At 42.9% G+C, this 71,514-nt stretch overlaps 2 protein-coding genes, 2 long non-coding RNA genes and 1 pseudogene across 6 annotated transcripts; 3 read left to right on the top strand and 2 right to left on the bottom strand.

Annotated features, from left to right (window-relative positions):
• Positions 1-2,192: 2,192 nt before the first annotated feature.
• On the bottom strand, positions 2,193-9,314 carry ING2 (inhibitor of growth family member 2). 2 transcript variants are annotated; one of them, NM_001193225.2, is made up of 2 exons: positions 8,996-9,314; positions 2,193-4,168 (listed from the first exon to the last, which is right to left on the bottom strand). In NM_001193225.2, the coding sequence occupies exons 1-2, from the start codon at positions 9,174-9,176 to the stop codon at positions 3,498-3,500; spliced, it is 852 nt and encodes a 283-aa protein (NP_001180154.1). In that variant the 5' UTR covers positions 9,177-9,314; the 3' UTR covers positions 2,193-3,497. The 2 variants fall into 2 exon arrangements, with proteins under 2 accessions (NP_001180154.1, XP_024841967.1); XM_024986199.2 differs by lacking the exon at positions 8,996-9,314 and adding an exon at positions 7,964-8,962 and having other exon boundaries at positions 3,350-4,168.
• A 37,847-nt stretch (positions 9,315-47,161) lies between these two features.
• CDKN2AIP (CDKN2A interacting protein) lies at positions 47,162-50,714 on the bottom strand. Of its 2 annotated transcripts, none has more exons than XM_005225979.5 (3): positions 50,275-50,714; positions 49,730-49,829; positions 47,162-49,270 (listed from the first exon to the last, which is right to left on the bottom strand). In XM_005225979.5, exons 1-3 carry the CDS (start codon positions 50,544-50,546, stop codon positions 49,262-49,264), a joined length of 381 nt encoding a protein of 126 aa, XP_005226036.3. In that variant the 5' UTR covers positions 50,547-50,714; the 3' UTR covers positions 47,162-49,261.
• Positions 50,436-52,981, top strand: LOC132344045 (uncharacterized). Its single transcript, XR_009493121.1, has 2 exons — positions 50,436-50,522; positions 51,673-52,981. It is a non-coding gene; the product is annotated as an uncharacterized lncRNA (long non-coding RNA).
• Positions 52,982-54,313: 1,332 nt separating this feature from the next.
• Positions 54,314-60,795, top strand: LOC101907089 (condensin-2 complex subunit H2-like; annotated as a pseudogene).
• Positions 60,796-62,099: 1,304 nt separating this feature from the next.
• LOC101903828 (uncharacterized) lies at positions 62,100-70,699 on the top strand. Its single transcript, XR_240347.5, has 3 exons — positions 62,100-64,271; positions 64,943-65,126; positions 65,768-70,699. It is a non-coding gene; the product is annotated as an uncharacterized lncRNA (long non-coding RNA).
• Positions 70,700-71,514: the final 815 nt, after the last annotated feature.

Genomic DNA, 71,514 nt, shown 5'->3' with positions numbered 1-71,514 from the left:
GGAATCCCACTAGAATTCTATCAGGCACCTCGAACGTAAGTGCAAAACATAAATCTAGATCTCTCAAGCCCAACACTCGAGTCATGCTTCTGGGCCCAAGTGCTCCAAACACCTGTACCTTTAAACACAGAGTCCTACCACCCACCACCACCTCCACTGTTCCCACCCTAGTCTAAGCCAGTAAAATTTTTGGCAGAAAGACCTGTCTCCTGTATCTCCCTATCTTCACCAAGGCTCCCTGTGATAAATTTGCACACATTTTCTACCATGGCTACCAGGAAGGCCCTCCCCCATTGCGTCAAATGCTCTAGTCAAACTGACATGCCTGTTCCATTTCTCCCTCCTCTAAAATTCTTTGCCTGCCTCACTTCCTTATTTCTGGTCTCAGCTTAACGATCACTTCCTTAGAGACTGTCTTTAACTACATAACTGTAAGACTCACCTCCCTTTCTACTCATTTTCCATCTCCTTACTGTCCTTTCCTCTTGGGATCTAACACCAGTGTGTGGGTGCTCAAGTCACTAAGTCCTGTCCGGCTCTTTGTGACCCCACGGACTGTAGCCTGTCGGGTTCATTTGTCCATGGGATCTCCCAAGCAAGATCTTCCAGGAGTGGGTTGCCATTTCCTTCTCCAGGGGATCCTCCCGACCCACGGATCAAACTCACGTCTCCTCAAACAGCAGGTGGTTTCTTTTCCTCTGAGCCAGGGAAGCCCACTTTATTCCCAGTACCTGGAACTATCTATACTCTCTCTTTATATATATACATATATGATATATTCACCCCTAGACTGTCTGGTCCATGAATAGGAACTGTTTCTTTTTTTAATAATCACTATTGAGAAAACAAGAAGCACCCAAATACTGATTCTTCAAGTATTGTTGGTGGAACTTTACGGTCCAGGGACAAAACTCCCAGGTATGTATCCACACTTACCTGTGCTTCAGGCACACAAACCTAGATGCAGAGAATCCACTAGCGGTTTTCAATCGGCCCAGAGTTTCACAGCATGGCAGAGGCTCTACTTTTCTGTACATTAGGGGTCTTAAAAATTGTAATATTAAAACTACATTTAATAACAGATGAGTTAAATCACAACTGCTAAGGGTGGGCCCCAAGTATCAGTATTTTGTGAAGCTCCTGAGGTTAATACCAATGTGAGACAAGTTGGCGAACCATTGGTACATACTATGAGTTGGTAAGCATGCACTGAAATAGTATATGAAATCTGCTACTTAAAAAAAGTAATGCCAGTCATAATGTTATACAAACTTAAGGCTTCTATTTCCTGTGTGGTACAGAAAACAAAAAAGAAATTCATAAAAATAAGTGTTTCAAACATTGGGTCTGAAAGAGAACACACCTTTCAGGACTTTCCGTTGCTTTTCCTGTCAAGCTTAATCCAAATTTGGAGACTTCAATTTGTAGGTTCTTCTTTTCCCCCACATGCTGAGGCAAATTGATGCACAGAAGTGTTGACCTCTATGAGTCACACCTGCGAGTTTTGGGGGGCTTTGCACATACTGCTGTTTTCAACAGTGGCAGGTAGGCAGCTCTATCCGGGTCACAAGGACATAATCACTAAGACAAAATGCTGTATCTCAGAAGAGAAAAGGATTTCTCCACAATTCAATATTTCTTGCTCAACATAATCAACTGTAGTCATCAATCAAAATATCCTTAGGACAGAAGCTAATCAAATACTGTGTGTTTACCCATCTCTAAGCTCACCTTTCAACTGTCCTCATACCTCAGAATGAAGGACAAAATTAGTGAAAAACAAGTTGATTATTTAAATCCCTGAGTGTTAGTTGCTCAATTGTGTCTGACTCTTTGTGACCCCATGGACTGTAGCCCACCAGGCTCCTCTGTGAATGGGATTTCCCTGGGATTTTCAAGGCAACCCACTGGAGTGGGTTGCCATTTCCTCCTCCAGGGGATCTTCCCGACTCAAGGATCAAACCTGAGTCTCCTATATTGCAGGCGGATTCTTTACCTTCTGAACCACCAGGGCAGCCCATTACTACAATAGAAAATACTCTATAGATTTCAAAAGAACCATAGAGATACTTAAGGCAACTGCATACTACAGATGAGCAGCCTGACACCCAGATGAGCTGAAACGTTATGCCTAAAAGTCACACAGGAGAACTAGAAGAGAAAAACACTTTTTTCTTTTTTTTTTCTTTTTTCCAAACAAGCAAACAGGATTTTTCACATGTTAATCAAAAAGAATTCAGATCATCAGATTAGGAAGAAATGAGGACTAAAAAGTATGTTACATATAGATTTAAGGACTACTCAATCCACTGCCCCCACCCCTGAAAAACCAAAAATTCTCCAAATATATGGATATGTATCCATCAAGATGCTCACCCTTAAAATATTAATCTTGGAAAATTCAATTTACAAATACATTATTAATTGCATTGTTATAATGAAATTAGTTCATTAAACATGAAGACACCAAACAGCACCAATTCCAGAAAGTTAAGAAAGTAAATACACTATTACTTAAAATAATATATAATTTCTGATTGGGACAGAAACAAACTACAGCCACTAGCAAAACTACTTAAACTACTGTTTGACATAAAGGCAATATTTAAAGACTAGTATACACCTTTTTCCCGCTGATAGGCCTGTGACCAGGCATCCCAGCCATGGGTCAACATGAAAAATACTTAACAAAGATGCTTCTTTAAAATTGCTCAAGTGCCTTGAACCATGATACTGCATAACCCAAATTTTGCCAATACAAGCCCATGGCAGCATTTTTGGTATTCTAATTGCTCCTACCAGCCTCAATTAAAACAAAACAACTCCCTTATGAAGCACTAGACTCAATGTAGCTGTGAAGCAGCAGCAAGGTATTTATAAACTGGCTACTGACAGTGTATCAAAACGCTACTATGGAAAATACAGCAGCAAATACTCCGATAAGAGCACATTATTCCACATGGAATCCCAAATTCTTATCTCTAGTTCCTTAAATTCTTGGAAGACTAGAGATCAACAAGTGTATGTGTAAATGGGGCCAGGGAGAAAGAAGCTCTGAATGGTATAGTGTTCATATTTTAAATTATCCAAGATAACCTGAAGGCTTACAGAGAACTCTCAACTGTATCTAAACTTTTTTAAGCACACAGAACTAAAATGCTAGCAAAACTTTGGTGTTTCCCCCCAAATTAGCATTGCAGTTTCAGTGAAGATGAAATAGGCATGGTGTGTGAAGTTTTTATCATGTTCAAGCCACCCTTTTCTAGTCCCTGCTCCTTTCATCAGGCGATCTGAAGACTACCTGGTTTAAAATATTTGGTAATTCAGTGCAGAAAATTAAGGTCACAGACAAAGTACAACAACTTTTAATACACCATTAATACTAATGATTAAAAATTATTGCATAGTCTTATGCATTTACCCTAAAACATTTTCTGAAAGTAAATTCTGAAAGCATTATATAAAAGACAACCCTTTAAAATGTGGATGGCCTTTAACTACCTCGATCTTCTTTCCTTTTTTGTCTTTTCAGTACTTTTGTCCATTGTTTTCTCATTATCTCCCCTGCACTTTGGGCAATACCATTTCCCCTTTGGTTTATAGGTAAGTGAAACACACGAAAAGTGAAACCATTCGATTGGACACTGTTCATTGTCACATCCGATCATTTCCCCGTAAGACACTTGGTTACATAAACAGTATGTAGGTTCGTTGGGATCTATTGCAAACTCGACGGGGGAAGCTTCTCTTTCCTGCTTGGCCTTGGAGCGTTTCTTTTTCTTGGCGGACTTGGATTTCTTTTCTTTGGGGGGCTGATCGTCACAGTCCTCGATCCCGTTCGTCATGTGGCACAGGTCGCGGCTTTCACTGGTCCGCTGCCGGCGGGGCCTTCTGGAAGACCGTTCTGGTTGGCTGGAGTCCATCTTCGCTTTATCCGCAGCTCGCTCACTTTCGGCTGGATCTTGAAAACACTGGGAGTGGAGCTCCATTTGCCTTGCCCGGTTTTCCACCAATTCGAGCATCTGTGTGACAATTTGAATTTTTTCATCTCCCAGTTCTTGACTATTGATTAATGCCCTCTGGAGATGCTGCTGGAGGCGTTTTTTCTGGTTTGAATCATCTTCTTTCTTATATTTTTCATAGACATCATCAATTTCCTTTAATGTTTCTAAAAAAAGAAAAGAAAAAAATCAGAAAAAAAAGAAAATGCACGTTGGCACATATAACATTTTTCAAGTTAGTTATTTTTCCCAGAACTGGTACAGTAAGAAAGAACTCAAAAAAAAAAAAGAACTCAACCATAAAACCACATTCCTGCATAGTATGAATACAGTAAAAACATTTTATTGTCCTTACCAAGACCACACATTATCCAACATGAAAGTACTTTTAGAAATAAGCTAATAAAAAGAATGAGCCCTCCCTAATATTCATTAATCTACACTAGAAAGGACAAAAGATGTGTGGCTAATTAAAAATAAGTCTTTCACCGGGACTAGGCTAGACAGTTCAATCCGTGACTTGCTACATGGCCCCAGAGGCACTCTCTACCTCGACTTTCAGATCATCCCCTGGAGATTAAGCAAAGCAGACACAAATAACTCTTAGCTTTCCATGATATTCGCTTGAATGGCTCTTTTATTGCATCACATGGGAGACGCTGAAAATCAAACTATTTCCAGAACAGGTTTAGGTTCAGGTTCTGGCATCAACTGACTAAGCTATTAACAAAATTATAGTTAAGTCAGCAATGGGTCACTGTGCTTTTGTAGATAACTCAGCATTTGGTCCTCAGTTTTTTGATCTGCTGATTTAGGTACTTTAGAGAATGTGGGATACACTTAAATCAACTAAAAATGGCTGAGTCATTAGAAGACATACAAAAATCTGAAAATATAGTTCCAGATGTCACCAAATTTACATAAGTGTCTTATTCAAATCTGTCCTCTTTCTTGTTCTTATGAGATACAATGCTACCTGAAAGAGTTCTTAGAAACAGCGCAGAAACAAAAATTAACTTGGAATTTATCACACCACATGCCATATCACTGTTTTATCTTCTAATGTCATTACTCTAACGACAAGAACAAAAATGTTAGATGAGTAACATACATTGGGGGGTGTCTCCAAGTAAGGTAACATAGAGCATGTATTCAACACAACTTATGAAACAGAACCTCCTTGGAAACTGTAGGTACTCACACAAAGGACAACTATTTACTGGACAATGTGCCCCCACATGTCTGAGGGTACTCACACCCGCACAGAGTATTTTTAAATAATGTTCACATCTTGCTCATTTTCCCAGCTAGGTATGTAAGTGGATTTCTTTAGAACTCAACTTTCTTCCAGGAAAAAAAAGTTCTATATTTTCCCCTCAGACACACAAAAATTGAAGTTTAAAAAATAAAGGCAGCCTTATCCAATAATCAGGAATTAGAAGCTAATTATAGTAACACAGATACTATATATGAGGTAAAAATTCACCTTTGCAAGACACCTTAATTACATAGTGACGGAAGAAAGGCCACTAACACTCACTGAGTCCCTTCCATGCAACTTTCTCATGATCACAATCCTGTGAGCAAGCCACCACTTCTGCATGTGAAGACACTGAAACTCAACAGGTAACCACCCTAGACTTTGAACTGCACCATACCTGTCAGTTTGGCTCTACCCTTTAAGCACATTCTACACACCTGCATGGAAGGCACTGGATATTAAATTCGAAATTTTAGCTCAAAGGTGTAAATAACCTTTGATTATGAAGGAAATTATGAACAAGAATACCGGAACAAAAATTGAGGTTCTCTAATAACAATACCCCATAATAAACTGGGCTTCCCTGATAGCTCAAACGGTAGATTCTGCCTGCAATGCAGGAGACCTGGGTTCAATCCCTGGGTCAGGAAGATCCCCTGGAGAAGGAAATGGCAACCCATTCCAGTTTTCTTGCCTGGAGAATTCCATGGACAGAGGAAACTGACAGGATACAGTCCTTGACATCGCAAAGGGTCAGATACGACTGAGCGGCTAACACACACATAATAAATACTTCATTCAATTATGCAATTGTTTTCTTCATTCCTCTATCTTTAAAAGTTTTTAAGTCTACTTTTAGGGTTCTTCAGTAATTTCTGAAAATGTATGAAATAGGAAAAAAATTTGACTGTCTAAATAACTTATATCACTATTACTGTAAATATGAAATAAAAAAGCAAAAAATACTTAAGAACTAGCAAAGAAATTAAAGACATGAAAAATCAAAAACACACAAGTATACAAAGCTAACAGAAAACTGAAAGTTGAGCTTAGGAAGCATGTGCATAGAGTGAAACTAGATCACTGTTTTTGTATTACTTTTGAAACGAACCTCATGCGAAGAGTTGACTCATTGGAAAAGACTCTGATGCTGGGAGGGATTAGGGGCAGGAGGAGAAGGGGACGACAGAGGAAGAGATGGCTGGAGGGCATCACTGACTCGATGGAAGTGAGTCTCAGTGAACTCCGGGAGTTGGTGATGGACAGGGAGGCCTGGCGTGCTGCGATTCATGGGGTCGCAAAGAGCCGACACGACTGAGCGACTGATCTGATCTGATAGTCTTAAGGGAGCTACAACTTTTTATAATCTCTCAATGGCACCCCACTCCAGTACTCTTGCCTGGAAAATTCCATGGAGGGAGGAGCCTGGTAGGCTGAAGTCCATGGGGTCGCTAAAAGTCCGACATGACTGAGCGACTTCACTTTCACTTTTCACTTTCATGCATTGGAGAAGGAAATGGCAACCCACTCCAGTGTTCTTGCCTGGAGAATCCCAGGGACGGGGGAGCCTGGTGGGCTGCCGTCTATGGGGTCACACAGAGTCGGACACGACTGAAGCGACTTAGCAGTCTTTCAAGGCCCAATACTGTTTCTCACGTGGTCAAATCTACATGGTCAAGACTGCATATTTCCTATAACAAATTATCGCTCGCCAATTCAAATTAAAGTATCTTAACTTCTGTGAACTCAAACAGGTCTTTAAAGAAATGTAAAAGCATCCAAGTTTTACAAACTTCAGAGTTATCATTGGAAAACTAAAAAGGTTCCACATACAACTCTGAGGCACACATGTAATATCTTTAGGTTACAATTCAGGTATGTGCTCCATGTCTATAGAAAACACCTTTGGAGAGCATTAAAAAAAAAGATTTAAATACTTTAGAAACGACCATGTGCACCTGAAGAAGCCCCGCTGTGGAGTCAAACATTCCCCGCTTAATTGGACAAGTTACTCAAACTCCTTGTAAATTTAAATTTGTCTGAAAAATGAATGTTTACTTCATTGAGCTGTGAAGATTAAATGGGATAATGTTCTGAACGCAGTGCAGCAACTGACAACCAGTAAGTAATCTGTATTAATCACTTCCCCCACCCCAAAAGAGACCAGTCCTGTCAATATGGATTCAAAAGACAGAAATAAACTGCCTTTAAACTGTTTTTTAATAGGTTAAGAAACAAGACACAGAGACAACTAAATATTCTATCAGGCTGCAGGCCCCAAAATACCACCCCAGAAATGCGTTAAGACACTAAATTGTAGGATTAGCGACGGGTCGAAAAACTGAGAATGGGTCCAAGAAGTTATCTTTTTAAAGTTCAGAGGGCTGATTTCACATCAGGTCCAAGGTCGGTTGCTTGATTCGGGATTATTAACCGCAAACGGCTCCCCATTTAAGTTAACTCCTCCCCTTGCAGTTGCAGGTGAAAGGGTCACCAATGACAAATAACAAATAACACGCTCTGTAAGAAAAGTCGATTCCCTGTCCTAGCTGTCTGGGTCTGACCACAAAGGGCGGCTTTTGCCACAGCATTTAAACTCGGCGAAGGAGGGACTCCGGAGTTGAGAGACGCCAGGCGGTTGCCCAGTCAACCAGCTCACACCCTTAGGGGACCCGGAAGTGACGCAGGGCCCGGAACCTACGCGGTGCCGGGATCGGCGACGGTCCCGGAGGCTGACTGTATTTCTGTCGTGATTTGAGTGATTGGGGCGGGGGGGGGAGGTGGAGTCGAAAATTCACAGACAAACGTGTCCCGAATCCCAACGCTGACTGCGCCGACGGCGAGCTAACGTCCTGCACAGCCGCCCGAGCCTGCCCTCGACGAGCCATTTTCCGGACGGGCGGGAGCGCGCGTGCCCGCGCCCCGCCCACATCTACGTCACCTTGCAAGCCCCGCCCCCAGGCGGGGGGTAGGGGTCCTCCTCGCCCCACACACAGAGACACACACATACACACACCCCTCGGCTCCCCCATGGGGAGCCCCCTAGCCTTTCAACCATTCGGCTGTAGCAGCCGGGAAAGGCTGCGGCCCGGAACTTTCCCTGGGGCGGGAGACGGGGGAAGACTCGATTCCCGAGCCCGGAGCTCCGGACCGCCAGGGGAGGGACCTCCCCGGAGGCCGCCTTCGCAGTCCGCCCTCGCCCCCTCCCCCCCAGCACGTTCCAGTGCATCTGCGCTCAGGGGGTGGGGGCCTGAGGCGGGCTGGGCTGAAGGAAGCCCGGCCCTGTGGGCCCGCGGGAGTCCGGCCGCGGCCGGCCGCTCACTCCCCACGGCACCCGTCCCTCCACCGCCCGGCTGCACGCTCCCCGGGCCGGAGCGCCGAGGGGTCTGCGGCACCCGGCGGGCGAACACCCGGAACAAATGAGCTTGCTGCTTAAAAATGGCTGATTTCGTCTTCACAGCGGCTACAGCCGCTGGGTCTGCAGCGGGGGCTGACGGGCGGCCACCGCTCCCTTCCACCCTCAAACCCCCCCACACAAGAAGTCCGCAGCGGGGGAAGGGGGAGGGCCGCGAACCCCACCTGCGGGGGCCCGCTGCCCCGGGTCCCACATGCCAGACCCCCACACACACTGTGTACACTCGGGGTGAGCTGGAAAAGTGGCACTTTCCCTGGGGCAGGCTCCGAGCGACCGTGCCCGGGCCCCGAGTCGGGGTGGAGGACCCGCGGCCCCTACCTTGATATTTGTTGTCCAGCTCCCGCAGCACGGACACGTTCCTCTGCATGTCGTGGGGCAGCGACTCCACACACTCGAGGTAGTCCTGCACGTAGCAGGTGAGGAGCCGGCTCCGCTCGCCGGTCAGGAGCGCGGCCGACGAGTAGAGTTGCTGCTGCTGCTGCTGCTGCTGCCCTAACATCCTGCCGCTGCTGCCGCCGCCGCCGCCACCGCCGCCGCCGCCTCCGCATCCAGCAGCCACACATGCAACAGCCACGGCCGCCGCGGCTCCTCGGCTCGGCAGCCCGGCGCCGCGGGGACACCGGCCGCCGCTCGGGAGGGCACTGCTGAGTCCCCCGATCTCCGCTCCCTCCCCCCCGAAAGAAGCCCTCACTCCCCGCCCCCGCCGTAACAAGCCCAGGGGCGGGGCGAGATCGCGGCTCCCTCCTTTCCCCCTCCCTTCCCAGGACTAGAGCAGCGGGGACCCTCCCACTCCCGATCTCCCTTAGCGGAGCTGGCGCCGGGGTCCCGAGCGTTGACACTTCCGGTCCCCCCGGGAGGCCCCAGATGCTACCAGTGCCGCCCCGTAACTCGGATCCCCATGACAAGCCTCTCGCTGCCCGCTTTTCCCCCAATCACCCTCCCGCGCCTGCCGAAGAGTCTCTCCCGCTGGGCTGCCCCCGCCCCTCCGGCTGCGGCCGCCTCTGCGCCTGCGCAGGGCTCCCTCTAGAGGAGGCCCGGGGGCCCGCCCCTACCGCCCTACCGCAGGGTTCGCATTCTCCCGCCTTCCCTCCGCCACCCGGGCGATTGGTCTGTCAACTCTCGGCCCGGGCGGGGGGAGGGTGCGGAGGGCGGCCAAACGGCAGGCTGCGCCCCGCCTCCTCTTAAAGGGGCAGCACGGCCCCGCCGCCTCTCCGCTCAGTGTCTGAATGGGACTGTAGCGCGAGCGCGGGCGACTGCCTTCCTTCCGCCCTTCCCTCAGGGAGAGGGAAGCTGGGTCCCGCTCCCTCGGCCTGGTGTTACCGACTTTCCGCCCCGCCCCCGCCCCCATCAGGTGCGGCCTAGCGCTGCCCCTGGAGAGCCTCAGAAAGCGGCAGCGGGCGGCCGCTTCCCGCCGCGACCCTGAGGGCGGCCTGCGGGGACGACGCGGCGGGCGCGGCTCTCGGGCATGCTTGGCGGCGGCGGCGGCGGCGGTGTGCCCGCCGGGCCGGCGCCGCGCTCGGGCCCCGACCTCCTCCCACCGCGGCCTTCAGGCTCCTGGCGCACCGGGGGCCGATCGCGGAGGTAGGCGGTGGCGCCCCCGCGGCCTCCTGCGTCTCTTTCTGCCTTAGGCCGCCCGCCTTTGGGATCTTCCCTCTCGGCTTCGTCCCGCGCCCGGCCTTGCGGGGGGTCTCCCGCCGCCCCAGGACCTGCAGGTTTGGTCCGCCCTCCAACTTTTGAAGACTCGCGTTTATTTTAGGCAGACTCTGCCCTGTACCTGTTTGTCCAACAGACAACGTTTTTTTTTTTGTTTTGTTTTTGTTTTTAATGTTTTACCCTCGGGGATCAGAACGTTTAAACTTGAAACATCGGAGGTGACGGCTTCCTGGCGGCGATAGGGGCACGGTCAACTTAACATTTCGACCTAAAACAAAACCACTGTGGGCCCAGCTTGAAGGGGTGATGGAGACGCCGGGATAAACCTAATGAGAAGTCAGGCACTTACCTCGTCTTACGTGATCGGCACTCACGGTTTAAATTTCTGTCTGGTGTTAAATGAAATGCCCAGCAGAGGAGTTGATTTGAATTCCGTATGGACTCGGTGTATATATAACAGCGTGTATTTTTTCAAAGAAATGGGTGTAAAGAGAACAAATACATGGGGAACTTTAACAATTGCCTGTGTAAACAAGCACTATTGTGAGTAGTACCTCTGCATTAAAAAGAAAACCTGAATGGGCGATAAATTTGAATTTCTCCTTACATGCAGTTGGTTCGCAGTGGTGGGCCACCTGTCTGGTGACCTATTTAGAGCCCTTTTGAAACAGCTGTTAATAGTACATAACCACTGACATGCAAAGAGCAATCTAGACCTTTATCTGGAGGATATTTTAAGTTTCAAACCGAAAAAAAAGCACTCTTGGAAATTTGAGTCTTGGGAACAAGATAACATGGCTCAGGACTCAGAAACTGTCGTGTGTTTGTGCTGTGAGGCTTCAAGGTTTTGATCACTCGAATATTAAATCAACCTAGGCAGTACAGTGTATTGTGTTGATATTTTTGAGAACTGCCTAGGGATTTTCTTGTTGTCATTCTGGAAGTCTTTCAGATTAAGTGGCCAGGTCTTGTCAAAAAAGTCACCGCTAAGAATTGAATTTTAATCACCTTTTTCTTAAATTCTGCTAATTTGTGTACTAATATATTTAAATCAGCCAGTTTTTAATGAAGGCCCCAAATAATACAAGATGTCCTATAATTTACTGATTCAGATTTGACACAAAATGCGCCTATAGGTTTTATTCAGCCTAAGAAGTGATTTGCAGGCCGGTATGACACATTGTTAGAAACTGGAAGTGAGAGAGAGAAAGCAATGATTCATAATACCTAAAGCACTCCCTCCAGGAACTATGAACAGCATGCGAGGAAGGAAGGATGAATATGGAAATGAAAACATTAGTTTCACCTTTCACAATTCTATTGAACAGGCTGAAAAGAAGCAAAAAATCTAAATAATGACTTTTCAGCTTGTGTTGCTCTAAACCTATAAAGAACACTCTGATACGGTAATATATGTGTGTATGTGAATTGTTGGAGATGTGCTTTCTTGCTATGCTGATTTATAAAAGATAATCAACATTTATTCCTACCATAGTTGTGAAAGCAGAGCGTGGGGGGAGATGAAAAAAAAATCACTGTACTCCCCAAACTCAGCCCTTGACCTTGGTTATTTATCATGTCCTTTTCTTCTCAATAGTCACTGAACTGGAAATTTGGGGCCTTTTCCTTTACCCTGCTAAATGCAATATTTAAAAGTCCCCAATTCTCCAAAATATAGAAGTTAATTGGTGACGTTTAATTGTATGAGTAAAGAAAAAAGACATCTTATTTGCTTTTCAGTATGAAAGTGAAAAAGTACAAAAGTAACCTTAAAAAAGATAAGTTACTGACACCTTCAAATTAGTAGAACTGTCTGATGTTAACATTAATTTATAAATCTGTTACTGTAAGAGGTTCCTGGTAGGAAATTTTTAAGAGGTCCCTGGAAAAAAGTGAAAGTGAAAGTTGCTCAGTCCTGTCAGACTCTTTGCCACCCCATGAACTATACAGTCCATGAGGAATTCTCTAGGCCAGAATATTGGAATGGGTACCCCTTCCCTTCTCCAGGGGATCTTCCCAACCCAGGGATTGAACCCAGGTCTCCTGCATTGCAGGTGGATTCTTTACCAGCTGAGCCACAGGGGAAGCCCAAGAGGTCCCTGGAGGCCCTTATTTATATTGTAAAGGGTTGGCAGGGTATTCGGGAGGCCCCTTCAAACTATGAAGGCGGGTTCCCAGGTGGTACAATGGTAAAGAACCCACCTGCCAATGCAGGGGATGCACAGGTTCAAATCCCAGGGCCAAGAAGATCCCCTGGAGAAGGAAATGGCAACCCACTCCAGTATTCTTGCCTGGAAAATCCCGTGGACAGGGAGCCTGGTGGGCTGCAATCCACGGAGTCTCAAAAAGGTGCAACTAAACACACACTGAGCAACTAAAAACACCATTGAGCAACTAAACACACACAACTCTTCTTAAAAAAAAACAACAACTCTCTGCAAACTGATGGAAAACTTTAACTAGCAAGCAGTGCTGAAGGTTTCCTAAAGACACCTCTTGAGAAAACTCAGCTACTGCTTGAGTCAGGCCAATTAAATTTGAAATCCTTTTCTTTTTTTCTACTTTTTAATATTTTTAAAAACTTTGAAAAATTTCAAGCACACACAAAAGTAGAGGTAATAGTACAATAAATCCAAATATACCATTCACCAGCTTGAACATTTATCAATATATGGCCCATAATATTTCACTCCCTTATCCTTTATGCATTATTATGATTTTTCTCCATAAATACTTTAAATATGAACACAATCTACAACATCATTATCACATTCAAAAGTTACCTATCATTTAATATCCAGACAATTGAAATTTCCCTATTGTCTAATTGATGCCTTTTCACACTTGGTTTGTTTGATGAGTGTACTTGGCACAGTTGTTCCACACTGCATTTGGCTACTGAGGCCTTTTCTAAACCACTAAAGCTAAGCTAAGTCACTTCAGTCGTGTCTGACTCTGTGCGACCCCATAGATGGCAGTCCACCAGGCTCTGCTGTCCCTGGGATTCTCCAGGCAAGAACACTGGAGTGGGTTGCCATTTCCTTCTCCAATGCATGAAAGTGAAAAGTGAAAGTGAAGTCGCTCAATCGTGTCCAACTCTTCGAGACCCCATGGACTGCAGCCTACCAGGCTCTGTCCATGGGATTTTCCAGGCAAGAGTACTGGAGTGGGGTGCCATTGCCTTCTCCATTCTAACCACTAAGAGGCAGTTAATTCCCTATTTAATTCAGTGAAGCAGATAGCAGTGTTTTTCTAAAGATGTTTGGATTGTTGGAAAGCATTATGTAAAATATAGTGAAATTCAAAGAAATCACTTTTAAACAAAATCTTCATATTGAAAGTTTACTAATTGATAGCCCCCTGTAGAAATGTAATTACATCTATTGCAAATAAATCTTCTAAAAATCTAGGCATTTGTTTTAGAGTATAATTTGTCCTAGAAGTCCAAATGAAGCATTTTAATTATATTGAAAAAACCTAAAACTTGAAATCAGTTCATTAGTACAATAGGCAACAACAATAAGCGCAAATACTAAGAATCTACATCTCCAGTGAGCTCAATTTTAAAGCATTTTTGATTGCTTTATTATGTAAGTAGCATACCTTAATTGTGGGGCTTCCCAGGTGGCTCAGTGGTAAAGAATCCACCTGCCAATGCAGGAGATACAGGAGATGGAGTTTCAATCCTTGAGTCAGGAAGATGCCCTGGAGGAGGAAATGGCAACCCAGCTCCAGTATGCTTACCTGGAGAATCCCATGGACAGAGGAATCTGGCAGGCTACACAGTCCATGGGATCACAAAGAGTCAGTCACGGCAGAGCACGAGAGCGCACCTTAATTGTAGGAAAACAGAGCAAAAAAGAAGACATATGAAATCACTAAAAACTGGAAATGAGTCTTCTTGGTATCTAAGTAGACCCCCAAGATGATTCCATTTTAGTTTTTTGCTTTAAGGAAACACTTTATCTAGGACTAAAGGACGAAGTTAAGAAAATACCAGATTCTCAGGATGGAATATTGCTAATGTTAGTATTGTTATCCTGTATGTTTATGAGGTAGACAGCACAGACTGGTGTACACAATCAATCCTGCTGTGGGTTATCGTGCTGTGCAGCAATTAGAATGACCACTAGCAGCAAGAGACGATCCTAAAACCTTTTAACGGAGCTACTGTGAATGACTTGGTCTATCGTCATAGAAAATTCAGTATGATAAAATGTCATTCCCATAACTAAGAAGAAAAGCAAGCATGTATTATCCACTTTGGTTATCCCAGAGAGAAAAATAAAACATATGGTATACTTTGCATATTGCTGACCAGAAAAACATTCAGTATTCCCTGGATGGTTACCATAGTTACACAAGCCATTTATAACACCAGGAGGGGGAACTAGGTCACAGTATTGAAGGAGTTTGAATTATGCAATTATGTTTCCTAAAAGCAGGGGAAAGGGTTTAAAATTTAGGGAAGAGAGATTTATATTCATGTTCAGAATTGAAACTCTGGCCTAATTTTGCTGGGGAAACTTAGTAAATCTGTCCAAAATTAAATGGTTGATATTGCAGGTGTAAATCATTTAACCTGTACAAATAATGAAATAGCTTGATCCATAAGTGTGGTGAAAGAGATGCCAGCACATTTTGTCCTCATCCATACCCCTTTATCTCAGTGAGTGGTACCGTACCTTAAAATGTTTTTGCAGATATGCAATAAACCCAACAATAGCCTAGAATCATAGAGTAGCCAAAATCTGTAAACTGAAGTTTTGACCTCTTACTTTTGCAAGTTTGAGATTAAAGCTTGGGGCAGTGCTTGACATATGCTATGCTTAATCTGGTGTAGAGATTCTCCTATTAATTTCATCAAATGGACAAAGAAGTGTGGTGAAGAGGTAATGTATTGAAAGCCATGGTAGCATAGGCTTAACCCTCTTTAAATTATGTTTTTTTTCTTTTTTACTAAGTACTTCAAAAAAGATGATTTTATTCAAGAACTGTGCCTGTTGTCTCAGAGCCCTGCACAGTGCTGAGTAAATATAGGTTGAATGAAGGAAAAACAAAAAAATTGCTCTCAAGGTTACACAATTTCAGATGGTCATTTTTAATCTGATCACTATAGACTTGTATAAGTAAAAGTCATTCAGTCATGTCTGACTCTTTGCAACCCCATTTTCCAGGTAAGAATACTGGAGTGGGATGCCATTTCCTTCTCCACAGACTTGTATAGTTAACACTAATCTTAGATCAGTGATGTCCCCTAAAGGAAGACAGGACAGGCAACAGGTGCCCTCACCCAGTAGCTGGGTGAACCACTACTGATGTTAATTCATCGTAACCATTGTGTTGTTGCAGAAAGGGGCACCCCTTCCAGGTCCTGAGAGTGGGCTCTGTCTAACACTGGGAGATGAATTGTCCAAGGAGACACATGCTGACAAAGCAAGAGGATTTATTGGGAAGGGGGGCCCAAGTGGAGAGCAAAGGGGGAAGGGAACCCAGGAGAACAGCTCTGCTACGTGCATGGCCCACAGTCTTGGATCTTATGGTGATAGGATTAGCTTCCCGGTTGTCTCTGGCCAATCATTCTGACTCTGGGTCCTCCCTGGGTGTGTGAGCATTGCTCAGCCAAGATGGATTCCAGCAAGGAGGATTCTGGGAGGTTGGTAGGACAGGGACTGGCTTCTCTTCTCTGCTTTAGAACTTTTCTGAATTCTTCGGGTTGGTGGTAGCTTGTTAGTTCTGCCTTCCTTTGTAGGACCTCCTGTTTAAGATAACTCATGCAAATGGCTACTATCTGGCCTGGCCAGGGCAGGCAGTTTCAGTCAATGGTTCCCCTAACAATGTCTGTAGGGAAAGATGGTGAAGAGGTTGAGAATCTCTGTTAAAGATCAACTCTAGACTAACTTCTTTTTACAGGTGATAATATGGGGATCACGGGCTTCCCTTGTGGCTCAGCTGGTAAAGAATCCACCTGCAATGCGGGAGACCTGGGTTTGATCCCTGGGTTGGGAAGATCCCCTGGAGAAGGGAAAGGCTGCCCACTCCAGTATTCTGGCCTGGAGAATTCCATGGGCTAGTCCATGGGGTTGCAAAGAGTTGGACACAACTGAGCGACTTTCACTTTACTTCACTTCAATATGGGGACCCAGATAAGTTAAGTAACTTGCCCAAGGTCATACTGCGATACATGAAATAAGTATACACCTAAAAATTTAAGAGTAAAACAAATATTAGTTAATCTTGGCTCATAATCACTGGAAAGGAGAACAGTACCCATAGAGGGGGGGGAAATTAAGAACTTGGGATATTATAAAATTACTTTTTCTGAGAAATCTTGCAGCGAATTTGACAAAATCACCTCTAAAGGAAAATTAGAATTTCCTGAATGGTAATTATCCAAATAATCACAAAATCAAAATTATGAGAAATCCTCCTATATTCCTTTAGACTGTTACTTATTTTCAAGGGCAAATGCCTCATGCCTTCAGCTCTGGTTAAAATAAAAATGGTCTTTTAAAAATAAAACTTATGCTACTGGCCGAGCTTCCCAGGTGGCTCAGATGGTAAAGTATCTGCCTGCAATGCAGGAGACCCGGGTTCAATCCCTGGCTCAGGAAAATCCCTTGGAGAAGGAAATGGCAACCCACTCCAGTACTCTTGCCTGGAAAATTCCATGGACGGAGGAGCCTGGTAGGCTCCAGTCCATGGGGTCACAAAGAGTTGGATGCAACTGAGCGACTTCACTTTCACGCTACTGGCCAGGAGCTTTCTGCTAAATCTTTTGTTCCTTGTAATGATTCTAATTGATTACTTAATGAGGCTTTATTGGAGCTATTGTTTCATTAATTGCTCTTGGCTTGGTTAATTTAATCCAGCATTTCAGTGAATATTGATTTAGCCTCTGAGGGTAACAGATTTTAAAAAATTGCTTATCTAATTTATTTCCATGAATTGGGGTTCTCTTGATTCTTTAATCTATGGAAACCAGTGTATCTGGATTTACTCAGTATATATGTTTCTGGAAAATTATAACCTTATTTTGCTACAAGTGTTTTTAAATGGGCTAGTTCTATAAAATAGCCACATTTTGGAAATATTTATTTAACAAATAATTTATCTCATTTTCTTTTGTCTTCTAGACTGCCCTCATTTTTTCCATTCTGCTGGAGAAAACACAAGATTGTGTTCTTCATTACCTACCTGCAGCTGAGGTGTGGCATCTTTTGCATGTTCTAACTCTGGTGTACATTCCAGATCCTTTAGCATAATACCCTTTGGTCATGGAAATGACATCATCAGGGAGACAACCTTGAAGAAATGCCTGAAGTGACAGTAGAAATATTTTTTCCTGTTATCTGCTGAAAGTAAATACTAGAATTAGATTAAAAGAACAAAGATATAAAAGATATGGGGGGAAATTTATGTGGAAAGTATTAGAGGCTGAAAAACTTTCTGTTATAGGGAAAATAGAAGAATCAGAGAAAGGAATGATTATTTGAGCCATTCATGGTAGTGGTTATAACATGAGAATTAAGATTTAGGGATCATGACATTTAAATTATATCTGTAGGAGCTATTCATAACACTTATGTATAACAAAAAATACAGTTGTAATTCAGGGTTGGACTAATAGCCTATCTAATGTAATCTTTGAAAAGTGGCATGTTGATTCAAAAATAATTTCAAAAGAGCCTACTGACTTCCTTACATGATGTTAGCTTTATTATTATTTTAAATTTATTTTACTGAAGTATAGCTGATTTACAGTGCTATATTAATTTCTGTTCTACAGAAAAGTGATTCAGTTATACATATACACTCTTTTTCATATTCTTTTCCATTATGGTTTATTAAAGGATACTGAATATAGTTCCTTGATGTTAGCTTTAGAATTATTACTATTTACTATTCACATTAAGTATCTCTGGAAGAATAGTCCAGTGTTAATCTATAATAATAGTTGCCTTGGCTTTAGAGCCTGGGGATCTGGAGTCAGAGGGAGCATTGTTTTCACATATATTATTTCGCACATTTGATTTTTTAAATATATTTATTGCTTTAACAAAATATAAACTTTATTTTTAATATGAAAGAAGCAAAAAGATTTCCGTGCATCCTACAACAACAAAATGTATATGTATACTACTCACTGGGAAAGGAGCACATAGTGTTTAGCTTCAGTTCACTTTTAATGAGGATTTTTCTGCTACTATTGCTGGTAATGTCTGTACTTTGCATACATTAAGAAATACCACAATTAGTAAGTTTGAAGATTTGAAGACATCACCCTTTAGAAACTGATCTAGACAGTTTTCACTCAGAAGTACATTTTTTTTGTGTGTAAAGTTTTTTTTAGCAGTTTAGGAGAAGTTCTGTTAGCTTTTTCCTCATTCAGTATAGCCCTCAACTTGTTAAGAGCTTTCTTAATTTTTGTGCAATCTTACTTGAATACCTTAGGTTATCATTGTTATGAGTTAAATGTTTGAAAGTTCATATTCAGGCTGATGTTCTGTGTTCATGCCACATATAAGTTGTGCCTACAACCACAGAAGGGACCTATGAACCGTGTCTACCGCAGAAGGAGTCCGTCCCTGCTGTCCCTTACTGAGCTGTGGTCTTTACATGATTGAAATTTAAGCTGAAGTACCTAATGAAGAGGACTCTGAATATAGCAGCTGAAAAAGGAAAAAGATTGGGAGAAGAGTCCAGATGTCATAAAGCAAAGAGAGGATGAGGTACAGGAAGCAGTTATTCTTATTTCTGTTCCATGGTTCAAAGGGTTCCAAGAAATAGATTCCATCCCACTGGGCGTATTTTTCAGTTTGGGATAGGAATCAATTAATTTTTTAATAAAATTGATATTATATGTGTTACATATATAACACACAGGAAAACAACTGAATATAGTGACTTGAGTGGTTATGATACCTCACGTAAGGGATCTTTTTCAGAAACTATTCTTCGGTGTGTGATGTGTTGCTTTCTAGAAAGAATGGGGCTGACAGCACTTCTGTAATGAATAATGACCTGGGAAGAGAGAGACGGAGAAGCCAGGAAGGAGTAATTAACAAGGAAGTGAGGTTATAGGAAATGAAGGAGCTAGATATAGAAAATTTCCAGGAGGTAATATCAGTTGGGGTTAGTAGGCTTCCCTGGTGGCTCAAATGGTAAAGAATCTGCCTGCAATGTAGGAGACCCCAAGTTTGATCCCTAGGTTGGGAAGATCCCCTGGAGAAGGGCATGGCTACCCACTCCAGTATTCTTGCCTGGGAAATCCCATGGACAGAGGAGCCTGTAGGGCTACAGACCATGGGGTTGCAAAGCATCAGACACGACTGAGCACGTGTGTTTCTTCCAAACAGCATTAACTGTTGCTTCCTAAATGTAGCCTACTTGTTTGTAAAGAACAGCCCACTGTAGAAATTGGAGTCTGGGAACGTGTTGGAAAGGGTAGATAGAGAGACTAGAGGAAATGATTTAGATGTGCAATAGTCTTAAAAACATTTTCCCACATGCCAGGACTTAGCTAGCTTCGTATTACTTCTGTCAGTAAGCTGGGAGTTGGTAATAAGGGATAGCAAGGACGTACAGACCCTTGGGAGAAAAAGTTTCTGCAGCGGGTCTGGTTGCTTATTTCTTGCATGTCTCCAAGGAAACCATGACTGACCTGGCAGGCCCTGGGAATTTGGCCTGTGGAATGTTTTTTATGTTAGTGACGATTTTGTGGTGAACCCGGAGAAATGGAACACGCCATACTGGCTTGTCAGGTTCCTTTGCGCAACACGGCCACCTGGTCTCACGGCTGGGGACCTGAGTCTCAGCTGCTGTAGCTGATTGTACTGCATAATGTGTGTATTTTAACAGCTCCCCATAAAAATCTTGGACCCTGAGACTCAAATGGGCTTCCACAGGTAGAGGTACTTAAATATGCCTGTAGTTTGCCGCTAGAGAGAGAGAGAGGATTCTTTGCAGCTTCAGACCAAGGACATTGGAAGCCTGTAGTAACTTCTCTGGACTTCCCAGCACATCTTTTCCGGTTACTTTGCTCTCTATCCTTTGCCATAAGAAGTCTTAGCCGTGTTCGTAATCTGCCATTGACTCTTGTAAGTGGTTCTGGGCTCACCAAAGACAACAGCCACATCCAGAGTTCTGAAGAAATTTAAAACCCAATTTATCCATTCAAGTCTTGATAGGATTCACTGAAAAAAGAATAATTGACATACGCAAGTATGTGATGTATATGGATTTAAACAGAATCAAATCTTTGATCCATGTCCAGGAGACATTTATAGTCTTGTAGGGATACAGAAGAACGAATATAGAGTGTTAGGAAAATGCTTATAAGAATAAGTATAAATAAAATCAAATTAGGAATAAATGTAGAAGCAAGGCAGCATAAGAGAAAATTGGTAGAAGTCAATCATGGTTTATGGAAGATGGTGCATATTCAAGAAGAAATATGGGACTATGTTGTCAAATAATGGCTTTTTCCCCTTCATATCTATTATAGCAGTATGTAAAAAAATATGAAATAAAACACATTTTTTTTCTTGGATTTTATCTGATGAGTGCTGAGTCCAACTGAACTTGGAATTATTTGTGTGGAATCAAAATTTGTACTAAATCAAAATGTACATATCTTATGGGATGATACTTTTTGAGCCCTACAGTTATTAATTACAGCTATGAGTTAATATGCTTTACTATTATTGTTCCAAAGACTCCACCCAATTCCTTTTATAATCAATAAATTGTATCTGGTCATTTCTTCAGCTATTTAGTTAAACTGCTTTCAGCCAAAGATTAAGAATGAACTTCAAAAGTTCTGCTTCTGGTATTAACCAGAGAGCTCCCATCAAATCACTCTTCTGCAAATAACAGCTATAAATTCTGGATAAGATATTTTAAAAATACCAAGAGGCACTGGAGAGCAAGCAAAAGAAGGCAAATTCTGGAGGGAAGTCAATACTTAAAAGAATGAAATGGCACTCAGAAGTTTCCTATTTTTATGTCTTTTAGCCTGCAGCACCCAGTTCTGTAGGATGATGTAAACTTGGAAACTTGCAGATGTACTGGCTTGAAGAGCCAGAGAGTGGGTTCCAGCACAACCACAGTGTGACACAGGGCCTAGAGTTAATATCATGTGCTGCTTTGACATTGGGCAGAAACAGGAAGGCTACAAATGGCCTAACACCAAGTTCCCTTCCCCACTCTGCTCCCATGGTCCTAAAAGGTCCTGTAGCCAAACAACCCTTCTTGTTTTGAGGACCGGGTACATCCCTGCAAGCCCTAAATGGTGTCTGGTATCCTCCCCCAGGCTCTGAGTACGTGTGACTGACTGTAAACTGCCATCAGTCTCATGACTAGTGCTTGGTGTCATGTGTCAGGCCTTTGCCATAACCCTAGGTTGGGAATCCTTGCCTCACCAAAGAGATGAAAAAGAGGCAATTAAAACAACAAAAAATGGAAAGTGGAGGAGAAATCCCAGAAAGAGGAACGCCACAGAGAGGGAGCCTTAAAGTCTGTGTAGAAACTGCCCAAGTCTCTAGCTAACTCCTAAACTACCCAAATGCAAGGTGGACTCCAAGCAGCCCAGATAAACCCAAGAACACTGCACCGACTTGAGTTCAGTCAAGTCCACTGTATACGAAGACAAAAAGACATTGCTGCTCTTTAGAGAACATAACAGAAGTGAGAGCTCTAAAGTACATCATTCTCTACGTCCAGGATAGTATCTAAAACTACTAGACATGCAGAGAAGTAGGCAAATGTACCCTCTAAACCTAGTTCAGTGGTGAATTAGCCCCACAGTGAATCAGTTGTTGGAATTCAGCACAAGGATTTCAAAGTAGCTGTCACAACTATGCTCAGGACTCAAAGCACACTTGTAATGAATGAAAATACGGAAAATCTCAGAACAGTAAAGAAATTTTAAAAGAACTGAACGGTAACTATGGTACTGAAAAGTATAATGTCTGAAATAAAATTTACACTGCATAACCTTAAGAACAGAAGGAGGTATTTGCGAATTTGACAACAGATCAATAGAAATTATTCACTCTGAAGGTCTGAGAGGAAAATTGCTATAAAATGAAATAATGAGCAGTACCTCAGGGACCTATTATATAAGATAATACCAAAAGATCTAACATGTAGGGTTCTAGAAGGAAAAGAATGAGGCATGCAATTTTTAGTGTTCTATTTTATGTGGCTACAACATTAAAAACACTGGATAGTTAGGACTTCCCCAGTGGTCCAGTGGTTAAGAGTTTGCCATGCAATGCAGGGGATGCAGGATTGATCCCTGGTCTGGGTACTAAGATCCTACATGAGTTGTGGCAACTAAGACCCAACACAGCTAAATAAATAAGTAAATATCTTTTAGGAAACACCGAAAAGTTAAGGATGTGTATTGTAAACCCTAGGACAACCACTCACCACACACACACACACACAAACACACACACACACACAAATCCTAAAAGTTTTGCTAAAATTAATCAATTAAAATGGAATTCTAAAAATTGTTCAAGAAGTAATGAGTTTATTCTAAAGAGAAAATAGGAGCTTCCCATAGCCTACTTTCATTCTGTCTTTACGTTATCCAGAATGTTTTAATATATATATATTCTACCTCCTACTGTGCTTGGGAGTAACTAACCCAGAAATAGAGTTTTCTGTATTATAGCACATTTCCTTTTGAGTCATGTGTAAATTCTGTTCTTATAAACCCATTTAAAAATATATTAAAGGAGTTGCTACTTTACATCAAAAGGGTAATTTTAATGAATCCTTAGGTTTTTGTTTATAACATTTCATATTTCACAAAATATTTTCATGCTTATTCTTCACACTGACACTGAAGCAGACAGCATTTCACAGATGAAGGAACTGGCTTGTATAGATTAAGTATCTAGGCTACATTCTAGCCCCAAGTGAAATAGCTCCTGAATGGTAGAGTCAGGTATTCTGGTTTCTAATAAAAATTTTTCCATTATCCTGATATAAATTAAAAGAATATTTTAATAATACAAATTCTCATGTTGTTTGTTATATAAATTTAGATTTTTAGAGAAGAGTCTTTTTCTTAAAGTGACACTTATTTGCTTAACTGTTGCAATGTATTTAGCATTTTTACAAGTTATGAGAAATGTTTAGTATTCTCCATTATTGGGTAATAGTAATTGCTGCCAGCCTTGCCACCACAAACAACACAACAGTGAGTACTTGTGAAGTTACCCTGTGAACCATTTAAAATTTTCTCTAGTGTATATCTAGGAATGAAATTACTAGGTAATAGCATGTGGACTTTATCACTTTCATGTAATACTTCCGAATTGATCTTGGAAAGGGCTTCACCAGTTAACACTCAGTTAACACCAGTTAACAACATTTGGGGTGTTTCTTCTGTACATCCTCATCATCACTTGGTTCTATCCAACTTCCTAATCTTGGTCAGTTTACTGGGTAAAAACAAACACATAACTGTTTCACTTTGGATTTAATTACTGGTGAGGTTGAGAATCTCTTTATGAAAATTCTTTGACCATTTTCCTGTAGGGTTTCCTGTTTTTTCTTACTGGTTTGCATGATTTCTCTGTAGCTATTTTTCCCCTTATTGATTTTAAATACTATAAATATCTCTTACCAGTCTGTTAGCTATGTGTAAACATTGCCAGTATGTTTTCTTTGAACAAAACTACTTAAACAAAACTACTTTTGGTGTATTCATGTATCCATTTGTGAATTGAGAGGCTTGTTTTAAGAAATCTTAAAGAAACTTTCCTCTCTTTTATATTTTCTAATCTTTTACACCTTTAATCCAACTGGGATTTATTTTTGTATATGGTGTATGGTAGAGACAAAGTTTTATTTTTTTCTTCTTGAAGCAAACCATTTTACCATGATCCATTAAATAATCCTTCTTTTCCCCTATGACTTGACTCAACCCTCATGCACACTCCTATTCTGTTTCCTTGTTTGTTTTGTCTGTCCCTTACCTGAAGTACAGTTTTTAAGTTTTGTTGGCTCAATACCACGTCTTAATATTTGATAGGTGAATCCCTCCTTTTTCTCAAATTAGGGAGTTTGTGGAGGTTTATTTATTTGTAGATATTTTGACCTTCATTTGTCAAACTCCCGTAAAAAATCTTGCTAGAATTTTATTGGAATTGCAGTACATTCATCGATAATTGTGGGAGGGCTAAACAGTTTTACAACAATAAGTCGTCCCAACCAAGAACATGATATAAGTGTCAATTTAAGCAGGATTTCTTATCTTTCATTTATGATTTTTTAAATTTATTCAAACATCTTTAAAAAATACATGCAGATGATAAATCCAAACAGTAAAAAGGGATATACTGTGTATGTACAGTCTCATGCCTGTCTCCCCACCCCTTTTCCCAGAGAAAGCCAATTTCTTACCAGTCTTCCCAGAGATTTTCTATGCATATATATGTTAGAATATAACATTTTAGCTGAGAGAAGAATTCTTTATGTGTTTTATTCTAAACAGACCACCATGCAAAAATTTCAGAGTGAATATATGAGTCTTGACCCCTTATCCACATTAAAGATTAAAAACAGGAAAGAAGCTATGTGAAGATTACTTTAAACTTAGCTGTGCTGTGGAGTCATTCAGAAAGTCAAGAGAGAGTGATTTCAGTGAGAACTGTCAAGAAGGTCTAATATGTTTGCTTATAAACCAAGGAGACACAGTTCATTAACTGACTCACCTGCTGCTGCCGCTGCTAAGTCGCTTCAGTCGTGTCCAACTCTGTGCAACCCCATAGACGGCAGCCCATCAGGCTCCCCCGTCCCCAGGATTCTCCAGGCAAGAACACTGGAGTGGGTTGCCATTTCCTTCTCCAATGCATGAAAGTGAAAAATGAAAGGGAAGTCGCTCCGTTGTGTCCTACTCCTAGCAACCCCATGGACTGCAGCCCACCAGGCCCCTCTGTCCATGGGATTTTCCAGGCAAGAATACTGGAGTGGGTTGCCATTGCCTTCTCTGAACTGACTCACCTAGAAAATCTTAAAAACGAAGAGATGAGTAGCTCCTGTGAAGGTAGGATTGAAAGAAGCTTTGCTGACACTTTGGGATCAGCTTGGTATCCTTGGCATTTGGCCTGAAGTTACTCACATATTTCCTGCAAATCAGATGAGGGGCACAGAGCCTATAACTGTCGAAAATTCTGACCTCAAAGAACCATGGAACTCCAAAAAGAAAAAAGTCCCTGTGGAATGGACCATGGAAAATGTTATTTGCAGTGAAATGTCAGCAAGAGGAAAATACATTGTCTGAGCCGTGGTACAGTCATCTGTTCCTAGTTGCCTTCTCAGAAGGACAAAAGCGCCTGTGATATAAAAACATAGTCTTAAACTCTTGCTGTAACCGGGAAATGGGAAGCTGTCTGATTTAGTAATCAGATTTAAATCTCTTGTTATCAAACATACGCACATGGTCCTATTCCAGATCAAATGTTCTCCAGTAGTTGTGTTGAGGTCTTTTTATGGTAATGTGGAATATTGGGAACTATAGTCCCCAAAGTCTCACCAGGGTTCTCTCTTCCATGCTTTACAGTACAAAGTTCTGAGGCTTCCATTGAGACTCTCAATTTACTGTTGAAAGTGTGCAGACTCTCTCTTGAGGGCTTTCTCCCTATGAAGTGGGAAGAGATGCCCCTACTCTGGAGGAAACACTGGTCTGAGGCTCTTTAAGTTCCATCTTGCCACCTACAATTCTGAAACATGAAGGGACTGGATCTCCTTTTAATCAATATCAAAGATCGCCTGCACTACAGATATTTTTCTGTGTATAGTTTTTGAATAATTTTTTTTGTTGTGGTGCTGATGTTTGTTTGTTTGTTTTTAGAGAGGGAAGGTTATAGACATGACATTGGGGGCTTCCTTGGTGATCCAATGGTTAAGACTTCATCTTCCACTGCAGGGGGTCAGGGTTTGATGCCTAATTGAGCTGAGATACCACATGCCTTGAGGCCAAAAAAAACAAAACATGAAACAGAAGCAATATTGTAACAAATTTAGTAAAAACTTTAAAAATGGTTCACATTAAAGCAAAATCTAAAATAACACTAATTAAGGGTAGAAATTTTCAAAATAGGCAACACTAAAAAGAAATACATTGAATTTCCACATTCACAATCTACCACCCAAAGTACTTTTAACATTATTTTTATATGTCCTTCCAGTCTTTTTTCACCTGTTCCTTTGTTTTTTTTTTTTTTTTTACATAATTGAGCTGATAATATTTATTTATACTCATTTGTATATAATGACTAAATTTTTTTTTTTGGGGGGGGGGTTCCGTTGGGTCTTGGTTGTGGCACTCGGAAACTTTAGTTGTGGCATTTGGGATATAGTTCCCTGACCAGGGATAGAACCCAGGCCCCTGCATGGGGAGTGCAAAGTCTTAGCCACTGGCCCACCTGGGAAGTCCTAGTAATATTCTACCATATAAAAATATTATAATTTTTGGCCATTCAGGTTGTTTTGGGGTTTTCTATCTCATAAGACTGATATGACCATCTGTATGCTTTTATGTATTTTGGATTATGTCCTTAATAGAGGCCCCTTAAAGCAGAATTATCGGGTAAAAGCTCTTGCTACATATTGATATTCAGCCAGACAGTCTCTTTTCTTTCCTTTCTTCCTTCTTCCTGTGAATCATTCAGCAATACCCACAGCAGCTGCTTCCCTTCTGTGCTTTATGTTGTACTCTTTGAGGTCTTGGGTTTTTCTCAAATACCTCTTTCAGTTGCAAAGTTCTTTGCACAAAACTGCCAGCTAACCCAATGGGCCCCCTCTATGTTTCCATATTAGCCCGAAGTTGAGAAAGAGAGAAAAGCTTAAGGTTCGCTTTTCATCTATCCTGCTTCCTAAACTCTTAGCTCTTCCCATCCATCTTTAACAACACAGATACAAATTAAAATATTTTACATATTTCATCTTACGTAACCCTCACAACAACTACACTGAGTCAGTCTTATCTGATTTATAGATGCAGAAATTGAGGCACAGAATTTAAATACTTTGCCCAAGGTCATATATTAAACAGTATATTCAAGACTTCAAGCCAGGCTTATCTAACTTCAAAGTTCTTTCTACTATACCACTGTTCCTTCCTCATTAAAAGAAAACTCATTGAGCAAATTCCTTGTGGATTAAGTTCTCAAATTATTATGTAGAGGATGAAAACACTCATCTTAGATTTTTGTGCCTGGGGCCTGTGAATAAGACTGACAAAAGACACACTCACAGGAGAAAAGGCATACAAATTTTGTTTGATGTTGTTCAGTCAATAAGTCGTTTCTGACTCTTCATGATCCCATGAACTGCATCATGCCAGGCTTCCCTGTCCTTTACTATCTCCTGGAGTTTGCTCAATCTCGTCCATTTAGTTGGTGATGCCATCCAACCATCTCATCCTCTGTCGCCCCCTTCTCCTTTTGCCCTCAATCTTTCCCAGCATCAGGGTCTTTTCCAATGCGTGGACTCTTCACATCAAGTGGCCAAAGTATTGAAACTTCAGCATCAGTCTTTCCAATGAATATTCAGGGTTGATTTCCTTTAGGATTAACTGGTTTGCTCTGCTTGCAGTCCCAGGAACCCTCAAGCCTTCTCCAAAACTACAGTTTGAAAGCATCAGTTCTTTGGCCCTCAGCCTTCTTTATTGTCTGTTTGATGTTAAGATTTTAATATTTTCACATGCATGGAGACCTTCATATAAAGTGAATATCCAAAGAATCAATTAAACGCAGGGGGCTTATATACCATCTTAACAATGGGTGCTAAATCCTAGAGAAGTGACAAGGCAAAGTGAAAGGGGTTTGGACTTCTGTGGGTGGTAAGTTGTGGGAAAGTAAATACAGGAGGACAGTAATGGAAGATGGGTTACTGAGAAAGGTTTTATTTATGTGGACTCATCTCGGCACCATCTCCATCACCCGTGACAAAAGTTGTTTTTCCCTTCCTGGTCCAGGAGAGGGTGACAGCCTCACAAAAGTAAACTTGTGCTCAGCTTTTAGCCAGAAAGGGGAGAGCAGAGAGTTTTTCTTGCATCTGCTGCTTCTCAGTTGCCCTCAACTCAAAACAATGCTTATGCCAAAGTGGCATATTTGGGGGTGGCATATTCTGATCCTCTTCAATTTTCCACTTCCCCTTGGTGTAATTAGATAAATAAAATCCAGATTTCTCTTTGTTTTCCTCTATTACATTTTCCTCATGTTCAGGCAACTTGTTCTTTCAGTTCTTCCTTTAATCTTGGCTTCATAACTGTGAAACTGAAATTTTATCTAGGTAGCACAAAATAATTTTTTAAGAAGATTGCTGTTAATTAATAAAGCATTGCCTGCTGTTCTAGGTGCTGTTTTTAAATTAAGAAAATGGAATGAAATTGCATTTGTATTCTGTTTTGACAATCAATGGGCTTTCCTGGTGGCTCAGATAGTAAAGAATATGCCTGCAGTGCAGGAGACCCAGGTTTGATCCTTGGGTCGGAAAGATCCCCTGGAGAAGGGAATGGCAACCCACTTCAGTATCCTTGCCTGGAGAACCCCATGGACAGAAGAGCCTAGAGGGCTACAGTCCATGGAGTTGCAATGAGTCAGACACAACTGAGGGGTTAACACTTCTTTGACAATAAAAGTAGTCTGATGCTAAAGGACTTATGAATATTTCCAAAACATGTGATATATTCTTACCTTTTTTCTTGTCCCCATCAGAATTCAGTGCTCATGCTTATTACTTTCTTGGCTTTGCAAGTGGGATTTTAGCTATAAAATTAAGCACATACTAATTGTTCATTAGTTAGCTAGTTGTGATTTTAAAACTCAATTAAGCCTAATTTATATTTCTAATTAAGAAATTCCTAGTGTTCATCGATGGATGAATGGATGAACAAAGTGTGCAATATGTACATATAAATGAAAGGAAAAGGAAGTCTTGGAAAGGTAGGCAAGTCTGATACGTGCTACAGTAGGGACAGTACTTGAAAGTATCATGCTAAATGAAATAAGCAAGTTACAAAAGGACACATAGGTTTTCACATAGAGAAATTCCACAAATAGTACCTAGAGTAGTCAAATTCATAAACACAGAAAGTAGAATACCATAGTTGCCAGGGGTAGAAGGCATGGGGCTGACAAAGTTCTGGAGATGGATGGTATTGATGTCAGCTCAACAATATGAATGTACTTAATGCCACCGAACCGTACACTTAAAAATGGTTTATTCTGTGTTATGTGTATTTTACTACAATTTTAAAAATTACCAAGCACCTACTTAAGTGCCAGGTGCTGATAAACAAGACAGTAAGGTGCCTGGTCTCATGAAGCCTCCATACTAGTCAAGGAAAAAATGACTAAGCAAAAAATAAGATAAAGAAGGACCTGTGATTCCTTAGGATAAGGGATACTCTATTAAGAGTTAGTGATATTTATGCCCTGGTCGCTCAGATGGTAAGGAGTCTGCTTGCAATGCAGGAGACCCAGGTTTGATCCCTGAGTCAGGAAGATCCCCTGGAGAAGGAAATGGCAACCCACTCCAGTGAAAAAATAAAAAGAGTTAGGGATATTTGAGATAAGACCCAAAGGATGAGAATGAGCCTTAGGCATGCAGGGAAAGGATGCAGCAAGTGTTAAAGTCCTGAAGAGAAGAGAATGAGGCCAGGGTGATCGAAGAAGCAGACAGAAGCCTTTCATGTACCGTCTGGAATCTTTTGAGTTTGTTCAAACAAGGATAGTCAAGGCTATGGTTTTTCCAGTGGTCATGTATGGATGTGAGATTTGGACTGTGAAGAAAGCTGAGCACCGAAGAATTGATGCTTTTGAACTGTGGTGTTGGAGAAGAGTCTTGAGAGTCCCTTGGACTGCAAGGAGATCCAACCAGTCCATTCTGAAGGAGATCAGCCCTGGGATTTCTTTGGAAGGAATGATGCTAAAGCTGAAACTCCAGTACTTTGGCCACCTCATGTGAAGAGTTGACTCATTGGAAAAGACTCTGATGCTGGGAGGGATTGGGGGCAGGAGGAGAAGGGGATGACAGAGGATGAGATGGCTGGATGGCATCACCAACTCGATGGACATGAGTCTGAGTGAACTCTGGGAGTTGGTGATAGACAGGGAGGCCTGGCATGCTGCAATTCATGGGGTCAAAAAGAGTCGGACACGACTGAGTGACTGAACTGAACTGAATAGTAACCATTCTTTTGCTTCACTTGGAAGTGATCAGAGCATTTCCTAAACTATCATCCATCTAAAGAGAGAGCTGATCACAGGAAGAGGGGCTGGAAATGAGAAATAGAAAAACATGAAAGCTGGCATATTTGGAAGGGATCACGTCGTTGCAGCTTGAACTACTGGCAGAATTGGAAGTAGGCAGCTTTGCTCCTGAAACCTGTTAGCACCATTCCAAATATTCTCCAGTCAATGTAAACTCCTTAGGTGTTTGGCAGATAAGATGCCCAGTACATGTTTGATGAATGACATGTTTATCTGTTTCCTGCGTTTTTTATCCCCTGAGAAATCAATGCCCTAATGCTGCCTCCTGGAGGCAGAGGGTTGTGTGCAATACGAAGACTTCTCAAGGAAGGAGGGAGATTTAGAGAGCTAGGCTGCTATCAGACTCTCCTAAGATGAACTTTGTCCAAAAGAGAGAACTGGCTCTCTCCTCTCCCTTTTCATTAGTGTGACATCCACTGGTTATTACATCACAAGTCTTTTTTTTTTTGCTGATATTTCGCCAATTTTATTGATTGAATGATTTATTCTTTTTATAGGTCATGTCGGATTTTAGAGCATGTACTGTGTTTGTGATGGCCATCTCTTAACTATCAGAATGGAACAAAACATTGGAGGTTATTTTAATGAGAACAGTCTTCTCCAGGAAGTCTGTGATGACCAAAAAGCTAGGAAATGGTAACCCACTCCAGTATTCTTGCCTGGAGAATCCCATGGACGGAGGATACTGGCGGGCTACAGTCCATGGGGTCGCAAAGAGTTGGACGTGACTGAGCAACTAACACTTACTTCCTTACCTTCCCCACAATGTCTTGCTTGGTGATAAGGCACAACTCTTCATCGTAACCCAATGATGTTGGCAAAGTGAGATTGTTAACGCTGTTCAGCAGCCACTCCCCAGTGGATTTAATCCGCAGACATCTGGTGGCAAAGGTGTCCACAGCATGGACAGCAAAGAGCCGCTTCAGCTGGGAGCAGTAGCAGCTTGACATCCAGGAGGAAGGAAAACAAGAGGTAAGTGCTTTGTGGGAAAGATTCCAGCACCAGCCTGTTCTTATCACTTGTCTGGGGAAGTGTCTAAGGTAAAGCCCTTGCCCTCTTTTCTTTCCAGGGCATAATCATTTGAGATGTTGTTGGAGGAAAAGACTCTGAGAATGGGAAGAGGGTGTTCTCCACCACCTGGGTAGCTGGGTGGCTGTAATGACCATCCTCTCTCAGTGTGGGCCCTGGGAAGAACTCACTGGGTATCACAATAGCTAATTTTTCTTTAAGTCGACCTACAGGTCATCTGTACCAGCACACCTTCCCCTTTCAGTGGTTAAAACATCCCTCTGGAGAATGACCCCTTGAGGCCCTGAGAACTTTATTGTACTATCCCCAACCCCCACCTCCCCTCACACCTCTCTCCCCTCTAGCCTCATGGTCTCAGTTCAGATGTCAATCAACATTCCCAGCTCAAGACCACCTCTTTAGTTGGTCTGAGAGCTATTGCCAGCTTTGGAAACTCAGAAGTAACTCCCCTTTGTTCTGGTCCCGCAGCTCTAAACTCTAAAGTGAGGGCTTGGGAATCTTCTAACTTGATGAGAATATTTGAGGACCTGTCTGATCAGTGTACTTTGTACCATAAACTCAAGTAAATAAAAAACAAGTCAATCAACAAAATACAAATATTTTCTACCACTAAATTGCTAAGGCAATTCAAAAGAATATGCTTCTGGAACAAAAGGCCATTCCAAACGAGGTGCCCTAAAAATGTTTTGAAAGTAGTAGTATAATGGAATAAAGATGCTCTTTTCAAATAAAATTTTTCTTTGAAATACACAAAATCAGGATTTGTAAATTTGTTTTTTTTTTCTTTAAACAGAACTGATTTGAGATGTTTACATATTATCTGCAGCAGGATGTGTGTTGCCATGTTCTTCATGAACCTTTTACACCCTGAGATACTTGCACTGACATGCTAGGTGTTTAAAGTTAACATGATTTTTCAAATGCCTACAATTATTTAACTATTATATACTTATATAACTATAAAGAATGTATAGATGATTGTTTGAATAGTTATGCATGCCTTTTGACCATTTGTCCAGCTATACTTGAGAGCTACAACATTAAGGTGTATTTTGCTCAACAGTGAGAAGCTGACTTTCAACAATTTCGAGGTCAAGCAGGCAACAGGTAAATGAAGTCAGCCATAGAGCACTTACTTTCCATCCATTTCCACACCCTCCAGCCTCTTTAGGGCAAACTTGCAATTCTCTCCAATCTATTACGCTCCAAACGAAGTCTTGAAAAACTGTCAACAACTTGTTTGCCATTGAAGCTTCCATTTTGCTTCTATTACTTGACCCTTACGGTCTCTTATTTGAAGGTTCATGGAGTAAAAAGAGGTTCCCTTATTAGACTTTTGGGATTAAATGGTTGAGGAAGTACTTGTGATCCGATATCACTAAATAAGTAAATCATTTTAATTTATCAACCTGCTCTGCAGAACTCATTTTTAAGTTGTACAACCTTCCACACAATGTCTTGCTCAGTGGTAAGGTACAATTCTTTATCATAACTCAAGTAGCCTTTACTTCACCTGGTATGATCTTTTAGGCTACTGTCTTGAAATAATTTCTCCCATAGAAGAATGTGTTGGCCAAAGTAATACCTGACCAAGTATAAATAGTGCCCCCAGCATTATCAAGTCACTTTAGCATATGCTGCCCCCAAGAACAGTTTGTTGGGATTTTCATCTTCATAAAACCACCAATGTTTCTTTCAAATTTTTTTTTTTAAGTAAGAGTTTTCTAAGTTTACTTGTACAGCAATCTCAGAAATTCCAAAAAGGGCCACCTTGTTCCACACTCCAAGGACATCAGTGTACTGCACAACATCCACAGTACTCCACCAGAATGCGGCCTCCTGGTGTTGTGCAACTCAGCAGCTTTGGATTTAAGGTTGTTGGTTTATTTCTTCCCCCCCTTCTAATATGCCATATTTATTTTGAACACCTTGAAAAACAAAAACACACAAAATATCCCAAGGATCATAAAACGTATTCCTAAATCATACCAAAGTATTAATACTATGAATTCAATTTACTTGATTATCTGTATTTCTATCCTGTTTTCCCAGACTTTGAAAAGAAGCAACTCTGGCAGGATAAGATAATGGGGATTTCTTACTCAAACCCTCTTTATTTCAATCTCTTGGGCCCTCCTAAGGAAGGATGCATTCTCTGATTAGAGCCAGGGGATAGATGAGGCAGGCTCATACATGGAAACTGTCATTACTTCCACTGCTGCGATACTGACACAAGTGAAGTCCATGTCCCTCAGGATCCACTTGTCTCAAATTCCCGCTCCCCCTCTTTTGATGATGTTGTTCAGTCACTCAGTCATGTCCAACTCTGCAACCCCATGGACTGCAGCACGCCAGGCTTCCTTGTACTTCACCATCTCCTGGAGCTTGCTCAAACTCCTGTCCATTGAGTTTGTGATGCCATCCAACCATCTCGTCCGTCCTCTGTCGTCCCCTTCTCCTCCTGCCCTCAATCTTTCCCAGCATCAGGGTCTTTTCAAATGAGACGGCTCTTTGCATCAGGTGGCCAAAGTACTGGAGCTTCAGCTTTAGTCCTTATAATGAATATTCCTCTATTTCTTTGCATTGATCGCTGAGGAAGCCTTTCTTATCTCTTGCTATTCTTTGGAACTCTGCATTCAGATGCTTATATCTTTCCCTTTCTCCTTTGCTTTTCGCTTCTTTTCACAGCTATTTGTAAGGCCTCCTCAGACACCCATTTTGCTTTTTGGCATTTCTTTTCCATGGGGACAGTCTTGATCCCTGTCTGCTGTACAATGTTACGAACCTCCTCCATCCATAGCTCATCAGGCTCTCAATCTATCAGATCTAGTCCCTTAAATCTATTTCTCCCTTCCACTGTAAAATAATAAGGGATTTGATTTAGGTCATACCTGAATGGTCTAGTGGTTTTCCCTACTTTCTTCAATTTCAGTCTGAATTTGGCAATAAGGAGTTCATGATCAGAGCCACAGTCAGCTCCCGGTCTTGTTTTTGCTGACTGTATAGAGCCTCTACATCTTTGGCTGCAAAGAATATAATCAATCTGATTTCGATGTTGACCATCTGGTGATGTCCATGTGTAGAGTCTTCTCTTGTGTTGTTGGAAGAGGGTGTTTGTTATGACCAGTGCATTTTCTTGGCAAAACTCTATTAGTCTTTGCCCTGCTTCATTCCGTATTCCAAGGCCAAATTTGCCTGTTACTCCAGGTGTTTCTTGACTTCCTACTTTTGCATTCCAGTCCCCTATAATGAAAAGGACATCTTTTTTGGGTGTTAGTTCTAAAAGGTCTTGTAGGTTTTCATAGGACTGTTCAACTTCAGCTTCTTCAGCGTTACTGGTTGGGGCATAGACTTGGATTACTGTGATACTGAATGGTTTGCCTTGGAAATGAACAGAGAGTATTCTGTAGTTTTTGAGATTGCATCCGAGTACTGCATTTCAGACTCTTTTCTTGACCATGATGGGCTCGATAAAGGACAGAAATGGTATGGACCTAACAGAAGCAGAATATATTAAGCAGAGGTGACAAGAATACACAGAAGACTTGTACAAAAAAAGATCTTCACGACCCAGATAATCACAATGGTGTGATCACTCACCTAGAGCCAGACATCCTGGAATGTGAAGTCAAGTGGGCCTTAGAAAGCATCACTACAAACAAAGCTAGTGGAGGTGATGGAATTCCAGTGGAGCTATTTCAAATCCTGGAAGATGATGCTGTGAAAGTGCTGCACTCAATATGCCAGCAAATTTGAAAAACTCAGCAGTGGCCACAGGACTGGAAAAGGTCAGTTTTCATTCCAATCCCAAAGAAAGGCAATGCCAAAGAATGCTCAAACTACTGCACAATTGCACTCATCTCACATGCTAGTAAAGTAATGCTCAAAATTCTCCAAGCCAGGCTTCACCAATACGTGAACTGTGAACTTCCAGATGTTCAAGCTGGTTTTAGAAAAGGCAGAGCAAACAGATATCAAATTGCCAACATCCGCTGGATCATGAAAAAGCAAGAGAGTTCCAGAAAAACATCTATTTCTGCTTTATTGACTATGCCAAAGCCTTTGACGATGTGGATCACAATAAACTGTGGAAAATTCTGAAGGAGATGGGAATACCAGACCACCTGACCTGCCTCTTGAGAAACCTATATACAGGTCAGAAAGCAACAGTTAGAATGGGACATGGAACAACAGACTGGTTCCAAATAGGAAAAGGGGTCCATTAAGGTTGTATATTGTCACCCTGCCTATTTAACTTCTATGCAGAGTACATCATGAGAAACAATGGGCTGGAAGAAGCAGAAGCTGGAATCAAGATTGCCAGGAGAAATATCAATAACCTCAGATATGCAGATGACACCACCCTTATGGCAGAAAGTGAAGAGGAACTAAAAAGCCTCTTGATGAAAGTGAAAGTGGAGAGTGAAAAAGTTGGCTTAAAGCTCAACATTCAGAAAACGAAGATCATGGCATCTGATCCCATCACTTCATGGGAAATAGGTGGGGAAACAGTGGAAACAGTGTCAGACTTTATTTTTGGGGGCTCCAAAATCACTGCAGATGGTGATTGCAGCCATGAAATTAAAAGACACTTACTCCTTGAAAGGAAAGTTATGACCAACCTAGATAGCATATTCAAAACCAGAGACATTACTTTGCCAAAAAAGGTCTGTCTAGTCAAGGCTATGGTTTTTTCAGTGGTCATGTATGGATGTGAGAGTTGGACTGTGAAGAAGGCTGAGCACCGAAGAATTGATGGTTTTGAACTGTGGTGTTGGAGAAGACTCTTGAGAGTCTCTTGGACTGCAAGGAGATCCAACCAGTCCATTCTAAAGGAGATCAGTCCTGGGTATTCTTTGGAAGGAATGATGCTAAAGCTGAAACTCCAGTACTTTGGCCACCTCATGGGAAGAGTTGACTCATTGGAAAAGACTCTGATGCTGGGAGGGATTGGGGGCAAGAAGAAAAGGGAACGACAGAGGATGAGATAGCTGGATGGCATCACCAACTCGATGGATGTGAGTCTGAGTGAACTCCGGGAGTTGGTGATGGAAAGGGAGGCCTGGCGTGCTGCAATTCATGGGGTCACAAAGAGTCGGACACGACTGAGCGACTGAACTGAACTGAATTGAACTGAATGAATATTCAGGATTGACTTCCTTTAGGATTGACTAGTTTGATCTCTTTGCAGTCCAAGGGACTCTCAATAGTCTTCTCCAACACTACAGTTCAAAAGCATCAATTCTTCAGTGCTCAGCCTTCTCTTTGGTCCAACTCTCACATCCATACATGACTACTGGAAAAACCATAGCTTTGACTAGACAGACCTCTGTTGGCAAAGTAAGGTCTCTGCTTTTGAATACACTGTCTAGGTTGGTCATAGCTTTTCTTCCAAGGAGCAGTTTCATGGCTGCAGTCACCGTCTGCAGTGATTTTGGAGTCCTAGAAAGTAAAGTCTATCACTGTTTCATTTCCCCATTTATTTGCCATGAAGTGATGGGACCAGATGCCATGATATTCATTTTTGAGTGCTGAGTTTTAAGCCAGATTTTTCACTCTCCTCTTTCACTTTCATCAAGAGGCTCTTTAGTTCTTCTTCACTTTCTGCCATAAGGGTGGTGTCATCTGCATATCTGAGGTTATTGATATTTCTCCTGGCAATCTTGATTCTGGCTTGTGCTTCATCCAACCCAGCATTTCGCGTGATGTACTCTGCATATAAGTTAAATAAGCAGGGTGACAATATACAACCTTGACATACTCCTTCCCCCGTTTTGAACCAGTCCATTGTTCCATGTCTGGTTCTAACTGTTGTTTCTTGACCTGCACACAAGTTTCTCAAGAGGAAGGTCAGGTGGTCTGGTATTCCCATCTCTTTAAGAATTTTCCAGTTTGTTGTGATCCACACAGTCAAAGGCTTTATTTAGCATAGTCAATGAAGCCAATATTTTTATGGAATTCTCTTGCTTTTTCTATGATTCAACAGATGTTGGCAATTTGATCTCTGGTTCCTCTGTTGTTTATAAATTCAATTTGAACATCTGGAAATTCTCCGTTCATGTACGGTTGAGCCTAGCATGGAGAATTCTGAGCATTATTTTGCTAGTGTGTGAAATGATTGCACTTGTACAGTATTTTGAACATTCTTTGGCATTGCCTTTCTTTGACATTGGAATTAAAACTGATCTTTTCCAGTCCTATGGCCACTGCTGAGTTTTCCAAATTTGCTGGCATATTGAGTGCAGCACTTCAACAGCATCATCTTTAGCTCAGCTGGAATTCCATCTTTTGACCCTCCTCAAAATCTGCCAGGGCTGGAATGGTGCATTTTCACTTCCTTGAAAGTCCTGTATGGACTTTGCTGAAGTCCCCTTATCCTTCTCTCCTTTTTTATATGAGCCATGATGGTGGAATGACTGCCAGAGAATGCCAATTTCAGGGGAAAGGAATGAGTTTTCAAAATAGTATTTTGATTTTACCTATTTTACCTGTATCATATCTCTCTTGTTGACTAGTTTTCTGTGAGTATGGTTTCAGTGTGTTTGCCCTCTGATGGCCTCTTGCAACATCTACCATCTTACTTGGGTTTCTCTTACCTTGGGCGTGGGGTATCTCTTCACAGCTGCTCCAGCAAAGCGCAGCCATTGCTCCTTACCTTGGACGAGGGGTATCTCCTCACCGCCGCCCTTCCCGACCTTCAAACCATACTCACTGAGACCATACTCACAGAAAACTAGTCAATCTAATCACACTAGGACCACAGCCTTGTCTAACTCAATGAAACTAAGCCATGCCGGTGGGGCAACCCAAGATGGGCGGGTCATGGTGGAGAGATTTGACAGAATGTGGTCCACTGGAGAAGGGAATGGCAAACCACTTCAGTATTCTTGCCTTGAGAACCCCATGAACAGTATGAAAAGGCAAAATGATAGGATACTGAAAGAGAAACTCCCCAGGTCAGTAGCTGCCCAATATGCTACTAGAGATCAGTGGAGAAATAACTCCAGAAAGAATGAAGGGATGGAGCCAAAGCAAAAAGAATACCCAGCTGTGGATGTGACTGGTGATAGAAGCAAGGTCCGATGCTATAAAGAGCAATATTGCATAGGAACCTGGAATGTCAGGTCCATGAATCAAGGCAAATTGGAAGTGGTCAAACAAGAAATGGCAAGAGTGAATGTCGACATTCTAGGAATCAGCGAACTGAAATGGACTGGAATGGGTGAATTTAACTCAGATGACCATTATATCTACTACTGCAGGCAGGAATCCCTCAGAAGAAATGGAGTGGCCATCATGGTCAACAAAAGAGTCCGAAATGCAGTAGTTGGATGCAATCTCAAAAATGATAGAATCGTTCAAAATCACAGTAATCCAAGCCTATGCCCCAACCAGTAACGCTGAAGAAGCTGAAGTTGGAACGGTTCTATGAAAACCTACAAGACCTTTTAGAACTAACACCCAAAAAAGATGTCCTTTTCATTATAGGGGACTGGAATGCAAAAGTAGGAAGTCAAGAAACACCTGGAGTAACAGGCAAATTTGGCCTTGGAATACGGAATGAAGCAGGGCAAAGACTAATAGAGTTTTGCCAAGAAAATGCACTGGTCATAACAAACACCCTCTTCCAACAACACAAGAGAAGACTCTACACATGGACATCACCAGATGGTCAACATCGAAATCAGATTGATTATATTCTTTGCAGCCAAAGATGTAGAGGCTCTATACAGTCAGCAAAAACAAGACCAGGAGCTGACTGTGGCTCAGATCATGAAATCCTTATTGCCAAATTCAGACTGAAATTGAAGAAAGTAGGGAAAACCACTAGACCATTCAGGTATGACCTAAATCAAATCCCTTATGATTATACAGTGGAAGGGAGAAATAGATTTAAGGGCCTAGATCTGATAGATAGAGTGCCTGAGGAACTATGGAATGAGGTTCGTGACATTGTACAGGAGACAGGGATCAAGACCATTCCCATAGAAAAGAAATGCAAAAAAGCAAAATGGCTGTTTGGGGAGGCCTTACAAATAGCTGTGAAAAGAAGAGAAGTGAAAAGCAAAGGAGAAAAGGAAAGATATAAACATCTGAATGCAGAGTTCCAAAGAATAGCAAGAAGAGATAAGAAAGCCTTCTTCAGCGATCAATGCAAAGAAATAGAGGAAAACAACAGAATGGAAAAGACTAGGGATCTCTTCAAGAAAATCAGAGATACCAAAGGAACATTTCATGCAAAGATGAGCTCGATAAAGGACAGAAATGGTATGGACCTAACAGAAGCAGAAGATATTAAGAAGAAGTGACAAGAATACACAGAAGAACTGTACAAAAAAGATCTTCATGACCCAGATAATCACGATGGTGTGATCACTGACCTAGAGCCAGACATCCTGGAATGTGAAGTCAAGTGGGCCTTAGAAAGCATCACTACAAACAAAGCTAGTGGAGGTGATGGAATTCCAGTTGAGCTATTCCAAATCCTGGAAGATGATGCTGTGAAAATGCTGCACTCAATATGCCAGCAAATTTGAAAAACTCAGCAGTGGCCACAGGACTGGAAAAGGTCAGTTTTCATTCCAATCCCAAAGAAGGGCAATGCCAAAGAATGTTCAAACTACTGCACAATTGCACTCATCTCACACGCTAGTAAAGTAATGCTCAAAATTCTCCAAGCCAGGCTTCAGCAATATGTGAACTGTGAACTTCCTGATGTTCAAGCTGGTTTTAGAAAAGGCAGAGGAACCAGAGATCAAATTGCCAACATCCGCTGGATCATGGAAAAAGCAAGAGAGTTCCAGAAAAACATCTATTTCTGCTTTATTGACTATGCCAAAGCCTTTGACTGTGTGGATCACAATAAACTGTGGAAAATTCTGAAAGAGATGGGAATACCAGACCACCTGATCTGCCACTTGAGAAATTTGTATGCAGGTCAGGAAGCAACAGTTAGAACTGGACATGGAACAACAGACTGGTTCCAAATAGGAAAAGGAGTTTATCAAGGCTGTATATTGTCACCCTGTTTATTTAACTTATATGCAGAGTACATCATGAGAAATGCTGGACTGGAAGAAACACAAGCTGAAATCAAGATTGCCGGGAAAATATCAATAACCTCAGATATGCAGATGACACCACCCTTATGGCAGAAAGTGAAGAGGAACTAAAAAGCCTCTTGATGAAAGTGAAAGTGGAGAGTGAAAAAGTTGGCTTAAAGCTCAACATTCAGAAAACAAAGATCATGGCATCCGGTCCCACCACTTCATGGGAAATAGATGGGGAAACAGTGGAAACAGTGTCAGACTTTATTTTTCTGGGCTCCAAAATCACTACAGATGGTGACTGCAGCCATGAAATTAAAAGACGCTTACTCCTTGGAAGGAAAGTTATGACCATCCTAGATAGCATATTCAAAAGCAGAGACATTACTTTGCCAACAAAGGTCCATCTAGTCAAGGCTATGGTTTTTCCTGTGGTCATGTATGGATGTGAGAGTTGGACTGTGAAGAAGGCTGAGAGGTGTAGAATTGATGGTTTTGAACTGTGGTGTTGGAGAAGACTCTTGAGAGTCCCTTGGACTGCAAGGAGATCCAACCAGTCCATTCTGAAGGAGATCAGCCCTGGGATTTCTTTGGAAGGAATGATGCTGAAGCTGAAACTCCAGTACTTTGGCCACCTCATGTGAAGAGTTGACTCGTTGGAAAAGACTCTGATGCTGGGAGGGATTGGGGGCAGGAGGAGAAGGGGACGACAGAGGATGAGATGGCTGGATGGCATCACTGACTCGATGGATGTGAGTCTGAGTGAACTCCGGGAGTTGGTGATGGACAGTTAGGCCTGGCGTGCTGTGATTCATGGGGTCACAAAGAGTCGGACACGACTGAGTGACTGATCTGATCTGATCTGCTCTCTTGTTAATTGCATTCAATGTTTTGAAATGAAAAATGATGACAAAGGTCCACATACTTTATCCCATGTTGGTTTCCAAACTGGAGGCCACTGAGCATGGGTGTTCATTAAGTAATCCACCACAGTGCACACAGGTAAGATTTACTAGAGTTGCTTCTGTGAACCTCTGTTAATTTTGATTTCATGAGAATCCTCTTTTTTTATCAGCTAGTGTAGAAAAAGATTTAACAACAAACAAATGGTAAAGCATAATGGGATGGGTTTTATTACATATGAAATTTGTTTCAACCATTGGTTACATCATTGATTATACACCACTGCCTCTGTAGACTGTGCCTTTAAAATTCTACAAATAGAATGTCTAGAAACTATTTCCTAACAATTATTTCAGATACATATGAGCAACTTCCTTTTAAGTTTACTTCTTTAGAAACTTCCTAATTTAAATTGTTAAATAAAAAATTTCAAATTTCCTTCAAAGTGTGATTACACTATTTTCTAGGATACAAACAAGTATCATGGGAGAGCATATATCACTGGTTGATATTCAGTGCCCCAAATTAGAACCAACTCGAAAGTTATAACCAACCTAGACAGCATATTAAAAAGCAGAGACATTACTTTGTCAACAAAGATCTGTCTAGTCAAGGCTATGGTTTTTCCAGTAGTCATGTATGGATGTGAGAGTTGGACTATAAAGAAAGCTGAGTGCTGAAGAATTGATGCTTTTGAACTCTGGTGTTGGATAAGACTCTTGAGAGTCCCTTGGACTGTAAGGAGATCCAACCAGTCCATCCTAAAGATCAGCCCTGGGTGTTCATTGGAAGGATTGATGTTGAAGCTGAAACTCTAAAACTTTGGCCACCTGATGCGAAGAGCTGACTCATTTGAAAAGACACTGATGCTGGGAAAGATTGAGGGCAGGAGGAGAAGGGGACGACAGAGGATGAGATGGCTGGATAGCATCACTGACTCGATGGACATGAGTCTCAGTGAACTCCGGGAGCTGGTGATGGACAGGGAGGCCTGGTGTGCCACCGTTCATGGGGTCGCAAAGAGTCGGACACGACTGAGCAACTGAACTGAACATTGTTTAGTGTTCTAGAACACTGGATTCGAGTTCCTACTTCAACATTTACTCATCCTGTGATTTGAGGAGGACAAGTCAAAATGGTCATCAGTTTTCTCATTCGTGAAATAGATCAACAATAGCAATCCAACTACAGGTAAGGAGACTGACTTAAGTAAGTTGTCCATAAAGCATCAGTGTATTGCAGGCACCCAGTGAATGGTAGCTGTCCTCATGGTGCGTTCTTGCAGTACTGATAGTTTTGTTTTTTGAGCTAGATGATCTCATTATATGGGCATTTATAAATTATTGGGCTTTATATATGAACTTCTGCCATTATATTTCACAAAAAAGAAAAAAATGATAGCTATTTTGGGAGTTATCTAAAGGTTAATTTCTGTGATGGTCCCTTTAGCCTGAGTCTCTACTAATTGCAAATTCTAATCACATTATTACTTTAAAACAGATTAGTTCTAGAGTAAATTGGAGGCTTTCTGCTCCATCCATTGAAATACCTGTTGCAGAAGGAAGCTGGCGTCTACACAAGGTCTCATCTATTGCTAAACCCCCTTCTTTTCAGCCCAAGGAGATGCCAAGGAATTGAGAACAGAAGGTAGAGGAATTCAGCCATGGGGTATGGCTGCCCTCTTTCTAAGTAGGTCGGCTCCTGTCAATTTTACACACAGGATTCCATCTTTTAAGAAATATGACTAAAAGTTTGAAAACCACTGATTGCATATTCAGAGTTTGGATTTTATCATTTCAATGTCCAAGCCCTGCTAAACTGACAAACATGCACACAGTCATAAGGAAAACACTAGGTGATCATCTTCTTACATTTGCATCTATACTTCAAGTTTTATGTATATTATATATATATATATAAAAAACAGTGCCACTTCTGTATCATAGCACAGCTTTATAGCTACGTATGCTTACTGTTTATGCTGTTAGTTTGGTTGTTCCTAACACCTTCCAAGAATTCTGCTTCTACTCATGAAAATTTTAAGATCACATAAAGTGTTTAAGGATTGGCATATGAAATCTCCAGTTTTTACTCAAAGGAAAATCCTGTATCTAACCCTTCCTGTTTGGTATTACCTTCTGCCACCTCCCTGCACCACGCCCCCTTCCCCCAGCCCCACCCCCACCACCACCAAGTTAAGTCAGTTTTGTTTGCGAGCTTGTCCACTAAGTATACCATTTTTCTTGCTGTGTAAACCACAAAGGAATAAAGAGAAATTTAAAAATTAGTATTTTAAGACAATGATCTTTCTCCAGTAGTCTTTTTAAAGAAAAAACAAAAAAGTGGAGAGTAAAACTGGTAATAAGGAAAGAAATGGAGAAAGGAATGGTTCTAGCTGAATGGCAACTAAGCTAACATTCACTGAAATTTCTATCCATTTTCTTTTGCAGAGGGAGTAGCAACATTAGTGACTTGACAACCCTGCCTTTATCTATTTGTTTAAACCGTAGAAAGCCACAAAGAATTCCTTTAATCATCAACCACACAAATTTCTTTTAAGTCATGCTTAAACAGATACCCATCGATTTGCCAGCATCTAGGAAGTGAGTCAATAGATGGCACCCCTTTTTAAGACAAAGTCGACAAAGTCCTCTCAAACAACACAAGATGCCTGGTTCCCAGCCGCTGCTTGCTTTGGTTACCTTCTCATTTCTCAGGAAATCAAAGAGAAAGGAGAAATCTGTACCAAGGAAAGTTGTACTTGGCAGGGAAAATAGATGGCCCTTTTATATCTAATTTAAAATGGAGCATGCTTTTGATAATGTATCAAAAGCCTTGGAATTACATGTTTATCCTCATGACAATTATTTCAGCCAATGGCAGCAGTGGAAGGCCCCCAAATTTGGGTTAAAAACTCATAACAATACCATTTTTTAAAGTCAACTTTATCAGGGGAGAAAAAAAAATTCCTGGACTTTAGCACCATCGAGGGAAATTAGTTTTAGGACAGCATCTTCTCTCAGATTTAGAAGAAAAACAAGAATTTCCCATCTCAATATCTCATTTTATTCAGTAAACTTGATTGCAAATTATTTTATTAGCAAACTTCAACTGCATCCATATGGGACAATTCCCCAGTTAAGAATATTCAAGACATGCAAGTACTAAGGAGAAGCAGTACAAATATTCAGTTCAGTTCAGTCGCTCAGTCATGTCCGACTCTTTGCGACCCCATGAATCGCAGCACGCCAGGCCTCCCTGGCTATCACCAACTAGTCAATCTGATTACACTAGGACCACAGCCTTGTCTAACTCAATGAAACTAAGCCATGCCCTGTGGGGCCACCCAAGACAGGCGGGTCATGGTGGAGAGGTCTGACAGAATGTGGTCCACTGGAGAAGGGAATGGCAAACTTCAGTATTCTTGCCTTGAGAACCCCATGAACAGTATAAAAAGTACAAGTATTAGGGCTCCTAAAGTGACTCTTCATGGGAAATAGATGGAGAAACAGTGGAAACAGTATCAGACTTTATTTTTGGGGGCTCCAAAATCACTGCAGATGGTGACTGCAGCCATGAAATTAAAAGACGCTTACTCCTTGGAAGGAAAGTTATGACCAACCTAGATAGCATATTCAAAAGCAGAGACATTACTTTGCCAACAAAGGTCCGTCTAGTCAAGGCTATGGTTTTTCCAGTGGTCATGTATGGATGTGAGAATTGGACTATAAAGAAAGCTAAGCACTGAAGAATTGATGGTTTTGAACTGTGGTGTTGGAGAAGACTCTTGAGAGTCCCTTGGACTGCAAGGAGATCCAACCAGTCCATTCTAAAGGAGATCAGCCCTGGGTGTTCTTTGGAAGGAGTGATGCTTAAAGCTGAATCTCCAGTACTTTGGCCACCTCATGGGAAGAGTTGACTCATTGGAAAAGACTCTGATGCTGGGAGGGATTGGGGGCAGGAGAAGGGGATGACAGAGGATGAGATGGCTGGATGGCATCACTGACTTGATGGACGTGAGTCTGAGTGAACTCTGGGAGTTGGTGATGGACAGGGAGGCCTGGTGTGCTGCGATTCATGGGGTCGCAAAGAGTCGGACACGACTGAGCAGTTGACTGGACTGAACTGAAAGTGACTCAGTTCAAGGAAATGAGCCTTTGGAATAATGTGGTCACTTAAAACTAGTAGGAAACCAGTTTAAGGAATTTTCAGAAATGTTGGCCTTTAGAGAAGTGAGAAAGATTGTTAAGCAATAAAACATAGTAAGCTTGGACTCTGGAATCAGATAGGATTTGAATTTGCTCTTTGACCACATTACTTTTTTAGTTTCATCTGAAAATGGGCCAAATGATAAAAGCTACTCATCAGAATCTGAGAAAATGAGAACACACATCCAGGCAATTCCTCAGTTATGGTGCGCTTTGCAGGTATTACCTTGTTTGTTCCCCTAGGTTCTGAGGCAGCTTGTCTATTTTACAGATGAAGTTAAAAGGTTGAAATCCCAGTTACATGCCTACTTAAAGGGGCAGAGCCAAGATTCTATCTCAAGAATAAGATTCCAAAGCTGCTTTTCTTCTGTCCTATGCTATTATGAAGAACTGTAAAATATGCGTTTCTCTTAAACCAGGGATTCTTTAAATAGTGATAGCAAGTGTTTATAAATTAGATGTGTTTTTACACTAAGCAGCTTCCTCCAGTTCTACCATATAAAAAGTTTACTGTAATTTAAAACATTTTCAATTGCTTTTATATTAACTTGAAATTTAGCCAATTTAGACAATTATTAAACCATCTAATTTAGATACATTACAGAAATTTATTCTTGTAATCACTGACCCACAAATTACAAGGCTGAGGAAACAGGTAATTAAAACAGCTTTCACAACACTCATGTTACTGCTCCTCACAATATATAAAGGCAACCCATTCACAGACTATGCATTTTAAACTTTGGTATCCAATTTAACATGCTCGAAAATGAATCATTTTTAAGTTGTCCAGTGAAATAAAAAATTATTTCAAGTATATGTACTGTCTTCTATTATTTCTAAAATATAAAATTTAGAAGTAACTTCTGCATACTTAAATTTTACTGTTTATGCCCAATTTTCCTACTCCAACACAACTGCCATGTAAAAGGTCATGTCCTGATTTTTCTCGGTACATTATCACATCAATGGTCAAAGTGCAGCAATTTTAGAAAGCCAGAAGGCCAGAGAGTAATCCAGTCTGAATCACTTAGGACACAGAAGCAGGACTTCATTTCATTACCTACAAATGTAATTCAATTGAACAGGCTCATTAAAGAGCTGAGCTTAGCTTTTCTACTGCCTGCCCAGTGTTTTTCTGAGATTTGTAAACAAAAATAGAACACCTGGTTCTGCTTCTAGATTTGCAAACTGTTAACCTCACTATCCATAGAAAACTGCATCAAGTTGTGAAAAATTACCCAGTTGTAACTTACGATGACTAGTAACATGAAGCCTATTCGCAAGAATTGGTTCTGACTTCGGGGCTGAAAAAAAAAAACCAAAAAAAACCACAACTTCTCGAAAAGGTAAAACAGCTTAAAGCATTTAATATCTAAACAAATCAATCCGTTAATTATAGTAGTCACAAAATATGCTTAATATAGAAACCCACATTTATGTCTTTAAGAAAAAGGGTAATATAGTTTACCTCAAAACATAAATTAACCCACTTAAAGAATCTGCAGAGGTCAAAATCATGGTGAATTTCAAACAACTTCAGAATAAAATAAACAAGTATTTTACACTGCTTTATATTTTAAAAATGCTTACAACTTCTCATAAAAATAGTCTGAGGCAACTATTTTCTCTTATTCTTTAACAGACGTTCAGTATTATGGGCAACATTCTTAAAACCTTAAGCTTCACAGACTTTCAGACATTCAAATACTATGGTCCCCTTTTCTTTGATGTGAAAGTTTATTCAGCTAGGAAAAGAAAAAGCATGGTAGACAACTTATACATTTTTCACCAAATTGAAAGTAGTACAAAAATTTCAAGACTACAGAACTACACATCGTACCTAATGTGTCATTAAAAATAGAAGACGGTATTTTCTTCAGCAAATAAAACAGCATACTGGTATGCCGGTAATGCATAAACCTTTTAATGTATACTGTCATTCACAAATTATTTACAACTTCCACTGTGTGAAGAGAACTAGAATGTAAATTTTCTGCAAAACTGGAAAAAAGCAATACAAAATTTGTGAAAGCTTGTGTTTCAAATACAAAAGTAAGCCAGTTTGTCTCTTCAAATACCAGATAATGTACACACTGATATTTTGGACATATTACAGTAATTCTTGAGGATGTTTTAATGCTGGAGGCAAGTTTACAGGCCTGGATTCTTCATCGAGGAGTACTAAGTCTTCTATTTCACTGCCTCTGTATTTCCTTTTACATATTTTTACCACTACCTTTTTCTTGAGAAATAACTTCAAGGCTTCTCTTGATGCAACTGCTTTAGCATTTTCTTTGCTTTTTCCACAGCCAGTGCCCAAATACACAGATTTACATCTCAATTCACAAACAATACTTTCTTGAGAACTCTTGTTTTGAGGCAGATCTGCCAGTTCTTTTAGCGGGACAAAAAACACATCCAGTGTGGCTTTCAGAGCCTCGATAGCTGCGTTTAAGAGCTCGCCATGATTCACATTGGGACTAAAGCCACCGACAGCCACCAACTTCCATGCCACTGTTTTATACAGTCTGTTGAAAAAAGGTTGTTTCTGTTTCACATCTTCGTTGGTTAACTTGCAACAAGAGAACTTGACAGAACTCTCACTCGACTGTGAAGTACTTTTGGAAGGCAGCTGTGCCGTGCTGGTCTGAGAACTACTCTTAGAAGCCAGCTGGGACACACTTGCTATCGCAGTGTTTTTGGAGACCAGAGAGCCACTGGTCTGGGAGCTGTTCTTGGAAGCTAACAGTGACGCAGCTACCTGTGAAGCGCTTTTGGAAGTCAGCATTGTGTTCACTGAGGTGTTGCTCTTGGGGGTTAGTGAAGATGTGCCTGATGACGAACTGTTTTTAGAAACCGATGATGAAACACTTGCCTCTGAACTGGCTTTAGAAGTTAACCCGCTGGAAGCTGTCTCTGAACTAGGTTTAGAAGACAACAGTGGCAACTCTACTTCTGAGCTTCCTGAGGAGCCCAATAAGGGCACCTCAATCTCTGAGACGCTTTGAGAGGCTGAGGTGGACGAGCCTTCCAAAGCACTCTTTTTCGGCGATCCACTTTGTTGTCTGGAATCAGTGGACTGGGTTACATGACTATTCACACTGGATTTCAACAATGAAGAAACAAATGATGCCGAACCATGTTTATCTGGAACTTCTGGTTCAGAAGCTTTTCCAGACCCTACCGCTGTCACCTGAGAGGCAGTGCTGCTGCTGCTTTGGCTGGCAACTGCCCGCTCTCCATCACTTGTGGCGCTGCTATTCTGACTCGGGTTGCTGGAGCTCAGAGCTGAGTTCCCACTACTCTGTGATTTGGAAGAGGAACCCGAACAGGTTGAGCTGCTCTCCTGCTGACCTGATGTTTTAGCAGGAATTTTCAGACGATCTTGCTCAACTGCAGAATTGTTTTTCCCTTCTATGGCTCGTTTTTTGGCTGGCTCTTCTACCCCTTCTGAAAAAAAGGAAAGCAGATATATAAGTCTACTTCACACACACACATCAGCTCAAAATGTACAAGACAGATACACATATTAAAACAAAGGCACAAGGTAAGGTGAAATTACTTCAGGATTTGTAAATTCTTTACAAAGTGTGGAATAACTTCATTAATTCTTAAAACAGCGTTGAATAACATCAATAATTTCTAACATTAAAACATTAACAGCATAGGTAACATTTGACACTTCGAAATCTCATGGCAGTCAAAGGAAACTATCAAATTCAAAGCCTAAAGCATATAAACACATAATTTAACATTCCAACTTGATTATTAACATTATAAAAATTATAACTCATTAAAAAATTAGTAACGATAATTCCTAATTACATCAAACTTAAGTTCTAAACTCCTATGTATGTTCACATCTATGATCTGCTAACCATTGCTACTCGATATCCCTCTTTTCTTCACCTTGGCAACCAGTTCGTCTCTTGTGATATGGATTGGAGCATCTGTCACTTTGATGCCTTCAGCCATACTAAGTATTTTATCCATAACTTTTTGAGGGTACCTGTAACAAGAAGGGAGAGACGCTTCAGAAAGTGTTTCTGCTCCGCTGCCACCTCTAGGGTACAAAAACTGCAGGCCACAGGAACTGCATTTCCTGGTAGTAAACAAGAAACTGAACCAACCGCCAGGAACTTTCGGTTTCCTGGAACTTCACACACAAACGCCCAGGGTCTGGGAGGCGGGGCCCTTTCTTACAATCCTAATTTAGATTTAGTGTCACTTTCCCCACAAGAGCATTGTCAGCTCATCGCCAACGACACCAACGGCAGCTCCCCCACGCTACGGGGGCACCTCCGGACCGTGAATTGTGTCGGCTTCTGCCAAGAGACGCCCTTCTCGCCCTTAGAGGGCAGCAGGTCCCGCGGATTCCCGCGCTTCACCACTCCCCCTCTCGGCCGACGGCTCCGGGCCTCGGGAGAGCTGCTCGGGGACGCGGGCTCACTCACCGGCACCCGAGGAAGACGTGGTTGGCCCAGGCCATGGAAAAGGAGATGAGCTGCTGCAGCTGCCGATTGCGGGTCCCGCTCTCGGCATCGGCGGCCTCCTCCCGGGGAGCGGAGGCAGCGCCGCCGGCGGGGGCCAGGTCCCCGGCGTTGCGGAGCAGGAACTCTCGGCGGTGGCGCCAGTGTTTGTCGGTCTCGCCGTCGCAGCGCAGCGCCTCCACCCAAGCGGCCACCCGCGGGTTCTGGCTCAGGTATTCCGACACGTCCTGCGCCATGTTGGGCCTGCGGGTCGCGGAGGCCGGGAGCGGACTCTGAGCCGGGAGGCAGGCGCGGGGCGCGAGGTGAGCGGCCCTGTCACTGCGGCCTGCACCGGCGGCCCTCCAGAGAACGCCCCTCCAGAGGCCCAAACAACAGCGCCGGGAACAGCTGAACCGCCCACTTCCGCCCGCCGCCGGCTCCTTCCCTTTTATAACCTCGTAGCCGCCGAGCGCCCGCGCGTCCTTCCGGCGCGAGCCGGTTCTCCCAGGACGCTTTGCGGCGCGCGAGCTGCCGCGACGCCGCGGCCCCGACGGCAGCGGGGGGAGGGGAGGCGGAGCAAGGGCAGGCGGGCGCGCGCCTCCCGCCCCAAGAGGGCGGTTCGCCTGTGGGTTGGCCTGGGGTACCCTCGACCTCTGCGCCCGCCTCCCCGTTCCGGGTCGGCTTTGTGACGCCGCGCGCTCCGGCTTCCTCCCTCCCGCCCCTGGCCCGCCGCTCCTGGGGGCGGCCGAGGGCATCTGGGAATGCGGACTGGCTGGGCGGGGCCGGCCGAGTCCTCGCGTGTGGCGCGCGTCCCCGCTGACTCGAGCTGCTGTCCCAACGCGAGGTCTGGCGTCTCGGCCCCAGGACGCTGGTTTCGAGCAGGGCCAAAATAAAGCTCGCTTTCATCTTTTGGTTATGTGGAAAACAGCATCCAGCGCCGTTTCGAATATAGATAGGCGAGGCATTTTGAAGCCGTTCGGGTCTCGGGGCATTTAGGGATGTGCAGGGGCATTTTCGTTTAAATTGTGCTATTAAAGATCAATGATAACTTTTATCCAGGTCGATGTTGCTCTGTGGAGCCCAGTCTTTGAAACCAGCCCTGACCCCGCAGATTTGGGTTTGGTTTCCACAGTTCAACTCAAGCTGTACTGCTTCCTCTTGGGTGGATTTTTGGTCAATATCGAACGCTGCCCCAGGAACTTCTGGCTCCGTATTTCGTTAAATTTATAAAGAGTGACGTCTAGCTGGACGGAAAGAAGTCATTTGTCTCCATGACCCCAACTTTACCCTCTTAGAGCACTTTTTTCTTTGCATTTTTTTTCTCCCATTTTAGAATGTCCACACTTAACATTACTCCCGACTTGCTTATGTTTCCAATATTAGGTGTTGAGATGGTTGGATGGCATCACCGACTCAATAGGCATGAGTTTGAGTAAATCCGGGAGCTGGTGATGGACAGGGAGGCCTGGCATGCTGCAGTCCATGGGGTCGCAAAGAGTCGGACGACTGAGCGACTGAACTGAACTGAGGCGGAGTCAACAGTCCCTCCCTCTCAGCCTACCCTACCCTCATTGGTTTTCACAAGTTCCCTTCTCTCCTTTTCTCTCCGAATCCTTCCTCCCTCTAGTCCAGTGATTTGTCTCCTAATAGTGAGAAGGCAGGTTTTTTTTTTAGTACGATATATGCTATTATTCTTAACTTCGTGGTCCGTGATCTATGCCCTGAACCTTCATATGCAAAGTAAACCTTAAAAAAAAAAAAAAAAAAAGACGTATCTTTTAGGTCAAGCATCTGGCTCCTTCAAAGAACAAATACTCCAGCTTTCAGCCCAAAATGCTTTTATTATAATTTTAACAATCAATTTTGAAATCCAGGCTCTATTTGAGTGCCCTCCAAAGCAACAGGGAAAGAAAAGGAAATTCTTGGTTTAAAATGTCCAGATATCCAGTATCCTTGCCTGGAAAACCCCATCGACAGAGGAGCCTGTGGGCTGCAGTTCATGGGGTCACAAAGAGTGGGACAGGACTTAGAGACTGAGCACTCTACAGTAATGCTAATCTGAAATTATGTTATTTGAGGAAAACCGCAAATAACTCAATTTACTAAGTTATTAAATACCCCAAAGTAGCAATCATGTTTTCTCTTTATTACAAATAAAAGTAATTTATTTTTGAATAGCTAGGAACATTGAAAGGTCATTTTTATTTTAGACTAAGTTTATATATATATACACACACACACATATAATTTGAAGTTATTAAATGTAAATCATTAGCCTCTTTTTTGGCGAAGTAGAATCTGCGTATTTTTTTTAAAAGGAAGAGGAAAACAAATATCGTATATTAATGCATAGATGTGGATTCTAGAAAAATGATACTGATGAACCTATTTGCAGGACAGGAATAAAGATGCAGACTTAAGAGAATGGACTTGTGAACTCACGGGGGAAGGAGAGGTTGTATAGCACAGGGAGCTCAGCTCAGTGCTCTGTGATGAGCTAGAAGGGTGGCATGTGTGGGAGGGAGGCTCAGGAGGGACGCTCAAGAGGGAGGGGTATATGGATACATATAGCTGATTCACCTGGTTATACAGGAGACACTAACAACACTGTAAAGCAATTATATTCCAATAAAAAATTTAAATAAAAAAAATAAAATGTCCAGATATCATCTAGGTGTGGAATCATACTTGTTGTCTCCCCCATGCCAGATAATTCATCAAAGGAAAAACCAAGAGGCTCTTTAGTTCTTCTTCACTTTCTGCCATAAAGGGGTGTCATCTGCATATCTGAGGTTATTGATATTTCTCCCAGCAATCTTGATTCCAGCTTGTGCTTCTTCCAGCCCAGCGTTTCTCATGATGTACTCTGCATATAAGTTGAATAAGCAGGGTGACAATATACAGCCTTGAGGTATTCCTTTTCCTATGTGGAACTTGTCTGTTGCTCCATATCCAGTTCTAACTGTTGCTTCCTGATCTGTGTACGGATCTCTCAGGAGGCAGGTCAGGTGGTCTGGTATTCCCATCTCTTTCAGAATTTTCCACAGTTTACTGTGATCCACACAGTCCAAGGCTTTGGCATAATCAGTAAAGCAGAAATAGATGTTTTTCTGGAATTCTCTTGCTTTTTTGATGATCCAGCAGATGTTGGCAATTTGATCTCTGGTTCCTCTGCCTTTTCTAAAACCAGCCTGAACATCTGGAAGTTCATAGTTCATGTATTGTTAAAGCCTGGCTTGGAGGCTCTGCCTGGACCTTTGGAAAAAGACAAGCCACTAGTGCCCTGAACCAGGTTGGGCTGGCCTTTAGGAGAGAAGTGAGCACAGAGAAGATCAAGAAATCACCTGACATGAGATTAAAGGGATCAGACAAACTTATTAAGATTAGGAGGCCATCACGTGAGACAAGATTAAGGGCTTCCCTGGGGGCTCAGGTGGTAAAGAATCTGCCTGTAATGCAGGAGACCCAGGTTAGATCCCTGGGTTGGGAAATCTTTCCCTGGAGAAGGGCATGACAACCTGCTCCAGTATTCTTGCCATGGAGAATCCCACGGACAGAGGATATGAGCAACACACACACACACACACACACAAGCCGTGCTCATGCCCTAATCTTGTCAGAGACCCCCACCTTTTGAACTCCTGTTCAAACCCCTTAGCAAGTTCTCCAGGGTTGAGACACAGTTTTTCGAGGCAGAAGTCTAGTCTGCCGCCTTTTGTCTGGTAAAGCAATAAAACTATCTACCCTTTTTTACTTCTCCCAAAACTCTGTTTCCAGGATTTGATTCAGCATTGGTGTACAGGGAGGCCGAGCTTTTGATAACATAATCACAGTGGTGATGTGTGTGTGTCCTGAAAGTCAATGACGAGACTGTTTTAAGAAGAGCATAGTCCCCTGTGTCAGAAGCTGTTCTGTGAACAGAGAGAAACCATTTAAAATGGAGTGGAGGAAAATGGCTCCAGAACTAGTGGCGGGCTGAGCACACTGGCCCCTCTTGAAGCCGGCACTGCGGTCCCCGGGCTGATCCGGCCCCTCCAGAACATGGAGGACGTTGAGGAGCTTCTTCGCCCACCTCCTGCTACCCACCCGCTACCTCAGCAGAAACTGGGAGGTGGACGTGACGGCCCAGCTGGGCGAATATCTAGAGGAGCTGGACCAGATCTGCGTTTCTTTTGACAAAGGCAAAACCACAATGAACTTCACTGAAGCGGCACAGTTGATGCAAGGCTCCTTTGTATCTCCAGTCAGAAGGCGGACTAGCTCTACTCCCTGGCGCACCAGGATGTCGACTTCATCTCTGGCCAGAAGCGGGCCAAGCAGCCCTTCTCCGAGCTGGAAGATGGGACCGTAGGGGAGGCAACTCTAGGGCCCCCCAGGAGGTGGCGCATAAGTTCCTGTCGTTGGACGACCTCTCTGACTCCTGTGTTAATGCGGCTCTCGGGGTGACCAGGTCCTCAGTGGGACCCTCATCAGCCTCCTGCCCGATGCCCCGGTAGCCCCTGACGAGATGAAGAATAGTAACCCCCTGTACAGCCGGCAGGGGGAGGTCCTGGCCCGCTGGAAGGATTTTAGGATGAATCCCCGCCCCAGAATAATGTTCTTGTTGGAGCCGGTGGGAGTGTCCCTCATGGAGGCACTGCTGCCAAGGAACCAGAAGGAGCCTGGTAGGGTTGAGGAGCAGCCCATGGAAATCTCTGTGTGTGGGGGAGTCCCGGCCTGGTGCTCAGCATCTCCCAGGAGCCAGGCACCTCTCCGGAGGGCCCAGTGCCCAGAAGCTGGGGTGCGGAAAAGGCTGAAGAGAATGCAGAGCGGACAGCGGAGCCCACTGAGGCCTCAGCCCTTGAGGTCCCGATCGAGCCTCAAGAGCCCACTCCGGGAGCGGAAGGAGGCCTTGGAGCCTGCATCCTGGCTGAAGGAGACCCCAGACCCCTGGCAGGGCCTGGAGCCCTTCGAGTCCCTGGATTCTGAGCGCTGCAGGAAAGGGAGGCCCTACTCCGTGCCTCCCTCGAGGAGGAGGTGCCAGGACAGAAGCGAAAGAGGAAGGGTGGCGTCAAGCTGCAGGACTTCCACTAGTACTCGGCCCCACGCCGGCAGCAGGAGGCCCTGGCGAAAGGGCCCTTCCTTCGCAGCCATGGAGGTTCTGTACTGGAAGCATGTGAGGGAGCAGCTGGAGACATTCCAGAAGCTGCAGAGAAGGAAGGTGGCTGAGCAGTGCCACTTCCAAGGGCTGAGGAGGGGCCGTGGTCTGTGGAGGAAGACTGCCTGTAGGACTCCGTGGAAGACCTGGGAGCAGCAGATGACTTCCTAGAGCCCGAGGAGTACACAGAGCCCAAGGCGGCAGAGCCCGGGGAAAAGGCAGAGAGGGAAGCGGCAGCCACACCAGTGTCCCTGCACTGGGAGGAGCTGGTCCAAAAGAATGTGGAGCTCTTCGTCACCACCTGGAAGCAGGAGCTCGTCCAGGAGACAGAGCTGAAGCAGCACGTCCGGGACTGGGAGGACACCATCCAGACCCTGCTCCCGGAACAGGAGGAGCACATGCCCTTTGACATCCATACCTGTGGGGACCAGGTCTCGAGGTTCAGCCAACTCAACCAGTGGCGTCCCTTTGCAAAGCTGGTGGCAGGCCAGGCTGCTTTTGAAGTGTGTCGCTTCGTGCTGGCCTCCTTGTAGCTGGCTAATGACAACACAGTGGAGATCACCCAGCAGCTGGGGCTAGAGGTGGCTGTGGCCACCATGTCCCTGAGACTGCTCACATACCAGCGGGCCCATGAACACTTCCAGACCTACGGTGCCCCCTCCACGGTGCCGCCCTGAGTGGGGAGCACCAGGGTTGTGCCCTGGAGCCCATCCCCCGCAGATGCTGGGCATGCATTGGCTCAGTCCACTTTGCTTCCTGGCTGGCCCAGCCTAATAAAGTGTTGCCATCTCACCAGTCCCTTAAAAAAAAAAAATAAATACGATGAAGTGGGGAGTCCAGAAGGGAGCCTGCTCAAGCCGTTACACTCAAGGTCAATTGCTGACCCAGTAAGAAAAGGTGCCTTTGTGTCTTCAACAGGAAACAGGCTATTACTTCACAACCCAGCTGGGGGATGAATTTCTCCTCCCCAGGCAACAACCTAGTCAATGAGAGACTGAAAATCAGCCGAGGAACTCAAGCTCGGTAACAACCTAGAGGGGTGGAATGGGAAAGAGGTGGGTGGGATGTTCAAGTGGGAGGGGACATGGGTAAACCTACAGCTGATTCATGTTGATGTTTGGTAGAAACCAACACAATACTGTAACACAATTATCTGTCAGTTAAAAATGAAAAATTTAAAAAGCCACTACACTTCAAACTTCCAGTTTCCTCCAATGGACTCTTTGTTTATACTAGCCCTACCCAATTCCTTCTCCTCTATAAAACAGCCCTCCTCTCCTTTGGTTTTTGGACTTGCCTATTTTTTCTATCTGGCCTATATACTTCCCTGGTGGCTCAGACGGTAAAGCGTCTGTCTACAATCCCGGGAAATCTGGGTTCAAGCCCTGGGTTGGGAAGATCTCTGGAGAAGGAAATGGCAATCCAAATTTGCATGTTCTAAATTGCAATCCTTTGCTGTTCCTGAGTAAATCCATTTTTACTGGGAAAACAACTGACTGTCTTATTGTTTTAGGTCAACCCTGTGGAGAAATCAAAAGCGAGGAATACTGGTATTAATGATCCAGTGGCTTCCCAGGAGGCTCAGTGGTAAAGAATCCGCCTGTCAATGCAGGAGACATGGATTCAATCCCTACTCCAGTATTCTTTCCGGGAAAATCCCATGGACAGAGGGACCTGGTGGGCTAAAGTCCATGGGGTCACAAAGAGGCTGACATGACAGAGCACACAGAACACACACATTAGAGACTGGAACCATTGGCTTAGCAAAAGTAGTTTTGGTGGAGTGATGGAGGCAGGCTCTGTCTTGGAGTAACTTCAGGAGTAGGAAGCGGAGACACTGGCTGTGAAAGAGAGAAGAGAGAGGAAGCTAGAGAGGGTCATGGATCCAGGCAGTTTTTAAATTTAAGATGAGAGTAGCTTCAGTGTGTGTACCAGCCGACTGGGAGGAGCTAAAGGAGAGAGGGTTTGAGGATACGGTCGAAAAGGGTGTTAAAAGAAAATTTCTGAAGAAGTCAGAGGGTCTGGGATCCAACATGGAGGAGGAGAGATTAACCTCAGGTAGATGGAGAAATCTTGCCTCCATTTTAAAAGAAAAAAAAGTTTGTAAAGATTGGAGATGGGAGGTGAGATGGAGTCTGTGTGATGGAGTAGAGAATGCTTGAAATGGACGTTTTGGAGAACAGGGAGCAAGCTGCCTAGATAAACAGTTAAGTTCTGGTAAAGTTTTTTAAAATTGTAAATTATACATACATACAGAAAGAAAATGTCTAAAGAGAATTGAAAGTGAAAACATCCCTCCCTTCTCAGCCTGGTTGCCCTCTATAGAGATTATAATTAATATCAGTCTCTGTCTTGGTTTCTTTGGGGAGCTATTTTCATAACTCCACATTATATGCTTACATCGTGTATGTGTGTGTGTGTGTGTGCGTGCGTGCGCGCACTCAGTCATGTCTGATGACTCTTTGTGACCCCATGGACTGTAGCCTAATAGGCTCCTCTGTCCATGGAATTCTCCAGGCAAGAATAGTGGGGTCGTTCCAACCCAGGGAAGGAAACCGCATTTCCTGCATTGGCAGGTGGATTCTGTACCTCTAGTGCCACTTGGAAAGCCCATACTTACATTATTTCTTGATTTTTAAACTTTATGCATTTCATTTCACCTCTGAATGTGAAAAATGATAAATCTGTATCACTTACACAGTCTCTTCCCTCACCCAATGTTTGTTAAATATTTCGTGTTCTTCTGTTGGTCACCTGTCACACATTTAAATATTATATTTAATCTTTAATTTCTTAATCTATCAACTTTAGATGGTTAGCTCTTGATTCCCATGTAAGGTAAAAAAATTCTGGGGCAGAGGCCATATAACAGATATTTGGACATTCAGAAAATCTGGCTCGAAGAGAAAATCTAACCCCTAGTGGTGAACTGGCCTCAGGTAGAGAATTCTAAAGTGTTCCTCCATTTTGTTTTTGCATTAAGCCTTGACATTAATAAATGTCAATAAATGTGTTTGCTGCTGTGTGAGTTAAATAGGATTGTGAAGTTACATCTTTCATGAGGGTTAGTTTCTAAAAAATTAGCATATAAAATGAAAGTCAGATAAGACGTGATAGCACTCTGCTTTCTTTACCTGTGGCACAGCAATAACCCCAATTTTATAAGGGCTTTTTGGGTATCTACTGATGTGAAGAAGTGGGGTAACTGTGGGCTTCCTCTACAGGTTCACAAATTCTAGTTTGATTAATTTTAGTTGCACGTGACAAAACTAATTATGAGTTAAAACAGCTTCTGCTTAAACAGAAAAGGGGAATTTATTGGCTCTATTACCGATATTCCAGGAAGTAGACTTTTGGGATCCAGGTACTCAATGTAATCAGGAAGCCTGTTTCTTTTCACCTCTAGACTTTGCTTTCTCTATGTTAGCCTCAATCTCAGATAAGCTCTTCTTGCAAAATGGCAAGATGGTCCCCAGCGGCCCATAGCATGTACATCTGCCAGACCTCAGCAAAGACTTTGGAAAGAGCCTTTCCTGGTAGTTTCTGTGATCAGCTGGAGGTCCTTTTGGGAATTCATTCATTCTGTTGAGGCGTATTTTTATTCGTCAAGCAGTCTAGCCCGGAATGTGAAGTATTCTGGTTGTGCAGGTCTGAGTCATGTGTCTACCCTAAGAACAATAAAACATCTGAGTAGGGTCAATGTTATGCAAGAGAAATAACAAAATCAATAAATAAAGAATTCACACTCAAAAAAGTGGGAGTAACAGCTGTATGCACTGTAGGATCACCAAATACCAGAAAATATTTTAAAGAAAGGATGATAATAATGTTTCAGATGGCACAAGATAATCCTCCTGTGGGAAGCCCTTTTATAAAATGACTTCCTTTCCTCCACATTTTAGCCAAGGCGATAAAACCTTTTCACAGCAACTAGTATAGTTCCTTACCCAATACTGGGCTTCCCAGATAGCGCTAGTGGCAAAGAACCCGCCTGCCAATGCAGGAGACAGAGATGCAAGTTTGATCCCTGGGTCAGGAAGATCCCCTGGAGGAGGAAATGGCAATCTCCAGGTATTCTTGCCTGGAGAATCCTACGGACAGAGGAGCATATAGATCCTTCCGGAAAACAATTCCATTTTTTTAGTCTTCATGTTCCTCCTAATGCTGATAAGATGAGGTCATTATTACCTGTATTTTCCCGTATGTTTGTGACAGTCTTTCCTTGTGCCTTATCCTTAGGTTTAAATCTAGGAATGAGATACAGATAGAGATCAGACAAGAGTTGGTACTTGAAGAAGCGCAGTTTGAGCTCCCATAAAAGAATAAACTTGATCCTGGCTCTTCGAAATCATGGGAAGTTAGCACCAGAAGGGAACCATGAGGTCGTGCTTATTTCATACGTGAGGGAGCTGACGGTGAGAGTGGTTAAATAATTGCCGAAGGTCAAACAGTGGGTTAATGGGAAAGCAAGAATGAGAAACTAAGAAAAACAGTCAGCCTGTTGACTTTTGGTCTAGGACCCTGTCCCCTGTCATATATTGCTCCCTGCTGCTGTGCTCAGTCATGTCTGACTTTCTGTGACCCCACAGACTATAGCTCCTCTGTAGGTTGGTCATAACTTTCCTTCCCAGGAGTAAGTGTCTTTAATTTCATGGCTGCAATCACCATCTGCAGTGATTTTGGAGCCCCAAAAAATAAAGTCTGACACTGTACCCACTGTTTCCCTATCTATTTCCCATGAAGTGATGGGACCAGATGCCATGATCTTCGTGTTCTGAATGTTGAGCTTTAAGCCCACTTTTTCACTCTCCTCTTTCACTTTCATCAAGAGGCTTTTTAGTTCCTCTTCACTTTCTGCCATAAGGTGGTGTCATCTGCATATCTGAGGTTATTGATATTTCTCCCGGCAATCTTGATTCCAGCTTGTGCTTCTTCCAGCCCAGCTTTTCTCATGATGTACTCTGCATAGAAGTTAAATAAGCAGGGTGACAATATACAGCCTTGACGTACTCCTTTTCCTACTTGGAACCAGTCTGTTGTTCCATGTTGAGTTCTAACTATTGCTTCCTGACCTGCATATAGGTTTCTCAAGAGACAGGTCAGGTGGTCTGGTATTCCCATCTCTTTCAGAATTTTCCACAGTTTACTGTGATCCAGACATTAAAATGCAGAGATATTACTTTGCCAACAAAGGTCCATCTAGTCAAGGCTATGGTTTTTCCAATGGTCGTGTATGGATGTGAGAGTTGGACTATAAAGAAAGCTGAGCCCCAAAGAAGCGATGCTTTTGAACTGTGGTGCTGGAGAAGACTCTTGTGAGTCCCTTGGACAGCAAGGAGATCCTAAAGGAGATCCTAAAGGAGATCAGTCCTGGGTGTTCATTGGAAGGAATGACGCTGAAGCTGAAACTCCAGTATTTTGGCCATCTGATGTGAAGAGTTGACTCATTGGAAAAGATTCTGATGCTGGGAGGGATTGGGGGCAGGAGGTGAAGGGGGCGGCAGAGGATGCGATGGATGCATGACATCACCAATTCAACGCACATGAGTTTGAGTGAACTCCAGGAGTTGGTGATGGACAGAGAGGCCTGGCGTGCTGTGACTCATGGAGTCACAAAGAGTCAGACATGACTGAGTGACTGAACTGAACTGATGTGGAAGTTCCCAGGCAAGAATACTGGAGTGAGTTGCCATTGCTCCTTGGTGAAGTCTAATTAATTCTGATTAAGTGTCAAGGTGTAGTGGCTGAAAAGAAATAGGAACTAAATCAACACTTGCTAAGTCCAGGCACTAAAATAGGACAACAATATTCCACTTAATTCTTGGGCAATTTGAAAACTAGAAAGAGGAAACATTGAAATGTGTGCTTCATTATGCTCTGGACTCCAATACATGAAAGTATGGTTGCCTTGGAACCATGGGCAGGGGAGGAAGCAGAAAGGTGCGTTCCTGGAGGGATCCAGGATACCAAATGAGAGGCTGGTACTTCGCCTAACTTAGTGGTTAAGAACAACCATTTGGTGATCAGACATTCCTAGGGTTGAATTCTGGCTCCATTATATATCACCTTTGCCGCCTTGGGCAAAGTGTTTAACTTCGGCAAGTCTTTGTTTTCTTTTTTTTAGGTATTTGTATTTATTTTTTTATGGCTGTGCTGGGTCTTCATTGCTGTGAGGGCTTTCTCTAATTGTGGCAAGCAGGGGCTACTCTCTAATTGCAGTTCTTCAAACTTCTCACTGCTGTGGCTTCTCTGGTGGAGCGTAGACTCTAGGGCGGGGGCTTCGGTAGTTGTACACATGGGCTCAGTAGCTGTGGTTCCCAGGCTCTAGAGCACAGGCTCAGTAGCTGTGGAGCATGGCTTTAGTTGCTCCGAGGAATAAGGGATCTTTCCAGAGCAGGGATCAAATCAGTGTCTCTTGCATTGACAGCTGGATTATTTACTACTGAGCCACCAGGGGAGCCCCAAGTCTTTGTTTTCTTAATTTTAAAACAAGGAAAATGGTACATATGAATTATAAGGAATAAATAAGATCACATTGATAATACGTCTTTTGCCTTCTACATTCTGCTGCAACTTGCAAAAGGCAGAGACCACAGCTCCCCTCCCCTCCCCACCCCCTCCACCATCACAAACTGGCCAAATGGTAACAGAAGTCAGAGCCACCTCTGGAATTTCTGAGGAAAATGGGCAAAGGAAGCATCTTTAGCTATATCTGTCACAGGAAGGGGACCCCCTTCCAGAGCCTGACAGTGGGCTCTTGCCTAACACTCTGAAATGAATTGTCCAAGGAGACACATGTACTGACAGATCGAAAGGCTTTGTTGGGGATGGGAACTCGGGTGGAAGGCAGGAGGGTAAGGGAACCCAGGAGGACTGTTCTGCCACGTGGCTCACAGTTTCAGGTTTTATGGTGATGGGATTAGCTTCCCGGTTGTCTCTGGCCAATCATTCTGACTCAGGGTCCTCCCTGGGTGTGTGTGCATTGCTCAGCCAAGATGGATTCCAGCAAGGAGGATTCTGGGAGGTTGGTAGGACAGGGACTGGCGTCTCCTCTCTCTTCTTGACCCTTCCCAAATTCTTCAGTTTGGTGGTAGCTTGTTAGTTCTGCATTCCTTACCAGGACCTCCTGTGTAAAGTAACTCATACAATTGGTTACTATCTTGCGTGGTCAGGGCAGACAGCTTCAGTCAGTGAGGCTCCCCTTGACCTATCTACCAAGACCCCTCAGATATTAATGTTAGACACTACTTCTAAATTTTTAATCAGCAATTTATTTAACCCCACTGAATAAGTAGAGTCGTAGTGTGAAAAATCTGCAAGCTTATAAGGAATATCTGGGTCAATGGATTCAATCCTTCATTCTCTCATTCTAGCAAGTACCTATTAACTCCCTACCAAGGGTCATATCAATGAGACCAATGTTATAATATATAATTGGGGTAGGGATAAAGCTGAGGGGCAGAAAAGTGTTCAGCAAGTGGTCCAAACAGAATGTGCTGGAAGCCTTTGCTGGGCTACAAAGGCTACACTTAAAAATACCATCTTCTTCCTGTCTCCCCCTCTATGCAAATGTTGGTTGAATAAGGATGAGTTTTTAAAAACCTCAATTAATTTTAAGGAAGGAAACGAAGTAAGTGTTTTTCTTCTCACCAGGGAAGGCAATTTTGATGTTAAACACCTCATTGATAGTGGTAATACCATGCAGTTAATTTTGAAGATGGGAACAAAAGAAGTGTTTTCATTCTCACTAGGCAACACCTCATTGAGGGTAGTACTGCTAGGCTCATTCAAGACTTGATTATAGCTCCTCTTGACATGACAATACCGAAGGCAGGGTGAAATCTATCAGCACTTCGACAAGTTTTCACCTCCCCCACCCCCACCAGCAAAGCCACATTTTCTCTATTTCTTGAAAGGAGTATTGGAGAGCTGAGCAATCCAATTATTTTTACAACGCTAAGTCCCATGGAAATGAATTCAGGAGCTTACTCCATTGATTTCAGTAGGGCTTGGTGTGGTGATATTGATTCCACAGGGCTTTGATACAGAGTGAAGAGAGTGGGCCAATTTTTATTCACATGTATTTATTTTTCCAAGCTCAAGCTTAAGAGGATCAGAATGTGCTTTTTATCATGCCTTATGACATTATGACACTAGAACTAGCAAGCAGGGAGGGGAAAGAACATAGTTCTATTACCTCCATAGCCATGAATTTACTCATTTTTTGTGCAGAAAATCTGAGTGCACTTTTCAGTAAACATGTGACAGGAATCAGACATTAGGCTTCAGCTTGGAGTCACAAGAGGAGATTGAAGGGTTGGACTGTTCGGCAGTTCAGACTGGCCATATCATTGCTTGGGTGGCTCTGGACCTACTGTCCTCCTTTCTTTTCTTTTTTGGAAAGACAAGGGTCATAGTTCTCTAGTTATTGGTTCCAAGAGAGGAGGTGTAATATATCCATTTGAACAAATTTGAAGAATTACTTTAATTCTCTTCTGACATCATGGAATTCTATTTCTGGCGGTTTCTATGGCTGACGCCATTTCCTCGTTTTTAGGAACAAGGAGCGATCAGAAGACAGGATCAGAGAGGCCCTTGAGCAGTGCCTAGCACTTGATTTCCAGGCCGGCATTCTTTCTACCAGCTGTAGTTTTTGAAAAGGGGTTAGTCTCTCATCTCGAGAGGTCCCTGAATCAGACAGAAAGAAACTATCACTTCCCGGGAACCCATTGATTTACAGTGAACCTCGTGTGGGGACTTCACAGTGGCTGAAAAGGCAAGGAGAAGATGGAGACCCGCTCACAACACAAGGCAAAAAAGTCTGGAGCGACAGCTGCCACCTAAGGTGTGATTCCCTCCCTTGGCAGATTCCAGAATGGGGCCCACAAAGCCTCAGTGGGGAGAGTGCAGTGGCGCCTGGGAGCTCTGTTGTAATCTTTCCTTGGGGAGGGAGGGGAGCTTTTTCATTTAGCAACTGCCTTTCATTCTTGCCAAGCGTTCTTTCTTGAGTCTTTCCTGTAAGCAAGACATAGGTTTTGACTATTCTAAGGGTTTTTTTTTTTTTTAACAAAAGAAGCATGGTCAAGCAATAACATAACTGAGCAACTTCACTTTCACTTTTCAAGGGGTTTGTTTTTGTTTTTGTTTCTTTTTTACAAAAGAAGCATGATCAAGCAATAAGATAATGTTGGCTAGGTGTTTTGTACTGAAATCTCCTCCAAGACAAAAGCACGATAGAAATATAAAGCATGCCATTCTATTTATTTTGTTCCAGAATAATAATATGATACTGCATTCGCTTTGACCATATCAGGCCATTTTTCTCTAGGGACAGCGCTCTCTCTCCCAATACATCTGAGAAGGAGCTTCAGTAACCCCAAGGGTGACTATTAAATATAACCGCAAGTGTGAAGTCTGTCCCTTTAAGGTCTATAGAATCCCACTCCCGGATCTTTTAGTTTCTCTCCCGGGCAGCCCGAAACTTTCATCCCTTCTCGGTTCTCGATGGGCTTTCAGGAATCCCGAGAAGTTGCTGATTGCTCCCGGCTTCAGTTCTTTCTGCGCTTCAGTCCCGGTGCCGCCTCCTCTGAAGCCTGGTGGGTTCTGCCCGAGGCCAGTGCCAGGGCCCCAGCGTTGAAAGAGCCCGAAGCAGGAAGGCGGAGGAGTCGCGCCGCCCAGCGGAGAACCCGCCAAAGCACAGGTTAGGGCTCACCCCTTCTTTCCAGGTCTTTCTCACTATTCTGCATTAGCTGGTGGGAAGGAGCGGGAGGGGAGAGCTATGTATCCCTAGGGTGAGATATTTACAAGTAATGCTACTATGAACCTTAGGGTGCATGTATCTTTTTGAATTAGTGTTTTTGGGGTTTTTTTGTTGTTTTTTTTCGGACAGACGTCCAAGAGTGGAATTGCTGGGTTTGGGGGTAGCTCTATTTTTCGTTCTTTGAGAAACGTCTATGCTCTTTTCCACAGTGACTGTACCAATTTGCATTTCCAGCAACAATGTACAAGGGTTCCCTTTTCTCCAAACCCTCACCAACATTTGTTATTTGTGGTCTTTTTGGTAACAGCCATTCTGACAGATGGGAAGTGATATCTCATTGTGATTTTGATTTGCAATTCCCTAATGATCAGCAAGGTTGAGTCTCTTTTCCTGTGGCTGCTGGCCATCTGCATGTCCTCTGAAAAAATGTCTATTCAGGTCTTCCGCCCATTTAAAAAAATCAGCTTGTTTGTTTTTTTCTTGATGTTGAGTTGTATGAGCTGTTTATATATTTTTGAATAGTCATGCCTTATCAGTCATATCATTTACAAACATTTTCTCAACTTATCATTTTCTTAAAGACTCTTAGTCACCATCATGAATATTGGTCATCACTCCTTGGCACATTGGACTGTACAGGTGGCTCCACCGAGATGGCCTTCCAACCACTGTCTGCGATGGGTGAGACCTTGTGTTGGCCGTGGGGGTCACAAAGACGGTTGAGGCACTGTCTGTGCTATATACATTTTAAAAATGTATATAAAATACTTAAAAATACCAGATGGGTGCTGCAGGTGCCTTAGTGCTTCAAAGGTGACAGAGACACCAGGGTGTCTTGGGGAGAGGGGCTAGGTCTGGACCTTGAAGGAAAGCATGGTCTTGACTCAGAGCAAGGGGAGGTGGTGAGCAGAGGGCAGCGTGAGGAAGGCGCTGGAGATGTGATGGGAACGATGAGTGGACCTACCAGAAACCAGCTGTTAGAACTTGGGTGAGTTACTTAACCTTCCCAAGTCCCACCTGCCTCCTTTGTACACCCTCTGAGGGTTGTGATGAGGATAAAATGAAATAATCCACATGAATTTCGTGGCCTAGTACCCAGCACTTTGTGAATGTTCAATAAATATGTCTACAGTTAATAATACAGACTCTGGGCCTTTTGCAGCTGTTGTTTCGTCTCTAAGTCGTGTCTGACTCTTTGTGACTGTAGCACTCCAGGCTTCTCTGTCCATGGGATTTCCCAGGCAAGAAGACTGGAGTGAATTGCCATTTCCTCCTCCACAGGATCTTCCCAATCCAGGGATTGCACCCATGTCTCCTACACTTGCAGGTGGGTTCTTTACTGCTGAGCCACCAAGGAAGCCTCTTTTGCAGATGAAAGCCATGTTTATCTGGCCTCTCTGATCTCAGGATTTCAAAAGATGTTAGACACATACCTAATAGCAGATATGACTTTTCTCTATCTTCTACATAAGACGTTGGAGGCTCAGTCAACAGGCAGTGGTAGAACCAGGAATACACCTGAGGTCACGTGTTTAGAGCTGAGATGGGATGTCACAGATGCATTAATGAAGTGGTTTTCAAACCTGAGTGTTTGTAAAACTCACACGAGAAAATTTCTCAAAATTTCCTGAGCCCCACCCAAAGAAGATTCTGATTTAGAAGATCTGGGCATGGCCTCTGGATTCTGAGTTTTAAACTAGGTTCTCAGGGACTTTCCTGGTGGTCGGGTGGCTAAGACCCCACACTCCCAATTCGGGGTGCTGAAAAGCTGTTGTTGAACGAAAAGACACCGGGATTTTTGGCCTCCAGAGGACAAGAATTCAATCTGGGGCCAGAGATGAGGCTTGATCGGTTAGAGCTTTTGTATAATAAAGTTTTATTAAAGTATAAAGGAGATAGAGAAAGTTTTTGACATAGGCATCAGAAGGGGGCAGAAAGAGTACCCCCCTGCTAGTCTTCAGCTGGATGTTATATAGTCACTAGCAGTCTGTTAATGAAACAAAGGAATGTCTTAAAACTCAGAATGACACCAAGCCCCTCACCCATAAGATGCATTTTGGGATAATCTTGGCACCAAATGGTTGATCCTGGGCCATAAAATGATTAACTTGAATCTTATAGAAGGACAGATTACCATACAAATAGTTTTATTTACATAGATTAGGGGAACAATATCTGAGTATAACATGTTGCTTTGTCAAGTAGGTTCTGAGCCATGAGGCGGAACTGACTTGAAGACAGAGTTTTAGGTAAATGCATTGGAGAAGGCAATGGCACCCCACTCTAGTACTCTTGCCTGGAAAATACCATTGACAGAGGAGCCTGGTAGGCTGCAGTCCATGGGGTCACTAAGAGTCGGACACGACTAGTGACTTCACTTTCACTTTTCTCTTTCATGCACTGGAGAAGGAAATGGCAACCCACTCCAGTGTTCTTGCCTGGAGAATCCCAGGGACGACGGAGCCTCGTGGGCTGCGGTCTGTGGGGTCGTACAGAGTCGGACATGACTGAAGCGACTTAGCATAGCATAGCATAGCACATTAGCATCAGTTCAGTTCAGTTCAGTCACTCAGTCATGTCCGACTCTTTGCAACCCCATGAATCACAGCATGCCAGGCCTCCCTGTCCATCACCAACTCCTGGAGTTGACTCAAACTCATGTGCATTGAGTCGGTGATGCCATCCAGCCATCTCATCCTCTGTCGTCCCCTTCTCCTCCTGCCCACAATCCCTCCCAGCATCAGAGTCTTTTCCAATGAGTCAACCCTTCGCATCAGGTGGCCAAAGTACTGGAGTTTCAGCTTCAGCATTGGTCCTTCCAATGAACACCTAGGACTGGTCTCCTTTAGGATGGACTGGTTGGATCTCTTTGCAGTCCAAGGGACTCTCAAGAGTCTTCTCCAACACCACAGTTCAAAAACGTCAATTCTTTGGCACTCAGCTTTCTTCATAGTCCAACTCTCACATCCATACATGACCACTGGAAAAACCATAGCCTTGACTAGATGGACCTTTGTGGGCAAAGTAATGTCTCTGCTTTTGAATATGCTCTCTAAGTTGGTTATAACTTTCCTTCCAAGGAGTAAGCATCTTTTAATTTCATGGCTGCAATCACCATCTGCAGTGATTTTGGAGCCCTCAAAAATAAAGTCTGACACTGTTTCCACTGTTTCCCCATCTATTTCCCATGAAGTGATGGGACCAGATACCATGATCTTAGTTTTCTGAATGTTGAGCTTTAAGCCAACCTTTTTACTCTCCTCTTTCACTTTCATCAAGAGGCTTTTTAGTTTCTCTTCACTTTCTGCCATAAGGGTGGTGTCATCTGCATATCTGAGGTTATTGATATTTCTCCTGGCAATCTTGATTCCAGCTTGTGCTTCTTCCAGCCCAGCGTTTCTCATGATGTACTCTGCATATAAGTTAAATAAGCAGGGTGACAATATACAGCCTTGACAAACTCCTTTTCTTATTTGGAACCAGTCTGTTGTTCCATGTCCAGTTCTAACTGTTGCTTCCTGACCTGCATATAGGTTTCTCAAGAGGCAAGTCAGGTGGTCTGGTATTCCCATCTCTTTCAGAATTTCCCACAGTTTATTGTGATCCACACAGTCAAAGGCTTTGGCATAGTCAATAAAGCAGAAATAGATGTTTTTCTGGAACTCTCTTGCTTTTTCCATGATCCAGCGGATGTTGGCAATTTGATCTCTGGTTCCTCTGCCTCTTCTAAAACCAGCTTGAACATCAGGAAGTTCACGGTTCATGTATTGCTGAAGCCTGGCTTGGAGAATTTTGAGCATTACTTTACTAGCGTGTGAGATGAGTGCAATTGTGCGGTGGTTTGAGCATTCTTTGGCATTGCCTTTCTTTGGGATTGCAATGAAAACTGACCATTTCCAGTCCTGTGGTCACTGCTGAGTTTTTCAAATTTGCTGGCATATTGAGTGCAGCACTTTCACAGCATCATCTTCCAGGATTTGAAATAGCTCAACTGGAATTCCATCACCTCCTCCACTAGCTTTGTTTGTAGTGATGCTTTCTAAGGCCCACTTGACTTCACATTCCAGGATGTCTGGCTCTAGGTGAGTGATCACACCATTGTGATTATCTGGGTCATGAAGCTCTTTTTTGTACAGTTCTTTGTGTTCTGCCACCTCTTCTATTAAGATATTATATTATATTATATTAATATCTAAGAAGATATTAATCTTCTGCTTCTGTTAGGTCCATACCATTTCTGTCCTTTATCGAGCCCATCTTTGCATGAAATGTTCCCTTGGTATCTCTAATTTTCTTGAAGACATCTCTAGTCTTTCCCATTCTGTTGTTTTCCTTTATTTCTTTGTATTGATCACTGAGGAAGGCTTTCTTAACTCTCCTTGCTATTCTTTGGAACTCTGCATTCAGAGTGCAAGGAGTGGCAGCTGTGTGGGTGCAGGGAGGCCTAGAGGAGCTACTCCACGTTCAAGGTCAGGAAGGGTGGCAGTGAGGAGATACCCCTCGTCCAAGGTAAGGAGCAGCGGCTGTGCTTTGCTGAAGCAGCCGTGAAGAGATACCCCATGTCCAAGGTGGGAGAAACCCAAGTAAGACAGTAGGTGTTGCAAGAGGGCATCAGAGGGCAGATACCCTGAAACCATAATCACAGAAAACTAGCCAGTCTGATCACACGGACCACAGCCTTGTCTAACTCAATGAAACTAAGCCATGCCGTGTGGGGCCACCCAAGACGGACAGGTCATGGTGGGGAGGTCTGACAGAATGTGGTCCACTGGAGAAGGGAATGTCAAACCACTTCAGCATTCTTGCCTTGAGAACCCCACAAACAGTATGAAAAGGCAAAATGATAGGATACTGAAAGGGGAAGTCCCTGGGTTGGTAGGTGCCCAATATGCTACTGGAGATCAGTGGAGAAATAACTCCAGAAAGAATGAAGGGATGGAGCCAAAGCAAAAAGAATACCCAGCTGTGGATGTGACTGGTGATAGAAGCAAGGTCCGATGCTGTAAAAAGCAATATTGCATAGGAACCTGGAATGTCACGTCCATGAATCAAGGCAAATTGGAAGTGGTCAAACAGGAGATGGCAAGAGTGAACGTCGACATTCTGGGAATCAGCGAACTAAAATGGACTGGAATGGGTGAATTTAACTCAGATGACCATTATATCTACTACTGTGGGCAGGAATCCCTTAGAAGAAATGGAGTAGCCATTTCTTGGCATAGAAATGGTCATCAAAAGAGTCCGAAATGCAGTACTTGGATGCAATCTCAAAAACGACAGAATGATCTCTGTTAGTTTCTAAGGCAAACCATTCAATATCCAAGCCTATGCCCCAACCAGTAACACTGAAGAAGCTGAAGTTGAATGGTTCTATGAAGACCTACTAGACCTTTTAGAACTAACACCCAGAAAAGATGTCTTTTTCATTATAGGGGACTGGAATGCAAAAGTAGGAAGTCAAGAAACACCTGGAGTAACAGGCAAATTTGGCCTTGGAATACAGAATGAAGCAGGGCAAAGGCTAATAGAGTTTTGCCAAGAGAACGCACTGGTCATAACAAACACCCTCTTCCAACAACACAAGAGAAGACTCTACACATGGACATCACCAGATGGCCAACACCAAAATCAGATTGATTATATTCTTTGCAGCCAAAGATGGAGAAGCTCTATACAGTCAGCAAAAACAAGACCGGGAGCTGACTGTGGCTCAGATCATGAACTCCTTATTGCCAAATTCAGACTGAAATTGAAGAAAGTAGGGAAAACCACTAGACCATTCAGGTATGACCTAAATCAAATCCCTTATGATTATACAGTGGAAGTGAGAAATAGATTTAAGGGCCTAGATCTGATAGATAGAGTGCCTGATGAACTATGGACGGACGTTCATGACATTGTACAGCAGACAGGGATCAAGACCATCCCCATGGAAAAGAAATGCAAAAAAGCAAAATGGCTGTCTGGGGAGGCCTTACAAATAGTTGTGAAAAGACGAGAAGGGAAAAGCACATTAGCATAGCTTAAGACAAACATTTTCATAAGAAAAATGCATTGGTTATCTCAAGGTTTGAGAATAGTTAACTTCAGGTGAAACCAGGTGTCATTATGGACAGACAGTATTTTAAGAGAAACCTCCTTTTAAATTTGTATAGAGAAGAAAAAAATATCGCTGGTTTGTTTCCTCCTGCTGCTTAAGAGAGATAAAAATGTCTGACATTTGCAGGCTATTTCCTCCGTTTAGAGACCCCTGGCTTTCCTGTCTGTTACCCTCTCACGCCCCCCTTTTCTTTTAGAAGAATTATGTTGCCTAGGGAAAAGCGGTGTC

The sequence above is a fragment of the Bos taurus genome, chromosome 27 (assembly GCF_002263795.3).
Source record: "Bos taurus isolate L1 Dominette 01449 registration number 42190680 breed Hereford chromosome 27, ARS-UCD2.0, whole genome shotgun sequence".
In the NCBI taxonomy this organism is placed as follows: domain Eukaryota; kingdom Metazoa; phylum Chordata; class Mammalia; order Artiodactyla; family Bovidae; genus Bos; species Bos taurus.
This window is presented reverse-complemented; position numbering and strand designations above follow the sequence as displayed.

Coding starts and splice junctions, on each gene's coding strand:
- ING2 (XM_024986199.2), bottom strand. CDS start 8,294: ATGGGGGAGCCGAGGGGTGTGTGTATGTGTGTGTCTCTGTGTGTGGGG. Junction 4,169..7,963: donor GTCGCCGATCCCGGCACCGC/GTAGGTTCCGGG, acceptor TTCTTTTTTTAG/AAACATTAAAGGAAATTGAT.
- CDKN2AIP (XM_005225979.5), bottom strand. CDS start 50,546: ATGGCGCAGGACGTGTCGGAATACCTGAGCCAGAACCCGCGGGTGGCC. Junction 49,830..50,274: donor CACGTCTTCCTCGGGTGCCG/GTGAGTGAGCCC, acceptor TTCTTGTTACAG/GTACCCTCAAAAAGTTATGG.